The sequence below is a fragment of the Leptosomus discolor genome, chromosome 11, assembly GCF_034619465.1.
Source record: "Leptosomus discolor isolate bLepDis1 chromosome 11, bLepDis1.hap2, whole genome shotgun sequence".
Lineage (NCBI taxonomy): Eukaryota > Metazoa > Chordata > Aves > Leptosomiformes > Leptosomidae > Leptosomus > Leptosomus discolor.
The window spans coordinates 951,384-1,012,331 of record NC_141401.1 but is presented as its reverse complement, the minus strand read 5'-3'; the positions used below and the strand labels follow the sequence as shown (position 1 = coordinate 1,012,331).

General features: G+C 49.5%; 3 protein-coding genes across 7 annotated transcripts; 1 reads left to right on the top strand and 2 right to left on the bottom strand.

The window, feature by feature from the left end:
- Positions 1-643: 643 nt before the first annotated feature.
- On the bottom strand, positions 644-9,569 carry CIAO2A (cytosolic iron-sulfur assembly component 2A). 3 transcript variants are annotated; one of them, XM_086471543.1, is made up of 6 exons: positions 9,389-9,569; positions 5,834-5,998; positions 3,987-4,036; positions 2,445-2,525; positions 2,183-2,228; positions 644-1,117 (listed from the first exon to the last, which is right to left on the bottom strand). In XM_086471543.1, exons 1-6 carry the CDS (start codon positions 9,513-9,515, stop codon positions 1,020-1,022), a joined length of 567 nt encoding a protein of 188 aa, XP_086327669.1. In that variant the 5' UTR covers positions 9,516-9,569; the 3' UTR covers positions 644-1,019. The 3 variants fall into 3 exon arrangements, with proteins under 3 accessions (XP_086327669.1, XP_086327670.1, XP_086327671.1); XM_086471544.1 differs by lacking the exon at positions 2,445-2,525; XM_086471545.1 differs by lacking the exon at positions 5,834-5,998.
- A 532-nt stretch (positions 9,570-10,101) lies between these two features.
- On the top strand, positions 10,102-45,524 carry SPG11 (SPG11 vesicle trafficking associated, spatacsin). Its single transcript, XM_009958174.2, has 40 exons — positions 10,102-10,313; positions 11,330-11,514; positions 12,303-12,530; positions 13,174-13,372; positions 13,926-14,063; positions 14,798-15,261; positions 15,496-15,641; positions 16,682-16,814; positions 17,163-17,318; positions 18,585-18,763; positions 18,935-19,111; positions 19,573-19,644; positions 20,061-20,188; positions 20,847-21,022; positions 21,503-21,710; positions 22,218-22,421; positions 23,296-23,402; positions 24,210-24,355; positions 25,198-25,359; positions 26,096-26,162; positions 26,612-26,777; positions 28,360-28,565; positions 29,348-29,456; positions 29,953-30,112; positions 31,328-31,585; positions 31,805-32,005; positions 32,312-32,419; positions 33,548-33,710; positions 34,085-34,299; positions 34,638-35,382; positions 36,224-36,366; positions 37,670-37,868; positions 38,958-39,095; positions 40,863-40,996; positions 41,662-41,769; positions 42,331-42,499; positions 43,235-43,323; positions 43,827-43,982; positions 44,572-44,723; positions 45,112-45,524. The coding sequence occupies exons 1-40, from the start codon at positions 10,102-10,104 to the stop codon at positions 45,290-45,292; spliced, it is 7,287 nt and encodes a 2,428-aa protein (XP_009956476.2). The 3' UTR covers positions 45,293-45,524.
- Positions 45,525-47,064: 1,540 nt separating this feature from the next.
- Positions 47,065-58,033, bottom strand: EIF3J (eukaryotic translation initiation factor 3 subunit J). 3 transcript variants are annotated; one of them, XM_086471696.1, is made up of 8 exons: positions 58,002-58,033; positions 57,820-57,920; positions 52,636-52,693; positions 52,294-52,385; positions 51,715-51,829; positions 50,558-50,716; positions 49,462-49,535; positions 47,065-48,093 (listed from the first exon to the last, which is right to left on the bottom strand). In XM_086471696.1, the coding sequence occupies exons 1-8, from the start codon at positions 58,027-58,029 to the stop codon at positions 47,962-47,964; spliced, it is 759 nt and encodes a 252-aa protein (XP_086327822.1). In that variant the 5' UTR covers positions 58,030-58,033; the 3' UTR covers positions 47,065-47,961. The 3 variants fall into 3 exon arrangements, with proteins under 3 accessions (XP_086327822.1, XP_086327823.1, XP_086327824.1); XM_086471697.1 differs by having other exon boundaries at positions 47,065-48,090; XM_086471698.1 differs by lacking the exons at positions 52,294-52,385; positions 52,636-52,693.
- Between the last annotated feature and the right edge of the window lie 2,915 nt (positions 58,034-60,948).

Below are 60,948 nucleotides of genomic sequence, written 5' to 3'. Positions count from 1 at the left end.
GGAAAGCAAAAAAAAAGCCTCTCCCCCTGCACGGACACTTGGCACCGAGGCCCTCGTGGGTCCGTGTGGCGGGTCCTGAGCACCGCTTCCACGGGGAGAAGGACAGCCGAGCGAGAAACGTCTGGGAAAGGCGAATCCATGGTCACAGCCACAGCTGCAGCGGCCACTAACCCCAGGGAGCTCCTCCACTGGGGAGACATGTTGGCAACGTCCTTGGTGCCCCAGGTAAGATTGGGGAGGGAGCAGCAAAAAGAGACAGGAGGGCGGGAAGCAGAGGATCGAAGGGCTGTGGATTCCCTCACCCCCCACGGTGCAGGGAAGTCGTAAGAAAAAGCAGGATCACACTGGCAGGATCTTGTCCGTAGGAAAACTTCACCCTCAGGGCTATTACAAAGCAAAGCCTCCAGAATCAGAAACATGTCCTTAAGAGGGGAAAAAGCACAAATATTTGGCAGGAAGACAGTCCCAGTAAAAAACTACCTTGTTCTAGTCCAGTCCCTTGGTTCCAAATCCTTCTTCTGAATTCATTTCAGCTTTAATGTGTTCATCAACAATGGAGAAGCTGAATGAGATGTTTCCCTCTCTAACAGAAATCTAAGCCTAAGCTTAAAGAAAAAACAATTACTGAACTCAGAAAGCAGCATTTCAGTACAAGAATCTGTTTTATTTTTACAGTGCAGTGATTGAAACAACGTAGAAATTTAACTTGCAAAACTGAATTTATATCACAACAGAAGGCAATACACGTGTCTTGTTCTGGTTTTAATCATAAAATATTTCTCTGGACACCAGAAATTACAAACTCTTAACACTATAGACTTCACTTTATTTTAGAGACTAATTTGTCATAATTTAAATCTATCTTATAAACAATTTATTTTAAAAAAACATGGAAGATAAAAAGAACTCAAGTATTAAACTCAAGGCCTTGATTATTATTATTTTCTTTTTTTTTTTTTTTAAAAACAAAGATATTTTAAGAAATGTATCAAAATGATAACTCTGTGGGGATATAGCTACTAGTCAGGCTCCGTAACACACTGCTCCACAATTTCACGCAAGTTCGGGTTCTCCATGGCAGCCGCTACTCTCTCCTTGTCGTTGATCTGCTTGTTGACTGCAAAAAGGACATGAAAAGCCAGGTCAGAAGCAGCTCTCACCGGTGCTGCGTCCCTAACGGGAGCGGGACACAAGACGCCGCAGCGCAGCGAAGACCTTCCAGCCCCCGCGAATGGGAAAACGTGCAGCAACAGCACAGCACAGCGTGCCCGGGCCCGGGCCCGTGCCCTCCTCCTTGTCAATCCTCCCGTTAGCTGGAAGACCCAATTTGCCTGATACCCAAGACTGAAGCCTGCCCGAGAGCTGACGCAGCGCTGCGCAGGCAGACGTTTCAGTTTGCACGACCTGGACCCAGAAGGTTGTGCCAGACACACCAGAGGGACAACAACGAGGGTGCTCAAGAGGCAGCAGTCAAAGGACAGAGGATCAACAGGAAATTGGGGACAAAGCAAACGAAAGCTCAGGCACAAAAAACCCCCAACTATCAGAAACGAAACATTTTTGTTACTTTCCTGGTTTAGGAAAAGAATGTAAGACACCGTAACGACACGTCTTAAAATCAAGCGTGAAATTCGTCACAAATTAGCAGCCCACGTTCTCCGGGTTCAATTTCTACTCATTTAATCAGAAGAACCGTTTTTTCCCCAATCAAAGATATCTAAAGCTAAAGGCCAAAACAGCCTGGGGCATCGCCTTTATCAGCTGCTTAGGACCGCGACTGCCTACAGCTCTGACAGAACGTTGATGTCCGGTAAGTTTTATTTCGAACATTGTCTGAGAAACCTCTATTTTCGTTACGATGACGTTAAGACAGCGAGACCAACCAGTCAGGAAGCTCTTCACGTTAATTGTTCAGCAGCACAGCCGCAACTTCTTTTGTTATAAGCACAACAGCTGCAAGAACCGTGGGGGTTTGTTCGTTTGTTCAAAAAACCAAACCACCACCACCGAGTTGTTTTGTACCAATTCGGCTTGTGAAACAGCCTCCACGACCTGCTTCATTGCCAAGCTTTAACGGCGCATTTATTCCTGAAAAGGACAGTAAGGCAGGGGGAGAAAGGGACTTCTCAAAAGCACACGAACACACAGCCTGAAGCAGCACGCTTTGGTAAGCTCTACTTACTGTCTTCCTCAGTGGAATGTGTACCTTCAGATATGTAGATTTCCAGCTAGAGGAGAGATCAGTCATGTTAGACACATGCATCAACAGCTGAAGATATTCAGTACTGGAAGAGAAGAACGGTACCGTGCACACACAATGCACGTCATCCGTCCTTCTAAAACGTTCACAGACCGCGAAAGGGGATCGACACCGAGAGCTGATCTTGGGCTTCACTGCAACACACCCACAAGACCATCTCCTCCCCCACTTCAGCCCCCATCACCTTTCTTCGGCAGCGCAGGGGCATTCGTTCCTCACTGGCATCAGCTGCTCTTGTGGTGAAAAAGTAATCGCAGTCAGGCTGCTGGAGAGAGAGGCACTACTGGCTCGACCACTTCTCTGCAGGCCCCAATTCGGGAATAATTTGTTTAAAAGCCACCAGAAACGCGAGCGTCCCTTTCACAAGCTCAGCGCTCTTGAAAAGACACCCTGAGGAGGAGATCCCCAATGAGATAGTCCTAGTGAGATCTGCTCCGTGATGAGACTCTGGTGGAAGGTGGCAGCGTAATGCAGCGTCTGTTCCCTGTACGGCAACAGACTATAGGACTAGAATCTAAACAGACCTAAATCCCCTTCGTGCATTTAACAGGCCTGGGCAAAACAACCACAAAACCCTCACACTCACGGAACGGCAAGGAGACCTCCTGAAGCTGATGAGGTACCGAAGGAAAACCAAGTAAACAAACCCTCTGCCTTCCGCCTTATCTCGCCGCAGCTGAACCTCTTCGTTGCCACGTGTCCAGCGTAACAAATCCCTGTCTGCCTAATGTTCTAGAAACACAAGCCTCACCTTACACACACTGTTTAACTGGAAAGATGAAGCTAGCAACTATAAACAACAACAACAATCAACACCAGAAATCCTCGGCTAATGAATTTATACTTTGAACTACTTGGGGCAAGTTTCTAAAGGTCTGTAAAAGACTGTTTGTCATTGAAGGTCTACTCTTCGTTCCTCCTAAGACTCAAAGAGCTTTCTTTAAGGATATATTAACCCCGTTTCCTATATAGTTTCTTACAGTCCAGCAGCACAGCCAGGGCTGGCCCCTGCTAGGGACAGCAGACCGACCCGGGCAGGCCCGTGTGCCGCCCACACGCCGGTTCCTAAGGCGCAGGTCAGAAAGGTTCCCCCAGTGCCGTTCCCGTTTTGGAGCCTGCAGTTCTTCTGAACTCTAGTGAACCTGTCCCCAAGTCTGCACTGCCTAGATGGCGCCTGCCTAAAGCAGCGGAACTCCCCTTAACGGGTTTCTAACCGACAGCCGAGCGGTCCTCTTGCTTCCAGGGCTGGTTCAGAGGGTTGGCCCACCGGAGGCAACCCCCAGGTTTTCCAAATGGTGCGGCAGAGCCAGTGCCGAGCAATATTTTACATTTCTGATGCTTGGACACATTGAAATACCGCAGAAGGCCAAGTTCATTTTCCCCAAGACTTCAATTCTTTGTAACACTGGGTTTGGAAACACCCTCTCTGCCACCCGGCCAGGGTGACAGCGGGTGAGGACACCCCTGGAAAGACAGCCGATTTCAGACGCGCGGCGACGAGCCGTCTTTGGCAAAGGGAAGGAAGGACCGCGGCTGCTCACAGGTCCCCTCAGGAGCCACACTCACGGCAACGCTCCCTCCCCCCGCAGGCAAAGGACAAGCTTTAAGACGACCCCGTCCTCAACCACAGCCCGCAGGTCACTCGGCCCCGCAGCACGCGCTCTTTGAAGGACAGCTTGGCACGCGGCCCCGTAGTTTAAAGCAAGTTCCCGAACAGATACTTTACCTTATGTCTAAAAGGCAAACATCTCTGAAGTTTGATTCTTAAACAAAGGCCTGTTTCAACAAAACAGAAAGAGATTTTCTTGTAAAATCCAAGTTTTGAGGTGCATTTTCAGAGAATCCATATTTAACACTCAAAACCCACCAGTATAATGGACAACCTTCTCCTTTGGTATTCTGAGCAGCACAAGGCACAGAGCGGACTAAATAATTGGGGGGTTGACCCTTTGGGTGTAGCTTCTCAGGCAAGCTCATACCTGCCTTACAAGCTTAGGAGGTCTCTGGGCTCTAAACACCTCCTAGAAACACTAAATACAGACCAACTTCTCCATTTCCAGCTTTCTTCTATAGTTTTGATGGAGCTTCCCAGCTGCCACTGTGGCTGCATCTATTCTGAGCGTGCTGGGTCTGGTTTTTAACATTGGCTAAAAAAACCCAACATAAATGGCTCGAACACACGCCTGCGATGGCCGGGGGGGATTCAAGCTCCTGACTTCAGTATTCAATGTCCAAGCACAGGCCGAGCAGAGCAGCGCCGCCGTGCAACCTTTGGGAGCGAGCTCCAAGGCTGGGGACACCCCCGCCACGAGCCCACCGCCGTTTCCCCACAAGGTCTGGCTTTGCCATGAGCCACCCAGGGACAAAGCCACGCCAGAGCCCCGGTCTGTCCTCAGGCTGAGCCAGGGGTAACAGAAATAGCCAGCGACAGAAAATACCCCCGAAAGAGCTACCACTTTGTACAGACAAGGAAGCTGGGGAAAAAACCCCCAACAACCGGTTACTGCCCACTTTCTTACAGACACCCCCCAGCTATTTAAAAGCGTTACCATAACCCTGTCCGCTAACAGCAGGAGGATCCGTGCTTCAGCCACACCCCCCAGCCCCGAACATCCCGCGCCCCTGCGCCCGCGGGGCAGGACTGCCGTCAGACAGCGAAGACCTGGCTGGCGTTTAGGTGCTGAGAACGTGACGAGCACCAAGTTTGAGATGTGACACACATCGTCCATCAGATCCTCGGGTCTGAGCCTTAACCCAGACATTCCCGACAGGGTCAAACCACAAACCAGTTATTACTGTTTGGCACGCTAACGCTGCACTATCCAGACTTTACTTCCTACGTAAAGCTGCAAAGGTGTATTTGGGCATAAACACACGTACTTCTTCATTAAATTAAAGACTTATTTTCCCCTCAAATAGGTAAAACACACTGAGAAATCTTAGTATTGATATCTAATGGTAAGAGTTGCTAACCTTGGTACACTGAAACAAATAATTTCAGACATCTCGGACGTGATTTTTCAGATGTAATCTCATTATAAATAATAAGGGAAAAAAAAAAGGCAAAATAAGCCAGTGTAGATTCTCATTCACCTTAATTACTTTCAAACTCCTAACAGTTGAGAACTTTTTTTTGTACTCTTGGATTGCATGTGGGGGTTTTTTGCACATGTGTGGGAATGGAGAACGGCCCATAAGGTAAGGGAAAGGGAAGGGAGACAATCATAAGGTTTTAACTTTTTTTTTTTTTTTTTTTAAATTTAAGAGCTGACAAATTTTCAGTTTAACATTACTCAAATAATTCGGAGAACGTAAAGAAGGAATTCTGTAGCCATTCCCAGAAAGGTTTTTCAGAGCTTCTCTTTCAAGAGCTTCCCTAACTTGGCACAAACAGATGGAGGTGCCCACATTTCTTCTGGTTTTTGCTTGTCTGCATTGCTAGTAGGGTTCTCAGGATGAAATTCCTGGTCGCACTGCTGGCAAAGCAATACTGAATTCCAACTAATGTTATTCAGACACCCTCAAATTACATTTACACTCATTGTTACAGATTTAATGAAACAGAAACCTTACCAATGAGAGTGGCCAAAGAGCAATGAGGTACTGTTGGTGTAAACCTGATGATAACCAGATATTCATCTTCACCTATCTCTTGCACTTCCACACAGCTTTCCGTTACCACTTCCAGTTCTTCTAAAGTATTAGGCTTCTCCGGGTCCCGGATAGTACGGATTATATCTGAAGCAGAGGACCAGTGACCAGCAATAAAGCAGCTTTCCAGAATTTAATCAAAGGTACTTTTATTAGAAACCATCTTCCCAGCATTGTTTTTTTTGCTCCTCTTCAGAAAACACAGAGCTGTAAATATCAGTGATAGCAACTCATGAGTTGCTTCGGAACTGGGCAAACTGGGTATTTGTTGTTCACCACGTGCATATTTTTCACATTCCGGTTCTAAACTCGCCATTATATTTACAATCCCGTTACAATAAACAGAAGCCCAAACACGCCCATTAAAGGACACGCATCACCCTCAGAACTCCAGGTCATACACCACTAGTCTGGCCAAAGGACACGCCGAGAGGCAGCGTTTCAGCCAGCCTTGCTTGCCTTTCGGGGTTTGCACCTACTGATCTAATCTAACTTCCCAACACGACCAGCCAGGTTTCCTTCTCATCTTCTTCCCTCCACTTCCCAGCCTGGGCTCACAGGGAAGATTTTGAAGCCATCTTAAGGAAAGCCAATAAAAAAATAACGCGTTAATCCATATTTATCTCTACCAACGTTCACCTTCTCAGCTTGTGAAATGTGGGGATCAAGCAGGTTTAACGCACCTGCTCGGAAACCGATAGGCAGCACTGCCTGTATAGAGGCAGCGTGTGCTGGATTAGCTCAAGGAGGTTTCATCACACGATAAAACAGAATTACATTTACTGTTGCTTTTCCATAGAGTGAAAGGTTTTAAGGCAACATTCAAAAGCTACAATATTTGGTTATAGGACACTGAAAAATAACGCACAACAGAGTATACGAATTCAGTAAACAGGAAAAAAGTACTGAAAAAAGTAAGTCTCTGCATTTCAGTGTGTTTGCTGAGTACTGTGGCACTGAAGGAAAGGCAATGAGATCTCTTGCCTATTCACATCTGTGCCAGGCACCCACCAAAACTTGAAGAAACATGGATTTTGACAGCAAAGGACAAACCTACGAAGCTCCCAGCCGCCGCCTCTCACTCGCTTCTGCCTTGTATGCAGTTGTTTGCCCCTTAGAACAGCAAGTACAAGCATTTCTGGTATAAATAAGGTAACTAAAGGGATACGGGTTAAGTTCAGTATGAAAAAGAGCAGGTTAAGGAAAAGAACGGGCAGGGACTTTCAGCCAGCCGTAGTGACTTTGGTTTTAGAGTGGCCCTACCAACAGCTCCGCTGCAACAGCTAACGGCATGGCTAGAGCCACCGGGGCACCAGCCTTCACCACGGCACGGCACTTCAGTCTATCCTCATGGCAGAGCCACCCAGCTCTCGAGAGCGGCAGAGCTGCTTTCGGCGCGTTCCTGCCGCCCCGCCGACAGGCCCAGCCTCTCGGCAGGGATCACAGTCCAGCCCGGCACCGACACGGCTCTGTCCCTTCCAGGCAGGCAGGAGCAGGCAGCCGGCAGGCAGGAGCGGTCGTTCATGGCCGTCTGGACTCTGTCCGCCCGAGAAGGGTGCGCCTGAGGTCAGAGGGACGCCCCAACGGCTCCGGCCCGCGAGCAAGGGGAGGCCACTCGCACCGCTGGGCGAGCTTCCGCCCCTGGGGCTCCCCTCACCACCTCGCCCTCCTGCGAGGGCTGCTCACGCTGCTCTCGAGGCCTGGGTCACCCTCTCGGCAGGGGCAGGGGACACGGGCTTGCCACAGCAAGTTGTCATCACTCCTGCCATAAACCACACTGGGGGCGAAGGAGGGAGCTGCGCCCCGTCCCCTAACTCCCAGGGAAGCGGGCAACTGCTTGGGGCATTCTGAAGCCCCCAGGCTCTGTTCCTCTGTCTGCATCATAAGGACGGGACGCTGCTCAATTACAAACCTAGAAGACACAGCAGATGTCACAAGACTACTTGTTCTGTGTCCCCAAAGAACTGATAACCGATCACGATGGTAACAAGCAAACAAACCATCTAGCTTTCTTAGAAAGTTTCCCAGCAAACAGACTAACAGTCTCATTTGTCAGACCTATAAAAACTATTTTCACCTTTTTTCCATTGTTCTCTAGCATCACTTTTTGCTTAAAGTCTTAGCCAGCTACTGAAGTCTAGCCAAACAAGAAGTTACTTCACGTATACATACAAGTATCTTGACATACACATTTCCTTGTAATTTCTGATACGTTTCTTCCTCTGTTTTTACATTTTTCCCTCTTTCTATGTGAAAAGGGCCAAGAGGAAATCAATTACTTCACCAAGCAGGGAGAGGAACGCTGAAGTTGATTAAGTTCAGCAGGACTTCATGGATGCCTCCGGCCTTTTAAATCTGAATTTTACACAGAGAGATGCTTTAGTTCTGCAAAGATCAGGCACAAGCCCAAGCCTATGGATGAACCCAAATCAACCGGACTACTCACATGCTTAGGGCTCATAGCCTAAGGTATTACTTAGAACCACTGATGCTTTAAAGCACCTGTATTTAAACATCACTCAAGTGTTAATATCGAGTTTGTTTGACATTATTTCCTCTTTTATTCTTTTTAGATAAAACGGTGTAAGGTGCTGCAAAAAATCCTCACGCTGCCCCTAACTGCCTACAAAATAACAGTGCCTTCGAGCTTGACAATGTTTTCAGAATCCTCTAAGATCCTACAGGCAGCATTTCCAGAGGTGAAATCTCCTGATATTTTTAAAAAAAAACCCATGATCCAGTAACAGAAATCTCCATTGCGCTGGACTAACTGGCTGACCTTTCTGGAATTACTTGCCTTTCCAGGTGTCTCCAACTCCTCTTCTATCTAAGGTGATGAAACACCAAGGCAACTCCCCCCAGTGCAGCGGCTGGGAAGCCCAGCAGCAGTCCAGCCCCTTTCCCACACGCCTGGGAGCTGGGAAGCAGCAGCATCGCTCACCAGCCAAGCGGTGCGCTACGACAGCACGTCCCTTGCCCAGGATCCCAACCAACAGTGACCACGGCACACGTCCCATCCCAAGGTCACAGCACCCACCCCATCTCCAGACCCAGCCTGGGGTTGGCAGTGTGGCTGGGGAAATCCTCAGACAGGCCCTCACCCTTCCCTAAACCCTTCCTGGACTCTCTAGCACCCCAAGGGTAACCCCTCAACGCCCCACAGCCCTGGCAGCGACGCCGATTCTCAAGCAAGGCAAACATTCTTCCTTCCTGCCCCGTAACAAGAGCGGCCACCACCACCCCAGCCCCTCCGGGACCCCACGGGAATGCTCCCACACGGACACAGCCCCCAGCTCCCCACCAAGCGCTGGGCAGGGCCTGCCTCCCCCCACCTCACCCCCAGCCCCCCAAGGGCACAGCCCCAACGGACCCCAGGGGCCCGCACAGACCCCAGCCCCACGGCCCCTCCCGACCCTCGCCCCACGGCCTCTCACCCCAGGCACGACCCTTGAACCCCCCCCCCCCCATGACAGTCACCGTAAACCTCGAGCGCCTTCTCCTGCTCCATGGCCTGGTGCCGGGGGGCATGACAGCCCCTACGCAGCCCGGAGTACCACAGCACCCTGCTCAGCGTGTGCGACAGCAGCCCCAGCACCAGCGACATCCTCCCGCTCCGCCATGGGAGAGCGCGAAACGGACCCTTCACGGCCACCGTCGGCCGCCGCCAGCGGGAACTTCCTCGAGGGGCGGGGCCGAGGCTGCCGAGGCCCCGCCCAGAGGCGGGACACGTGATAGAGGCTCCGCCCGGGGCGGGCGGGGTGAGTCGTTCCGTCAGCGTTGGCGGGAGTTTGCGGCTGTGCCGGGGGGGGGGGTTCGCTGCAGGTTTTGAGCTTCTTCAGACGGCTCCGCTATGGGCAGGGCCGTGCCCCGCGGTGGTGCGATGAACGTAAAGGCTTCCACCACCCCCCCACCCCGGCAGGCAGCCGCCTACCTCGGTCTCAGCGGCCGCAGAGGAGAGAAGATGGCGGCAGTGCCGCCCGCCGCTCCTCACGGAGACTACAGCTCCCAGCGTGCGTTGCCACTCCCGCCTGCCGGCGCTGCTGTGCGGTGCCTGATGGGAGTTGTAGTCGAGGCACGGCATTGGTCAGCGCTGTCCGCTGACCGGAAGGAAGAGCTGCCCCATCCAAGATGGCGGCGGGCTGGTGTTTGGGAGGCGCGTAGGCCGGGGGTGGCGGCCGTCCCTGAGGAGGATGGCGGGAGCGAAGCGGGAGCTGCGCGTCCTGCTGGCGTCCCCCTCCGCGGAGGCGCAGGGCTCCCTGCGGGACGCAGCCTGGGTCCGGCTGAGCAGGGGCCAGGACGCTCTGGGCAGCCTCCTGGTCCCTGGTGGGATCTACCTGCAGTCCCTGGTGCCGAGCGGAGGCGGCCGGGCCCGGGGCAGCGTCCTCCCGGGAGCATGGGCTGAGTAAGTGGCAGGGGGCGAGCAGGGGATGGGGAGGCCGGGAGGGGTCCCCCGGCGTCGCTCTGTTTTGGTGAGAGGCGCCGGGTGGACCCCAGGGGCTGAGGGCGCTCCCCGCAAGGGAGCAGTGCTGCAGAGGCGAGGGCAGGCCCTGAAGGAAACTTGGAAACCCTGCCTTGAAATGGGATGCTTTCCACTTGAAATCCCGTTGCTGGAGGGGACGTTGGTTTATACCTGCTTGTTTGGCTGTGGGTGTATTCATTACAGTAGGTCAGAAAATAAAAAGAAGAAGAAAATTCATCTCGTTTTGTGGAGTTGCTGGCTTCATAGTGCCCTGACTGCTTCACTTCCTTGTCCGCTGGTCAGGGGCGAGCTCTTGTGCATGACATTTAGCGATCACAAGATATTTTTAATCTGCTTTAGGAGCTTTTCATGCTGAGTCAGAACCACACGTTGCATTTCTGAATGTCTGCAGGGCCAAGCAATGCCGGCACTGTTCGGTGCCCTAGTCCTGTGTTTCGCTCTGTGCCATCCTGACTGTCCATCCGGCTGTTCCCCCTGCCTGCTCCCCTCTCCCTATACGAGCAGGTGCAGAGACAGACACCTGAAGAGTTCCTCGGCCTCAGCAACGGGGAGGCAGAACATGCTGAAATGGGCAACATGCTCTGCTTCACCCTAGCTGGCAGAGCTGGTGTTCCTCCCCCTAGAAGTCCTGAAGTAGAGCTTCACTCGTGTGCCACGTGTCGTGGATGACTAAAGGAAAAAAAACCACACAAGGATAGAAAAACCCGGTGTTCTTGAGGGGAAGAGACACAGGGATTCCTCAAGTGCTGTCGTGCGTTGCAGTCTCTGCTAGGGATGGAATATGTACTAGTGTGGGGAGGGGAGGGGGGGTGGCAGAATCTTTCCTGCAAAAGATTAAACTGACAGTGTCCCTCAGCAGCACGCTTCCAGAGCCGTTCAGGGTGTGAAATGTGGAAAGAGGTGAAGGTCAATAAACGTACTGAATGTTGTATCTTCAGCTTCATGTGGGAGGATGCAGAAGATGGTGATCTGCAAGCAGACAAGACAAAAATACTGGCTCTTAGTCAAAGTCATGAACTGTTTGTCTATGAATTCTCTGTAGAAGATGGAAAATACAACCCGGCTTCCCTGTACAGTTGTAAGGAAGATACACTTAAAAAGCTCCTTGAAGTTAAAAACATTAGTGAGTAAATTTTAATGTCTCTTCCATACTTGAAATTGTTACAGGTCTAATTCTGGTTCACCTGGTGAAACAAATAGAGGCAGGAGGACCCAACGCTAGGGAAGTGTCAAACGCTTTGACTGCGTTCACACTGATTTAAAGCCATCAGCAGTATTGATGGCCTTGAAAAGTGGCAGAGATGGTTCTGTATTCAGAGATGACGTGGTTAGAGGGAATTAAGCTGTTGGAGAGTTCGGTGTTCGATGGTATGAAGTTAAAAATAAACTTTAATAAAGCATATTCGTGCAACCTGCTATATCAAACTTTCCCATTAATTCTGGAACTGACGGGAAGAGAGCAGACAGGGCTCCTCACTGATCCTGCAAGGGCTGATTATGGGTTTAACGCCATGTTCTGTCGTTGGCAAAGGCAGCGTACAGTCGGAATGCACAGCCTTTGCAGGGCCTCTGAGGTTTTATGTGTTCTTCAACTGTCTCCCTCCCTAGAGTATTTTTATTTCCACAGGTTATAACTTTTCAGTGTTGACTGAAATACTGTTTTGTGGTGATTTTTTGTGTTCTTCATAGTATTGTCCACTGAAAAAGCCTGCGCTGTTTTAGGAAACCATTCTAAAATTAGTGCTCCTGACGTAGAAAGTGAGGTTTAAAACAAAACAAGCCCCTCCCCAATCCCAGCTTTTGTTAAGGTGGTAGCAGAGGCAAAGAATTTGAGCTGTAGTTTTCCTGAGATATCTTTACGAATCAAAAGTACAAGGTGGTTGTAATCCTAAAATATCTTTACATTTACAGGTCTGTCTTCAATTGTCTCTTTGAGGATACTGTCTTTTGGCAACAACCGGTGCATACTTCTGCTCAACATGTTTATTGTTGTACATCTCACCTTTCCTGGAAAAGACTCGCCGTTAGAGACCTGTGACTGCTTCGCCCTTGATTTGCCTCCGCCAGTTTTGGAGAGAATAACAGCTACACACTTCTGCAGGGGGCTCCTGTTCCTGGTGGATCGCTCTGGCTGGCTTTGTATCCTTTGCAGCGGAGACCGGCTCTCAGTGTGAATGATCCGGAACAACAAAGTCGTTTTTCCTTCTGTCAGGGTTAAGCAGAAATCTCTCGGAAGGTGTTCAGGTGTCCGTGTTGAAGAGGCTTTTCATGGAGGGGTTGTGTAGCGAAATGCTGGGGGTTGTAGTAAAATATGTGGGAGTCACGTATCAAAGGTGGTTTCTCAACGTGCCCCTGTTAATCTGCCTCGCCCTGGGCTAGCGGTTTTCAGGGGTTTTGGTCCGTGGAGCTGCGTGTGACAGGCTACACCTGCTGTCCCTGGCCCTCCTTGGCTTGGTGAGCTCTGACTCGCACGTAAGAAAGCGCAGGGACGTCAGGTTCCTTTCTCCCCCTAACGATGTAACTGCCCGTATCTGTCTGTCCCGGTTCGCGGCGGAGTGTGAATGAGCTCTGCTGCGACGGCCCGGGTTGGCTGTTCGTGCAGCCCCAGCACGAGTCGCTCCTGGTCCTGGCTCAGCCCAGAAATCTCTTGTGAAACCATTGCAGTGTTCCCTTGTGCAGGGGCTGCCTTGGAGCACCCAGTCACCAAAACTCACCCCTTCTCTGGACCTTCTCGTTTGTCGGTCACTCGTGCACCGGGTGTTTTCTTTGACGCTGTTGAAAGACGTCTGTGACTCCTTTGATGGCGCGACCCTGGCGAAGGTGGACGTGGCGCTCTGGCAGGGGGGCGGGCAGGCCGAGGGCGGGAGCCCGAGCGTCGCGGCGCCGCTCGCCGCGGTGAAGGTGGCGCACGACCTCAGCGTGGCCGTGGTCGTCAGCTCCTCCAACCACGCCATCGCTGTGGATCTGAACACCTACTTCAGGTACGTCCGCAGCGGGAGTCCCGAGTGAAAGCGTGGAGTCCAGCTGACGGTAAAAAGTGCCTCGTCTTGGTCCCCTAACGGTTGAGATGCTGTTCAGCTTTTTGGTTTGGGGTCTGGCTCTGTGGCAGGGCGGGAATTTCGTATTTGTTTAAAGGTGGTGCGTTACTGTTTGCTCCAATTCATGCTCTGTCGTTTAAACCAATAGAAAAACTCGGTGTTTGTTGCAGGAAGATTAGGGTACGTGCTGTCAGTCAGTGCCAGCGGTGGGTGGCAGCACCTTTTAGAGATGCTGTACATATGGGGTTGTTAAACTGTTCTGATACAGCTTGGGTGATCTTGTGTGATGGATTAGGACTGGGTTGTAGTTTAGAGGTGATGTCCCCCTCAAAGGCAATAGCATCAGGCTTGGATGACTGCCCTGGGTACGTTTTTGTGAATGCTGTGAATCTGGAGAAAACTGCCTGGGTGGTAGCTCCTGGAGGCGTTCAGCGTGAAGGAAAAAAAATCTTAAATCATCCGAGGGAAGTGAAATTTAGTATTTATTTCTTTACAGACAGTTCCCTGGGCATTTGCTCTGTAAGAGAGATTGTGAAAGTCTTCCGGTGGAGCCTCCTGAAGGCCTCGATGAGGATGACCTTGCTAGTTCTGAGTACAGCATGGAGCTTCTGCCGCTGCCTTTCCGCACAGACAGGTACACAAGGAGAATCCTTTCTAAAACAGGCCGGGTTTTGCCTCCTGTAGGTCACTGATGACTAAACGGATGATTTTTTTTTTTTTTAATTGGAGTTGTGGCAAGTAAAATTGGCTCGTTCTGCTTTAAATCTTTTGACTGCTGGGATGTGAGGAAGTGGGCCGAGACAGCGTTACATCTGTCATCAAACAGCTTCCAGACAGTAATTGCTGTGTGGGGTGTTACCTTTGGTTTGAACCAGTGTTGGCAGATTTTTGTGTTCCAAGTTCTTTGCAGTTTGTTGCATGTTTAGCCCAGATGAGTGTGGGTGGACTTCAAAATATTTTGTGTTCAGGTAAAACGTTTAACCGTGTGGTGACTATTAGAGATATTAATAAAATCTGTTAATTATAACTTGATGTAGATCTAAGAAATACTCGATTCTGGAATTAATTTCATTCCACTTTTTTTTTTTTTTTTTAAATTGATGGGGGCATTTTCTGTGAGGAAGAGAAAATTCTCTGTAGAAATGCTCAGCTTCGTGGATGTTGGCAGCTGATGCAGCTGTGACCAACTTGGGTGCAAACAGTATTTAAATAGAAATAAACAGGACGTGTTAAGGTTAAAACACAAGATACTGGATCTATATAAGCTTAAAATGCGTATTATTTAACTGAGGAGACTTACAGTTTATTTGTCTGCATCGTTCTTGGAGTAATACCTGGTATTATAGGTAACTTCTTGCTTCACCCCAGGTCCTGGAAGGCACACTTAGCCTCGCTGTGTGATACAGTACGGAGAAGACGACCAGGTTCTGCAGCGCTGGGGAATGACTTGAATTTACCTTGGTATCAGTTTTTTACCCATCTTGAAGATCATGATCCTGAAATCTATGAAACTTCTGAGGGGATGGTGGCTTTTGTTCCGCGGACTGCTGCGTGGGCCCCTTCCAACCCCTTCCAGAGCGACGGGACGAACCTCAGCGACGCGAGGCAGCGATGGAGGCCCATCCCCGCAGAAGCACCACAAGAAGTGGTGCGGCTGGAGTGTAAACTGGTGACTGGAGTGAAAGCCCTGTTTGCAGTAGAAACGACTGGCAAAGGCCTGACTCTTGCTCTCTGGGATTTTGAGTCGCAAGATGTGACCTACTACGACTTCGGCAAGACCAGTGTTTACGTGGACGGCAGGGACGAGGTGCCGTTGTGTCTGCTGCTGACAGGTGAGGCTTTTGGCTGAGCCTTCTGCTGGAGCCCTCTGATAAAAGCTTTTTCTCTTTTTTTTTTGCTCTTTCCTGTCTGCCTGGCTGCTGTTGGCTCGTTTCTGATGCGTTCCTGCAGAGGTGACGTCCAAATGCAGCCCCTGCAGCTTTGCAGCATTGTTGTGGGAGAGAGAAACGTTGCTGTGTATCAGCTGGCTTATGTATTTCTAATGATGGTTTGATTCTTTTCTTTAGAGCGCGGTCTCTCCTTAGTTCTGTTCGGTTTGACTCAGGAAGAGTTTTTGAATAGACTGATGATCTATGGCAGCGCGGGAGTCGTAGATTCTGTTTGTCACCTCAACGGATGGGAACGGTGTTCGATCCCAATACACGCGCTAGAGGTAAAGGAATAACAAAAATACTTGTTTGAAGTAATGATGCAGTTTAGCAATGTTAGCGGTGGGTTTAGACACAATTAGAAGTATGCCTCAGTAACCTAGGGGCAAAAAGTAGTGGTTTGGTTATTAAATAAACAATAAAAAACCAGAGTAACCCAAATGAGTAACTCAAAAGAAGAAATACAGCAACAAAGTTAATGCCCATGAACAAAAAACCCCACAAACTAAGCAGTGCTCAAACATCCCTCCTAATTGGACCCAAAAGCATTCTTGCCAATCTCTGCAGCAGTTTTTATGCTCCTGAAAAGTGACAAATATTAAAATAAATCCTCAGAACTAGATTTTTGGTTTTATCATACCACTTCTAAAGCCAAGAGGAGAACTGAAAGCTGCCAAATGTTGCTTCGTATCCCTTAAGTAGGTGATAAAACGTTTTTAATGTACCAGACCACAGAACAAATCTCCTTGTGTCCCTGCAGTTTTCCAGTGCTCTGGTTCTACTTTTAGAGGAGAGATCCTTGTTTAATAAAAAATATTGTCCCAGAAGCCTGGGACTGGGTAGCGCCTGTCCGCACGCTGCCAGTGGGGGTTTTCAGCTGTGTTTGGAGGGGGGAGCCCAGCTGAGGCCGTTCGGGGGCTTCCTTGGACTGAAGGGTGTGGTGGAGAGTGAATTGATAGCGGGGAGAGTCACAGCAATTTCCAGTTGCTGCAAGCTTATTCAAGTCCTGGTGCCCCCAGTACTTATTTGATATCCCCAAACAAACTCTGTAATAAATTGCTGAGTTAACATTTTGTCTCTGAAGAGACGGGGCAGGGTTTCTGCAGAGCCTGGTACAGGAGCGTGGCGGGTACTGAACAGATCACCTGGTGCTTTCAGGCTACAGGTGTTGCACATGTAGTTTAATTTCTCCTTTTTTTCTGCTTAACTTCTTTTTTCTGCATGTGTACTTTGTCACCGAGTATGAGCTACAAATCCTGGCGGTCAGCGCACGGTACGTGTCTTTGGAATGCCCCCATAATTGTTCTGCTGCACGTTTGTCCAGGCAGGTTTGGAAAATCGTCAGCTAGACACAGTGGACTTGTTTTTAAAAAGCAAAGAAAGTCTTTTCAATCTGTCTGCACCCCGCGCTGGACCTGAACAGTCTGCTGATAGCGCGTCCCGGTCTTACCTGAGAAGTAAGTAAATACTTCAGCTACGTGGAGGTTTGCCCTTCGTTGCCCTTCTGCTTATGGCTGGGTTTGTAAAAGCAGACTGGCTTGCCTGTGCTCGGGTGTGCTGGGGGATGCTGTGCTGCAGCTTCTCTGCTTCTGGGAAATGAGAGCGAAATGGCCCATAACGGGTGGGGTTTGCTGTTGTGTTCTGATGTCAGCATTTTGGTGTGAGGGCAAAGCATGTCACATGCACTGTTTGACACATTTTAGAAGATTTTTGTAGCAAACCTCTATGAATTTTACATTTTAAATGTATGTCATCAGTCCTGGGGTAGAATGCAGGTGTTTTAACTTTTTATGTAAATATTGCAGATTTGGAAGAGCTGAGACCAGCTTTAAACTTGCTTTGCTCAGCAATCAGAGAAAATGACCTGGAGCCTCACAGTAAACACTTCTCTGAGCAGCTGCTAAACCTCACGTTGACTTTCCTTAGCAAACAACTTGAAGAAATTTTTGTGCACACGGAAGGTAATTGTTGCTAATTTTGAATCATATGTAGTAGTGTAATGTGTCATGGTTTAGGTAAATAAGAACAACTGATTTTTTTTTAATTGAAAGCCTAAATTTGCCTAGAACTAACAGAAAAAAAACCCTGTGAAAGAGTTAAGTGAATGAAATATGTTGTTTAAGGGGCAACATGAGAAATTAATCTGAACACAGTGTCTGTGCTAGCCCAAACAACTGTGGTCAGGCCCTCAGATCAGGCAGGGTACTGTCGGCAGGATCATTTGGGGATGCGTGAGAACGGCAGAGTGGGACTTACAGGCTCTTGCTGGGTCCTGGGTGGTGGTGCCGTTAGATGGCCGGAGTTCAGCCGTCAGCTGCTCGTTCTTTTCTCAGTGCCGCCACATGAAATGCTCTGGCACAAATATTTAAGTGGCTGTGGAATGGAATAGACTGGTTTAAGAAACTGATACAGCTGAAAAAATAGCCTACCAGGGTCTTTTTTGTCTGGAGCACTTCCCAGTCCGATTTACGGTGTGGTAACACAGTCACACATCCCAGTACAACCCGAGGGGTGGCACAGAAGCAAGAAGCAGTGTCCGATGTGGGTTGCAGACTGGGTGTGGGAGTGCGTGGCTGCTCAGACTGGCACGGTTGCTCAAGTGTTGCTCTTTGCACTGCAGCCTAGAAGGCACAAGAATAGCGTAGCAGCTGGTGTACTAGTGAGGCGTTGAAACGTCAGGATTCCAGAGGACAATTTGGTCTTGCTAGAGATACTATGGCGAGTAGGGTGACATGTCCCAACGTAGTGTGGTGTCCTCAGCTGCTGCTCAGTGACGGTTTTTAGTCTGTGGACCACCAGGCTACACGTGTTACAGCAGAACTGATCTCTTCTCATAGTAAGAGGTGCAGACCACTAGCTGTTAATCCTTGTTCTCTACATGATTTTTAGTAGACGTTGTTTCTTACTATATGAATGTTGTGTTTCAAAGCCCCTGCATTTTAAATGGGAGCTAACTACTAATTGGTTGGATTAATTAAAAAATTTCAGTTCTTTTACTTGTCCCTGAAGGGGAAAACACAGGAGTGAGGACAGGGGCCCCTCTCTGGAGATGTGGCTGGTGACTGTCTCCTGACAGTGTGCTGATGGGGGTGGGCAGTGTCTGTGCCTGGGCACTTGGGGCTGCGACGCAGAGCTGATGTGCTCCTTCCCCGTGATCGTCAGTCGGGAGAGCGCCTCAGCGTGCCTGAGCGTTTCTGTGTAACTGGTGTCCTGGATGCTTTTCACAGAACCTGATGAATTCCTGCAGAAGGGTGCAGATATTTTAACTGATTACATTATTAAACTCAGAAAGTTTCTGAGAAAATACCCTCGACCCCAAATACACACAGTACCCACAGGGAGTGATCTTGAGGAAGAGCTGCCTGCGTTAGAAGAAAGCCACCGGTGGGAAAAACTGACAGCAGAGGTAAAAATGAGTAATCCATTTTTTACTATTCTTATTAAGTGTATTTAAGGAAATTATTAATATGGAAATGTCTTTAAAATATTGAGGAAAAAAAAATCAATGTGGGGATGATGAAGGCAGTAACACTGAAGGTTAATGAGATCAGTTTGTTCCATTTTTTCCCCCTTCTAGGAAGTCATCGCTGAGGCCATCTTGAGCAACAAAATGCCAGAGGCCCAGACCTTCTTCCGGATGCATCAGCATCCTGCTCACAGTCTTCAGGAATTTATTCAGACAGGTTTGAACCTGGTCTATGACCACCTTCTGAAGGAGAATACCAAAGAGGCCTCGGAACTTTTAAGAAACATGGTGAGAGGCGTTCAGTCAGCGTGCTGATCGTTCGTAGCGCTTCCTGCCGACTAACGAAATGAGTGCTGCGATGGGGAGCGTGTAGGTGTCTTAGGGGGGGATTGATTCTACCACATGCGTGTTTTGCAGTGGAACATAACTTGTTTTGAAGAACTGCTTTGCTCACTAATGCCTGCAGAATGCTGGGGGAGCCTGTTAATGAGCGTGCAAGGCCTGATGTCGTGATCAGCAAAGCAAAGGTGATTCTGGCAAGCCAAGAGTTAAAGGGCACACACACATTGTCTATCCAGACGTGCGGGAGTCACACAGACCCCTGGGTGATGACGGCAGCTGGTGACGTGACTGTCACAAGCGCGTTTGTAAGAGGCTGGGTGCTTTGGGACGCAGGCGGGTGCTTATTCTGTCAGTGAGCGGATGCGTTTGCGCGGTTTGCGTACAGTGAGTCTCTTGTGTTTTGTTAGGGCTTTGATGTGAAGGAGGAGCTGCGTAAGATATGTTTCTACACCGTTGATAGGCGTGTGCGAGACCTGTTGGTAAGTGTAGAGAAAGCTTTTCCGTGCCCAGCTGTGTTCTCAGGTCTGAAGTCGGGCGTGAGTGGATGCTGAGTGAAAGCCTGGTCTTGAACACACCCCCAGAGCGCGAACAAACAGGGTTTGTCCCTGCATCCTTGCCGGGTAGTTGCTGAAACGCGTCATTGACGTGCCTGTGTTCTTCTGTATTTGCAGTTAAAGTAGAAGTCGGTTAAAATGTCGTTTCTTTGTCCTGGCTGTGATGTTCTCATCTGCTTGCACCCAGTATGCAGTCCTGGCCCTCTTGTCATTTAAGTGTATTGACCTCAAGGCTTCCAGCACTTCTTCCTACAGTCAGTTAACTCTTTACACTTGCAGGATCATTTACAACTTTATTATAAAAACTGTGATTTGAGGTAATACTTTAATTTGAATTAAAGGTGAAAGTTTTACAAGAAGAAAATTATTTTTCTGAAAAAGAGAAGAAAATGATAGACTTTGTGCATCAGGTTGAAATCTTTTACTCGGAATCCTTCCAAGAAAATAAAGAGATTCAGTCTCTTTCCAGGTAATGTGGGTTATCAATTTTAATTATTAATTAATAACGTAAATAGGATTTAAAATATGCTGGCTTCTACATTCCGTATGATTTACTGCACTAACAGTCTCCTGTAACTTCAGTGATTTCACGCTGGTGTTCGTTTGCAGAAATAAGGGTCCCTGTGGGAACTGATTACTTTTCTCATTAACGTAACGATTGCTGTCGTGCTCTTTCCAGACTAAGTCGTGATGTACTATCGTCAGTGTAACAGAGGTCTTGTGTTCGTGTCATCATCACCATAAATGAAGTATTTTTAATAACAAATGATATTATTAGAATTATTAATCAAATGAAATGTGGTCAGGTGGCATGTTTGCTCTATTTTTGATATATGATATCCATGATACAGCAAACTAAAGTAACGTAGAAAAATCATTTTACAGTTAAATAATTGTAAAACTGTTGTGATACTTATCATTTGCTCTGTCAGTTTTGGAAAAATGAGGTGGTTCTCTGCTCACTGCTCTCATATGCACTCTCAGACTTTTAGCTGAAGTCAGTCTCTCTGTCACTTCCAGAACTCTCTTAAAATTGGATTAGCAAAATTTGTTGACCCTTTCACCATCTTCTATTTGTTAGATTGTGGACTGGTTTTTAAAACACCTAACGCAATACTTCGTTTTAGTTTCAAGAACTGGAGAAGGGAACAAGACTTCTCCAGACATACGGCCGTTCTGGACTCGTTGAATTGTGACGGACATCAGCTTCACAACAGGAGAGTCAGGGTGATGTTTGACTGGGCCCAGTGGTGGGATGAGTCTGTTCGGGAAATGATTCTTCTCCCCAGAAGGCCACGCCAAGGCAAGTATTCTGGTACCAAGGACTTGAAAGAAATTGTGGATCAAAAATCTGTCTTTGTCGTAGTAGATTGCAGCTGTGTAGGAGTGGCACTGATGGAAGTAACGTTGTGTGCTGCCACAGGAGGTCGCTTATTTTTTGTCAGTGAAAATGGGTGTTGGGGGTGTTTTCATCCTGTTGCCTTCTGGCTGGGATCTGTGCTTTTCCTGTGGAGAAAACTGAGGAACTCGCTGGAAGGGACTTGTCTAATGCAAGGCCGCTTGTTGTAAATGTCCTGCTCTGCCGCGGTCTGTAGAGGTCACTCCACTGTGTCTGACATTTGGATTCCCAGCATAAAGCTGTGACAAGCTGTAGCAGCACACTTAACCTCAGCATCGTGTTTGCTGTTCATTCAGAACGTGTCTGTGTACAGCGAGGTGTCAGTGTTTCCCTGGGCCGTGTGTGTTTGTGCTGGTTTCAACAGCTTGCCTTTTCGAAACGCAGAACTCAAGACCTGTAATCCTGAGGTTCTTTGGATGCACTTGACGGCCCAGCACGATTGGCTCAGTATCTGTGCCTGGATTGAGGAGTCTGAGCCCAGCCAGGCTCCGTGTGGACAAGCCAACTGGCCCCCTCTCAGCCCAGCCGTCGTGGACCGGCACACGTCCTGCAGCAGCTATCTGAGAAACGACATCCTCAACAAGCTGGCCAGGTACGTGCCCTCACGCAGCGCACTGACCGCCTTCTTACGGGAGGCCAGAGTCGGGCAGTTATAAAAGCACGCGTGAGTAAGAGCTCTGACATACTCATTTTTAGGTTGGATTTAGTGCCCTTTTTTGAAACAGCACAACTGCATTAACAAATGTAATTTCAGTCTGTACCGGCACTTTCCGTTGCCTGAGAACAGAGGAACGTGAGAGCAGTGGAGATCCTCTGTCAGCCCTTCGCAGTGATTATGTTCCTGGTGCCCATTTTAATGCAAGGGGGAAGATTCTAGACCCATGGCAGTTCCCTCCTCCCGCCTCGTTCCCTGCAGCGAACTGCAGTAACCGCCATCCCGTTCCATCACACGCGGTTTCGCCTGTTGTTTGCCGCAGCAGCGACGTCATCCCCTGGCAGGGAAGCTCCGCCGTGTAACTCGGAGCTGAGAACACCCTGCAGACCTTGCTGAGGAGGTGACTGCCTAATCGGTGCGTGTGCTTTTTCTCTTTTCTGCTAGGAATGGAGTTTTTGTCTGTTCTGAGTTGGAAGATTTTGAACTGCTGCTGCAAAGACTGTCTTACCTTGGGGGCGTACTGCAGCATCCTCACCCTGTTCCCAAATACAGTGCTGCGACTGGTTTGGACTTCCACGCTCGTTTTGTCCTTCACTGTTTAGAGCATAATTTGCAGTACTTGTTATACACTTACTTAGACTATTACAGGTATGAAGGCTTTTCGTCCCACAAATCTTGTGCTGATTTAAATAATAAAATGCAGTTTTAATAGTCGGCAGTAAGAGTTTTTCTTGACCCTTCCCGCTTGGGTCACAGCAGTGTCATTTAATGACAAACTGCCGGGCAGTGTGTTAGGGTTCATGCTGTGTTTTGAGGCTTTATTCAGGCTGTCTTGTCAATATTAATTTGTGTGCCAGTCATTAAAGGAAACAACTATAGTTGGAGTTAGCACAGTGTTATAAGCAATGCGATCTCACTTGAGCCAAGTATGAGTTTATTCTTGATAAGTTCACAAATACAGAAATTGCTGGTTTCCATCTAAATTAGGATTAGTTGGGGTTGGAAGGAGAAAGCAGTGTTAGCTGTTGGAACTGTATGAATACTTTCCACTTAATGAATACTTTGCCATTAAAATTTCTGAGCTGTAACTCCAGTCTAACAGTGTAATTATTAAGAAGGTAAACATGGACCAGAAAAAAGCCAAGAAATCTGTTTGTTTGTTTGTGTGGTCAATTTTAGTTTCATAAAATACTTGGACTATGCAGAGTGGTATTTGTGAGTCAGGTCCCTTCTTTGGAAAGTGTTGGGGTTGTCAGGTCTGGAAGCTATTACTTTGATTTACAGAGGCAAGCAAGCACAGAAACAATCTCCAAGAGGCAACTGTCAGAGATGCTGTATCAGCTAAAGCTGAACATCTTGTAGAGAAGGGTGATGTGATTTGACTCATTTTCGTGAGAACAGATGAAATAAGCCCTGTGACACCAAGTCAGATGCTCTTAGTTTTTAATGCAGTGTGGTATTAGGGCAGAGGATGGTTACAAATGCTGTGTTTTCACTGTGCTGCTACTCATCTCATTTCCAGTTTGACTCCTTCAAATTGCCCCGTTTTGGATGACAAGGAGCTGCACGAAGCGCATCCCTGGTTTGAATTCCTCGTGCAGTGTCGAGGGGTTGCCAGTAATCCACGAGGTAGGAGCCTGGCCTCGCTCGCTCGGTGGTCTGATGTTTGTGCTGCGAGGATTTGGCACAGCTGGGCGTGGTTCTCTGCTCTGCTGCAAACCTTCGGGTGACCATGGCAGATCATTTACATGTGCGTCAGTCCCTCATCTCTAAAATGTGCATTATGATTCCTGCTTAGGCTGTACGTAAGGACTTGGAGGTGTAGATATGCGAGTTATTTTCTGTGTGAACATCATTACCTCCAGTTCGGTTATATTCCCAACAGGCTGAACAGAAGGAGAATTCATCAGAAAATGCATATGCTGTTAAAACTAAAGCTTCCTCTAGTTCTTGCGGTGCATTTTGACTTCTCTGGCCCTTGGATTGTGTGTGTTTGCTTTTTTGTTACTGCCACTGAAAATGAGGAGAATTTGTGCCCGTAACTCATTTCACTTTTTTAAAAAAATCATTTCATCTTTTGTAGAGTCACACGTTAACCAATGATAGAAATAAGCCCAAGTCAGGCCTTTTCAGAAAGCGTGATCAGCACAGGGTGAGGTGTTGAGCCAATGCAGTGCTAAACTGTGGGACTCAGTACAAATCAACCTGTGCAGGTAAAACTGTGGTTTGAAACTGGCGAAAGCTTGGTAGAGTTTAGAACAGCTTATCTGTATCTATACAGATATTGAGAGATATCTATAATTGAGAGAAATCACTATGAACAACAAAAAATAGAAAATTAGGCATTTTTTGTAGTCATAGAACAGTTGTAATGCATGATTTAATGACTTAATATGGCTTTTGCATGAAATTAAATCTCACTTCTTTTCTTTTAAGATCCAAAGATGATTTTTCAGGCTAGTCTGGCAAATGCTCAGATCTTGATTCCTAGTAACCAAGCCAGTGTGAGCAGCATGCTGCTGGAAGGACGTACGCTCTTAGCACTTGCTACTACCATGTACGCGCCTGGAGGCATCGATCAGGTACTGCGTGCGACAAAGTATTGATCAGCTTTCGGAGGAGTTCTCACATGGGGTGGAAAACCTTAATAAAAATAAATATAGCAGTGCCATCGTACCATTTCTTCTCATAAAAAATCCATTTTTGGTGTTCTGCGTTCCAGTGTTGGCTGACCAAATGCAGCGAGCAGGGCAGCTCGAGGTTGCACGAGGTTGGGGGGTTACAGGTAGCGGGGCACGGTGGCTGTGGGCTGGGGTGTTGAACTCCTTCGTGACAGTGACAGCTGAGAGTGTGTGTGGGCACTTGTGTCCTCAGATAGTTTCGGTTTGGAGAAATATGTTCAATAAACTTTTAGAGCAGCGTGCCTGTGCTGTTAGACAGCTGTCCCCTTCCTGGTGTTTGTGGGGTTTGAGTGAAGCAGTGGGTGCCTGGACGGCTCTTCGGCTCGGATCCCTACAGGTGTTACTCAGCTCCTGTATTTTTCTTATTAAAGGCTGAAAATCTGGACACTTACCAAAAACTTTGGCTTACTGGTTACGTTTGTTAACCAGCTGCACTGTGCTGTAGAGCTGAAAAAGCAAGTTATAAACAATTAAACTTTTAAAAGAAAAATGCTCGGTGAACTACATGTTGGAACAGAATTTATTCATGCAGACAGCACAGTAACCTGAACCATCAGGTATTGTTGAAGACGTGTCCTAGTATAACTGAAAAAGATTTTACAGGGGAAAAAAATACTTTGTGTTGTCACTGTATGTCAAGTTCCCATGAGGGAGGGAGGTTGGTGCATTCAGAGGTTGTTTTATTGTTATCTTAATGCAGTTTCTTCTTCCTAATGAAATAATTTTGCTTCCTTGCAATGCAGGTTCTTCAGAGTGAAGATACGGAAAAACCTCTAAAGAAAGTTGACCCACAGCTCTTAAAAATGGCATTGACCCCTTACCCCAAGCTCAAAGCTGCTCTCTTTCCCTCGTGTACGTCTCATGGAATTTTGCCGCCCGACATCTCTCTTTACCATCTTGTTCAGGTACACCAGCTGCTGCTTGGCAGGGCAAAAGTGCACTAAGAGATGCTTGTTCTCAGCTAAAGCCTGGAGGGTGGGGACCATATCTTGTTTCCTTGGAATCCTTTATTTGGAGCTAAAGTTTATAGCTTCGTTCTGAACAGGTTTTTAAAACGGTATCTAAATACCCTGAGTCTGGCTTCCACCCGCTCCCCCAGACAGGCAGAGACATCTGCAGTTTCAGCAGTCCTGGGGTGCCAGAGCAGTGATACTCTTGGAGCGGTCAGTGGTTGTTTACCATTACAAAAATTAAAATGTTTTTGATTGTCTGAGGGAAGTTGAGATGTAGAACTAAAGGGTAGCGTCTCATGGACCGTCATGACACGTTTCTGGGCAAATGCCTTTGCTTCAGATGTGTGGTGTGAGAGCAGCTGAAAGTTGGAAGAAATGCTACGAGTTGTTCGTTGTTGGGGAAGTGTTAACTTTGCTGATCACCACAGACTTCACAACACTTCAGCGTGTTCTTTCCCCGTTTCCTCAGACTAAAGCCTAAGCCTTTCCTTGCGCTTGTTTGCGTTCTGATCCCACGGAGCAGATAAATGTGGCCTTGGAGAGGGAACCGCACAAGATGCATCACTGCCTGACAGCAGCCCAGGCCGTTCCTGGCAGTCTGCTGCTGTAGCTCCCTAAAACATTCTATAGTCTGGCCTGATGTGAAAATCTCAAGCTGTCTCAATCTATTTTGTTTTTAATCTTTCAGTCATTAGAGCCCTTTGATCCCACTAAATTGTTTGGCTGGCAGTCCACAAATACTCTTGCTGTCTCAGGTATGTTACTTTTCAAGTTTTATCTGCTTTTTAGTCTGAGCACCTGGGATTTCCACCTTCCAATGGAATGACGTGGCAGATAGACTTACTGAAAAGGCCTTTTCTTTTACAAAAAAAAAAAAAAAAAAGTGTAATTTACTAAAATTTCGTTTTGCAATTAAATCCCAGCTGGGTTACCTTTTTCCATTTAGGTCTTCACAGAGATAATTTTTTCTAATGTATTATGAGATAGAAAAACAGTCTTTTAAAAGCAAGTTGAGGGCCTAAGAAGTGATCTAGAGTTCTGATTTTACAATGAGAATTTGAATTTCAGTGGGGTTCGGGTATGCTGAGATTTGAGTTAGAACAAGGGGAGACGTGTTTGATTGTCATCTCATGTTTGGTAGCTGAAAGCCATTTTCTGTGCTCAACTGTTTATCAGCTCATAATAATGATGAAATTCCTTCTAGATGCGTCAAGTGACTTTCCTCATTTTTCATCCCCCGAACTGGTGAACAAATACGCTGTAATGGAACGACTGGATTTTTTGTACTATTTGCACCATGGACGTCCATCGTTCGCTTTTGGTACATTCTTGGTCCAGCAGTTAGTCAAGAGCAAATCCCCCAAACAGCTGTAAGTCATCTCGAAAACGACGGTTGGATCGTTCTTTTGAAGTGTCCTGGTCTGGCTGGGACAGAAGCCCAGCCCCGCCGGGCCGGGCAGGCCCTGAGCAGTTTCGGTTCACCAGGGCAGCTGCCCTGAGCGAGCTCCAGGGGTGGCCCGTGCCGTAATGTCGTGGTCATTATAACGGGGAGGGTTTGCTGAGGAGAGGGAGCTCCTGTGGGGTTCCTGCTGAGCCTCCTCCTGCTCCTCCTCTGGCCTCTCCTGAGGACTGCTCGCCGGTCGGCTGCGACAGCGGGATGTTCATTTGGCTGAGCACAGCTCGGGGTATCTCTGCTGGTGGTGGTGGTGGTTCGCTGAATCTGTTTCTCTTCCACCCACGGGTCTGCCCTTCTCTTTCCTGATTCTCCTCCCTGGCTGGGGAGGGATTGTGGGGTGATGGAGCGGCCGTTCCAGTTTAGCCCCTGGAACAGGCCGACCGCAGACCTGAGGTTGTAATCCAGCCCGTGCGGTAACTTTAGTGCCCCCCAACAGCAAACCAGTGGTGTGCCTGGCGTCGGGTGTGCCTGGCATCGTTGGAGTTGTAGTCGCCCCAGCAGTCTGCTCAGTCGAGCAGTGAGTAGGGCAGACATGAAATAAAACCTAACAGAAGGTGAGCTCTGTCTTGAGTTACCTAAATAAAATCTGCACGATGAAAGCAAGGAGTGGGGAATGTTCCAGTCATATCAAACACGGGTAGGCTTTTCTTCTAGGGACCTGACCCTCTAGATCACTTCAGAAAGAAGATGCCCCTTTTCTTTGACATTTCCTAAGGGTGACACTTCTTTAGTTAAATTAATAAGACAAATAACGTACTGGAGCTTGGAGGAATTAAATTTTCTGGCTGAAGCTTCAGAATCAAGTGTTCAAAAGGGCAGAGTCAAGTTATGCATCTTGCTTGAATATGTCAAATTTACCATTAAGTGTATTCAGAATTAGTAGGAGTTACCTCAGAACAAATCGGTTTGTTTCTGGAAGGTCAGTTTGTGTGTTAGTCACTGTTTCTTTTCATCATTCTGTACAAGTCAGTTTCTCATGTGTAAACAGCGAAGATTTGAGCAAAAAGGAGCACGTACGTTAATGTAGACTGAAGTACTTCGTAGCTCAGAAGACAGTCAAGCCTGCATGATTTTTGTCGTTATGAATCTGGAACAATTTCAGATAACCACGGGAGCAGCCAGTGCCCGAGCCTTGCGGGTACCTTTCTGTCTTGACCGAACCCGCAGATGAGTTTCAGGTCCTCGATGCTGCAGGGCTGGGGTTGGAAACTGCCCTGGGGCTTCCCGCGCCAGAGCTGCAGACGGGCGGTTTTTGTTCAGTCTGGAATCAAATGCCTTGGCTTTACTTTGTGTTAAAGCTTATTGAGTTGCAAACTCTGTGCTTGTCACGTGTGGGGCTTTATTCTCGTACCTACAGTTTTTTATAAATACGAAACTTTCCCGCCAAGAAAGGCTGGAGTTTGGGCAGCCTTGTAGGTACTGGTTTTCATGGGGAATATTTGTGTTCGAAAATTGGTTAGCAATCACCTGTGTAACTGGTGTTCTTTTTGTTTCAGGGTTCAGCAAGCAGGAAAGGAAGCCTGTGGTTTAGCTCTTTCTCTCTTCAGCGTGCCGTCAGTAGGAGCAGCCTGTGTGTGTTTTCTGGAGTTGCTCGGTCTGGACAGCCTCACGCTCAGGGTCGATATTAAAGTTGCAAACATGATTTTCAGTTACAGAACTAGAAATGAAGAGTCTCAGCACAATCAGATAAGGGAATCTTTGGGTAAGGATGTCTTTTGTTTGTTTTAACATAGGGTGCTATGTATTTATTGGGGAGAGAAGCCGAGATGGATTGAAGGATGGTGCCTAACTTGTCAGGAATGCAGTCAAAGCATCCTGTCCTTTGAAGAGCTAAGAATTTTGCTCTTTTATTCCTGCATCTTACTAATTTTGAACCTGGCATGCCAAAGAAGGCAGGAAAACTGTAATATGACAGGATTGCAGGAGCATCTAATAGACACTGTCAAACACCTGCCTAGGGCTCAGGGTAATATTTAGAAAGATTCAGCGTAACGTTATAATAATGTAACTAGAGGATTAAACCAAGGGACATTACCAAATCTGTGTTTGCTTTTGTGCTTGAACTGCCTTACAGCTGCAGTGAAATCAGATGTTCAAAGCTGTAAGGAAATTAATTTTATACTAGGAATAACATTTTGAAATTCAACTTTCTAAAGTAGGTCCAGAGGTCTCTTCTTGTCCCAACTAGGAAACTGTTGGCATTTAGTTCTACTTTCCTGATCGTTCTAAAAACGTCTATGTTATCTAAAACTGGGGGGAGAGCTTACTTAAAATTAAAAAAAAAAAAAGGGTTTATGTGATTTGAATGTTGAAATTCTATTTCAAAAATCACGTAGCCGGTTTGATGCCAGACTTGGCACAGTTACTGAAACATTTACATTAAAGGGATTTGTTCTGCCCCTTGATTCTGGTACTTTTGCAAATATTATCCTTACTCTAATCCCAAGTAGCATCTCAGAACCAGTAATACCTTCTTTTAAACAGTTGAAAAGTTAACAAAATTGGCTGATGGTGAAAAAGCAGCAGCAGAAGAAGTTCTTGTCTCCTTAGAAGAAGCCTTTTGGGATGCAGTTGAACATCAAGGAATAAAGAAGTGAGTGAGACGTGATTTAAAGGGTTGCGCTGGCAAATGGAGATGAGCGCTGAACTTTTACCGTTTGTGTATTTGGATATTAGAGAGATCCGTGTGTGGTTTATTGCAGTAAACTGAACCACGATATTCGAATTTAGGATACAGCAGCCTTGGGGTTTCCAACAGCAGAGGGAACGGACGTGTGTTGGCAGCAGTAAGGCAGTGCAGCAGCACGCTGGACTCGCTGTCCCACAGAGCTCTTGCAGCACCATCAGGAGTGGAGATTGTTGACTCCTTTCCAAAGCCTGCCTTGCCGAGGTGTGACAGAGGACCCGCCCCGGCGGGTGGGAATGTCCCCAGGGTGCAGCGTGGGATGTGACAGTGGAGTGAAGGCAGTGAAGCGCTGGTGCTGCTGTTTGCAGGCAGTGGATCTCGGCCACGTGATGAGCTCACACGTTGTTAGCCTCTGGGGTAAATAGCAGTTAATTACAGCTGATGCTCTTCCAATTCCATGCAGGACGTGCAGTGACTCCAGAAGGCAGTGGTCTTTGGTAATGCAGTTCTGTAAGCTCCATCAGATCGGACGGAGTACCTCTTACCTGAAGGAATGCGCCAAATCCAACGACTGGCTGCAGTTCGTCATCCAGAGCCAGCTGTACAGCTACCAGCCGGATGAGGTGAGCCGCCTGCATGTGATTGGAAATGAAGACAGAGTTTGTCAAGAATGTTCTTTGTCTGTGGTGAGCAGCAAAAAAAAAAAAAGAAAAGGAGAAAAATAGATTCTTTTAACAAGACAATATCACATTGTGGAGGCAACATAAACTTGAAGCTTCCTCAGTTTCCAGGGAGGCGGAAGTTGTCTCAGAATGCTTGATGTCCTCCGACTGCGATAGCCCTTCTCCTATTGCTGGATTTCCCAACTTTTTTACTTTTCTCTGCCTCTTGGTATGTGACAAGCTACCACAGGACAAAGGAAGTTGACTCCAGCGGGAGCTGACTGTTCAGCAGATCTAATAATATGCTTTTAAGAGCATGAAAGCTAACTATTAAAGGAGAAGATTAGGAAAAAAATTCCCTGTTTGAAAAGTCTTATGTGATGTTAGTGGTCAGTAGTGGAGAAAACAATTTTCAGAGAGGGGTGATTTGAGTGTCTCTTTGAAGTGAATTTGACACAAAAGTATTTGCCAAGAAGGAGCTTAATTTTCCTTTGAAATGTAGTTCAAATTAAAACATACTCATACTGTTTGTAAGTTTAATTTGGTTTTTAAGATCATTTAGTTACTGTTTTTTTAATGGAGGGTTACCATACGTTCAGTGTAAGTTTTAATAAAGCCACTCACCTTTCCTTTCAAAACTTCCATCAATTTTTGTGTAAAGATACTTAAGCTTTTGGGAATTGAAATCTTCCGTTTTTTGGTTTGAACATAATTTAAAAGTTAAGAAAATATTACCAAGATGTAAAAATTAAAAGCAATTTGGGAAAAGTAATGCGAGGAAGATAACTGGAGAATTCCAGGTTAAATGGTACTTAGGAAGTGCAGGATTTTATCTTGGACCTCTTTGTTGTTGTCTTGGAAAGCAAAATATGTAGTTACACAACAGTGACTAACTAGAGACCGTTGGTGATGCGCTGTTGGCAGTGTGAGGGAGATGCCGAAGATGAGCGTCTCTGAGAGGCGTTTCAGCTTCGAGTAAAAGGGTGAGCTTCAGTGTTCAATTAGTATATTTCACACCTACAGAACACTTCTTCTGGTCTCAAAAAAAAGTTCTAAAAATTCAAATTTTGGAATTTTTGGTTTGTCGTTTCTGTGTATTTAATGCTTCGGTCTTCCTTCCCCCTCGTTCTCCTCGAATCTCGCTCTGTATAGACGCTTTTGGTTCTGTTTTCCTAGGTCGTTTCTATCCTTCAAGATTTCACTCCCGTTTTACAAGACCACTTGATGTTGGCGTTGGAGAAGTTACCCTTTCCGTGTGCTGATGCAGGGAGGCCTGGAGGCAGCGCTGCCCGCGTGCTCGAGAGCAAAGACGCAGATAGTCTCTTTCAGATCCTTTTCCGGTGTCAGGGGAACGCCAACCCTTCACGTTACCTTTTGGCCGAAGGGCTGAGAGAGCACGCTCCCGTTCTGAGTGTTTTAGCCGCGTGTTTCCAGGTGAGTGTGGATGAAGTCATTTATCTTTAGAGGAATAAGTAATAACAAAGTGATGGTTGTGCATGATTACGTTGAGTGGTCGATATGTAGTTCGTACTCGTCGAGGTTTTTTCTCAGTTTTTGTAGTAATTGTGAAAAGCAGAGCACATTTCGCTAAGCGATACACAATGAGGTGATGTTTGTCTCTGTTATAAACCCATCGCTTTTGTCCTCTGGCAGGATGCAAACATTATTCATTGTCTCTGTGTTTGGATAATCACTACTGGGGATGATACTGCCAGAGCTGAGGCCACAGCCCATATTGAAAGCTCAGCAGAAGATCACGTTTGGGATCTTCATGACCTGTCAGTTATCTGGAGAGTCTTTTTGAGAAAGCAAAAAAGCAAAACACTTCTAAATGGCTTCCAGCTCTTTTTAAAGGTAAAGTAATGTCTTTTTTTGGTATACTCAAGTGTATCTCAGATCATCTTGGAGAGGAGGTGGCCTATAGATTCCCCCTCTGTCTTCCTTCCTGGGGCATGGATAACCTGGGTGTAATCCACTGATTAAGTAAGAAAATCTTTGAATGGAATTTCTTCCAGTTATTACAGATTTGCAGATCATGCATCAACCTTGCATGCAATTTTAATAAATTAGAACTTTATTTTTCTGGTAGCGAGGAAGACAAATTCTACGTTTATTGAGTTATTTTTAGGGACGAATTATAACCTATTTTGTGTCTTAAAGGATTCCCCCGTGCTGTATATACTGGAGATGTATGAACTATGTATGAACTGTAAAAAATACAGTGAAGCTCAAACCAAACTGGACAAGTTTCAGGAGAGTCTCACAAAAGTAAGCAAATTCCTTTTCTCTAAATGTCATACCTAGGTCTTCCCTTACTGGAATGCGATAGGCACCTGATGTCATACATGAAAATAATGAAAAAGGGAATGCTTAAATGATCTAGGAGCTGCTTTGTGAGGCCGTGGGTTTCAGCAGGTTCTTTTTATTGTTGGCAGTAGGTGGAAAAATGGTTTGGGCAATTCAAAACCCATAATGCATTTTTCTAAATCGTTGTGGTTTAAGTTGATAGGGGCAGATTGAAACCCAATGCCATCCTCCTTGTGTGAGTAGCTTCCTATTTGAATGCTGGCATTGACCCAGGTAGGACCACTGTTGGTAAATTGAATTATTTGGGGAGAGTAAGTGTGGGATACTCTGTTCTGTACTGAGCAGGGTGAGTCAATACTGAGCTGATAAACCAGTGACTTACAGGGAATATCTGTTTAAGAAGGGCAGCTTTTTTGCATATGTTTCAAAGTTGCTGAAAAAGTCGTTGATACTGCTTTAGTTTTGGCAGTTGCATAGACTTCTCTTTGAAAACGGCTCGGTGAACTGAATTACACACTTCAATTAAAACACTGACTTAGCAGTTGGTTTTAAGAGGACCAGAGTGTTTTCATGCAGTGTTCTGTGTTTGTCACAGACAGGTGTTTTCACAAATTACTTCAGTTCTGCCCTGTCCATCACAATTTTCTAGTTCCTGGCATATCTTGGTAGCTAATAGTCCATGTTATTAGTGGTTTTCCTTCCTCCAGTTCAAGCTGAGGCTGGATTGGTTTCCTTTCCCCGTGCGCCACTCACGTAGTGGATCTGCCTGTAAAGCAGACAGCAGGATGGCAGGAGCTGTTCATCCAGCAGTTCATTTTATCTCTCCGTTTCGATCTTTCTTCCACCTTTTGTCTCTTCCATGACTGTCAGCAGTAATTGGTGGTCACCCTGCCGTAAAACTGACTGCTTTCAGAGCAAAGTCAAACGCCCATCAGTAGTGGATCCGTGCCCCTCGGGAACGTTCATTGTTTCCGAAAGGAGGAGGTAGATCGGGTACCCCTTCCATTTGCACTGCGGTTCCTTCCAAAATGCAGAATGTATTTGCAAGAAAAAACCCAACCCAACACTTGAAAACCTTTATGTACACAGCTGAAAACTGAAGGTGAACCAGCAGCTTCAGACTTACCTGTGCCATGGCTGGAGTCACAAGCGTTGTTTCTTCTTGAGCTGATGATGCAGCAGTGTAGGACGGAGTATGAATTGGGAAAGCTCTTACGGCTGTTTGCTGCGGCAGATGATCTCCTACTCGATGGTAAATTCAGCTCCCTCTGTAGAGGATAGTACTGCTTCCATCTAAAGAGCACGTACAGTGGGTTTGGGGTGACTGGAAATGCTCACGTGTATTCCTGCTGGTTTATTTTTGTGTAACCGGACGTGGTCCTACGGAGGACTGCAGTGGTGGAAGCGGAACTGTGTGTAAGTGTGCTTGGGAGAATGATTGCGCGCAAGTGTTGATGAGGAGCGCACAGATGATCTGCAGAAGTATTTTAGGTGTGGATTTAGAGCTTATTTTCAGCCCCGTGAAAGCTTCAGAGTGCTTCTCTGGAGGGTTGCTGAAATAAGCAGCAGAATTTCCTCCGGTTTAAAACCCAGCTGCCTTTAGTTGTTTATACCCTTTTAAAACAGGCCCTTACGTGAAGAAACTCTGTGCACTCAGCGAGACCCTGAAGGATTCCTCCATACCGATTAATCGCTCCATCCTCACCAGTTCCAGTATGGAGACGTTTCAGGGTGAGTGCAGATCGATTCTGGAGCAGCTGCAGGAGAAAGGAATGTTCTCGCTGGCTCGGGAGGTCGCAGCCCTAGCTGAGCTGCCCGTGGACAACGTGGTTACACAAGAGGTACAGTACGGTTTGGGGCTCACCTCTTCATACTCCTGTTGCTGGCAGTAGTGAGAATGTTACTCCTCAGCCTTCCTGAAGCACAAATTTTTCTTCAGATGACTTTTTATGTTAAATGCAAGTACCCCAAACAAGTTGGCTGTAGGAGCTGAGCTTATTCCTTATTCCCTTACTATTTTCACTTGCTATGCAATCAGTTCTATTTGGTGAGAAAAGCAGGTGTATTTGTTGCATATTGAGGCACTTAATCCAAATTCAGTTTTTCGGTACGCTGGCCACCCAGCGTGGTTTTTCTCTTTTGGAAAGACAGTCGTTCAAAAGCTCTGTGAATTTTGCAGGTTCTAAGAGATCTACATCGTTTAAGAGACACTGGACAGTGGCATCAAAACCAGACGAGAATTGGATTCTGGAAGAAATGTCATGACAACTTCATGAAAAATTCAGTCTCCAGCAAAGCTGCGTCTGAGTTTTTTTTTGATCAGGCAAACGCAGTATTTGAACCTTCAGCTCCTGAGAAGATAAACAGCATTATGGAGAGACATTTGTTGCTTACCCTGGCTGGCCATTGGCTAGCCAAGAGTGACTCGGTGTCGCTGCACAGGTTAGAAGAGATAGAGAAGCAGATCTGGATCTGTCGCATCGCACAACAAACGTTATCCGCAGATGAGGGGTCAGGCAGCTCAAGATTTTCCTCCCAAGCGGTAGCGAGCAGGGATCCTACCTTTGATAACTTAGCTAAGGAGTTTGCTTTTTCAAAGCTACCTGCTCTGAACACCCCAAAGTACCTAAAACTAGAGGGTCTTGCATGCAGGGAGTCTCAGCAGACCTTGACTAACGCTGAGGAGGAATCGCTCCAGTTTCTGATCGGATGCCTTCTCGATGAAGGAAGCGTGCATGAAGCCAGCCGCGTTTGTCAGTATTTCCACTTGTACAACAGAGATGTTTCACTGGTGTTGCACTGCAGGGCTCTGGCCTCAGGGGAGACTGATCTAGGCAAATCTCACACGGATATTCAGACTCTCCTTGTAGCTGGAGAGAAGGCAACTGAAAGCAGCGCGTCTCAGCCAAGCCGAGTCCCAAGCGGTGAGTGACCCTGACCAGTTTGGCCGCTTGGCAAGTAATACCATTGCTGGGCTTCCACTGGGTTCTTCCTCTTCTGTTACGGTGTGTTTCCCCCAGAACTTGTGCAGGATGTGAGGTCTTCATGGCAGTCGGTTGTCTCCTTGGTTCATAAATCCTCTAGCGAAAGGAGTTTGAAGCCTTGTAACACGCACTGCTCACACGCGCTTCAGGCAGGGTGTTCCTGTGCGGTTTCTGCAGTCTCTTAACGGCTCGCACAGTTCTGTGCCAGTGAAGTAGCACTGACCTTCATCTACGGTCCTTCTTTTGGAAAGCACCCCCTAGTACATCCCGAGTGCGTTTCTGGAGCTGAAACAAGGAAATGCTTTACTTAGTGTATTTCTCTGAATTCTTTGTGCATTATAAAGGGCTTAGTGTTTCTTATTAATAGCAAGGCTGAAGCTGATAATGTTTGCAAAGTACTCTGTGCATATTTATGAAGTCTGAGTGAGAAAGCTGTCAGCTGGAACATTGCTTGCTAGCACTAACGCGTATAAAGTTAAAAGAAATAGAAGAGAATAAGTGAAGCCTAAGCCATCAGAAAGCCTGCTGAACCCTTACGCTGTATTCAGCTCAGGAATTTTACATCTGAGAGATTACTGTGGATATTTTGGCTTGTTTGTGTTCTGTCGTGCTGTTTGTACCCTAAAAAATCCAAAAAATCACTGGTATCAAGAGCTCAGTTTCAACGACTGAGAAAGTATTGTGTATTTGCTACAGATTTCTGGGGTGTTGCTCCAAGTGTAAGTCTCGTTGGTGTTACCTGTCTCTATGAGAAAGGAACTTATAGTATTTTTGTTTCCAGCCTCAAGCTTAGAAGACTGGATGCACGTTGTGGCTCCATCTCTAGATGATCAGGTCGTTACCAGTCTGAAGGCTCTCATAGATGAATGTGTCCATGGGAGAAACTACTGCAGACAGGTTCTCTGTTTATACGAGCTTTCTAAGGTATGTGTCCAGTACCATCATTGAAGAAACAAGTGGTTTGCATCAAGCTGGGCTGTGGAGGTTTGTGGAGGAAAGGATAAAGAGTGGTGAAAGTACTCGTCAGGGGCTTGGAACAAGCCTTTGTGTGGCCAAACGGGCAGATGCCTCCTCGGCATGAGGTGTGGAAATGAACTCGACCCCCCAGGCCCCCGCCTCTGACTCCACCGCGCCAGGTTTCAGCCCGTGTCCCTTTGCTGTGCCTTTCCGACGCTCTCTCCAGCGTGTGGCGTCCATCTAGCGCTTGCTTTAGGGACGCCTCCCTGATCGCCACCAGCCCAGAAGCAGCCGAGGGGACAGCAGCTGCCTGAGGAGTTTCAGCACAGACGGGCTCTGCGGGCTCCGCGCAGCGGTAGGAGACGTGACAGGTGGTTGTTTGCTGCCTCTGCTCCGTGACCTTCGTGAGTGCCTGCAGCCCACCTCTGCTGCTTCTCCGGAGGGCGCTGCCCAACGCTGCTTTCAGGGTGCAGAACCACTCTCTAAGGGGTTTGGTCTGTGGTTTCAGTGTATGTGCTGAAAGTATTAGCATCGTCCTTGTCACAGAGGTTCTTAGATTTTCCTACAGAATTTTTCATGCCTCGACTATTTGGAGTGAGTGCTTTAGGTCTGAGCTACTGAGAACTGGTCCTATGACTGGCTTGTTCCCTTTTATACCATCCGTGTACTTCTTGCCTGAAGCTGGATGGCCATGCTTTTGACTAAACAGTTGATCTTTGTGTTTATCAGGTCCATTTTTCAATTTCTTTGTAACTTCGTAAAGTTTTTACGTGTTACAGCAGAGTATTTGCAGAACCTCACCAACTCCTCTTCCAATATAAAAGCTAGTACAACATTTTCACTGAGAGTTTGTGGTATGCAGGGAAGAGGAGAAGGAACCTTATAAGTACAATTTGTGCAGTAAAACGCAATTCTTCCTGTGGGAGGAACTACTGCTGTCTGTCTCCTGGGTATTTTAAGCGTTAAAGTTTACATGTGGTTCCGGAAAGCATCTCTGTCCGTGGTGACAGCTCTGTGAGTATTGAACTTCACATACAAAGTACTTCCGTGCCATCCTGAGCTGGGGAGCACTAGTGCTGCAGGCGCACAGGCGAAGGCACCGTTAACTGGTAGAGGGGCCGATTGCTGAACCCGGGATTTGTCTGCTTCTCCAGCACTCCCCGCTTGCATCAGCTCCTTGTTAAGATGATGTTCTGCAGGTCAGTGTATGTTCTGGACTGGAATTTTTGCTGTGTAGCATCTTCTAAGTGTGTGTGCGTGTTTTTCTTAGGAATTGAACTGCCCCTACAGCGAAATCTCAGCCCACGACCCCGAGAAGGTGCTTCGGGCGATTCTGTCGTCCCGTCAGCCGGACCGGGGCAGGAAAGCTCAGGCGTTCATCACCACGCAGGGTCTCCGGCCTGAAACTGTGGCAGAGCTAGTGGCTGAAGAAATCACGCAGGAACTATTGGCATCTTCAGAAGGGAAAGGTAGTACAGAGGCTTGAGCTTGTCTTTCAGCGGTGTTGGTTTGTAAGCGTGGTGTTTGTGCACCTGGAAAACAGTCCTTGCTCTTGAGATATTTGAGTGCCAGTTCTCATCAGTAATGTTTGGGCAGCGCTTGTGTGAGGTTTGTAGGCCGTGTATACCTTGTGTGAGGTTTTACAGAATGTTTATTTTGCATTATTTTTGTGTCCAGTGTGCTGTAGTAGTTAAGGTTTTACTTTTTATGGATGCAAATTCAGTGGTTTTTTAAAAAGAGGGTTGTTTGGGTTTTTTAATCATGATCTCTGCAGCCCCACATCATCTGACTTGGAAAGACTCATGTTTGTTTCTCTGTGTAAAGCATGGCCAAAAGATTTTTCCTTTTTTTTTTTTTTTTTTTCACTTTGTGAAATGAGGGATATTCCTCAAAACAGCAGGAATTTGCCTGGGGGGCTTTTCTGTCTGAGTAACTTCTGCTTTGCCACGACATTAACGACAAAGTTCCCTGAGAAACAATGAGCCATCAGCTGGAGATCCACGAGTCAGGTGTGCTTTCCTCTGCTCCTACTGTCTTCTGCTCCTCCACCTCCTGCACTCCCGCTGCTGCCCTTGAGCCAGTTCCCTCGGTTGGCTCCGCTGATTTGCCGCCCCTCCTTCGGAAGAGCCACCTTACGAACCCAGCAGCAAACAAATCCAGAAAAGAAGAGTTTTCTGTGGAGTTCATGAGTTGAACTGATTCGTGGAGGAGTATAAATCAAAGCCGCTGCAAGGGATGGGTCAGAATTGTGCTGTGTAAGGAAGAGGGAAGCGTTCTTTTTCTCAGCAGCAGCAGCCCGCTGGATTTGTGAACGTAGGGGTGTAATTACAGTAGCAGTCCGGTTGTTCAGCAGGATTTCTTTGGAATGAACTGGCAAAGAAGTAGCATCTGATTCTGAAGTTTAGGCAGGAAGTTCAGAAGTGTCTTTAGAGTTGTAGTCCCAAGTCCTAAGTCAGTCTGGATGAAGGTACCTGGGTGTGTTTGGGTTTTTTTCGATGAGTTAATCTCTCCTGAACAATTAGCGCTTGTGACATAACTCTCTCTCTCTGTGGACACAGGACAGAAACAGGTTTCGAACCCTGCAGCTGAGAGTCAGGCATTCCTGCAGCTTGCCAAGCTGTGCCAGGATCACACGCTGGTTGGCCTGAAGTTACTGGATAAAATTGCCTCTGTACCACGTGGGGAGCTGTCATGCAGTAAGTAAATGGCAAATAGTACTCGGTGTAACTAGGGCACGGCTAAGCGTGGCGTTACTTGGTCTAAAATCACGTCACGGAGAACAAAAGCAACGCTGGTGGCAGCGTCTGTTGCTGATCTCAGATCTGATACTGAATTAGTAAATCTGAGCGTGCGCGCAGTAAGCAAGCGTGTTGCTGAAGTGGTGTGCCAGTTTGCTGAAGTGGTGTGCCAGTTTGCTGAAGTGGTGTGCCAGTTTGCTGAAGTGGTGTGCCAGTTTGCTGAAGTGGTGTGCCAGTTTGCTTTCCAGACAAAATACAGGTCTTGGTTTTGGTGCCAACAGCTGGGAAATGCAGTCAGTGAGTGACCTGAACTGTTGTAGTTACAGGAGGAGGGCGTTGTGACTGTCTTCACGTCACCCACGATTAGAATGGCTTTCCTTATCCGTTTGTTAATCTGACTTTCTAGATCTGTTGTTACTAAAGTCCATTTTACACTTTGCAGCTTCATACACCGTGGAGATGTTGTCACTGAGTTCACAAAACGCAGCCGACGCACTCGGGTGCTGTGCTGCGGCCGCTAACCAGCCGTGGCAGGCCGCTGGCCTAGGCTGCTTTTGGAAAAGCCTTATTCCGGGCAGTTCACCTCTGAGGAAGGCAGATGATGATAAGATTTGAGTGGGAGTTGTCTCGTGGGTGTTAACGTGGGCAGAACGCCCAATGGGTTTGTCCAGAGTGGTGAGCAAAGAGCATCTCCTAGAACACGCTCTGCAGATGCAGGAGCAGGGCTGAAGTCAGGGCTGGAACTGTTCTGTTTGAATCCAGCTACCACACTGGAAATTTGGGAAACCTTTGTGAGAAAATAAGTAACTAAAAATACCATGTTCCATGTAATCTTTATGTCCCTAACGTGTTTGTCCTGTGCCAGATCTTAGCTCACCCCTTTTTTTGTCTGGTTAAGCCGTATAAGGGTGAACGTTAGTATTTGTGCGTGTGGCTGACTAAAGTAAGGAGAAAACGGAGGAAACAGTGGTGGGAATTACAGATTGTGCTGGAGGACTCTGCCTCTTTTTGAATGGAGTGTCTGCTAGAGCACCTTTTTGCAGGCAGAGCTATAATTGGTTTGTTTCAAAGATGTGGTGTAGGTTTGTGACATTAACTGTGTTCTTTTAAAAATCTGCATTTTTAAATATGTTGTGTATCAGTTCCTGTACGACTGCTGCTTTGCTGAAGTGAATCACACGGTGCTGAGAGTGAGGTCTGGGACTCCGCTGTGTCGGGGTTGCTTTACCGTGTCAGATCAGGCCTTCCACGCAAGATGGAGTACACCAAGATGTGCTGGTTTGGCTCATTTATTTAGGGTATGGAGTTTATGAATGGTTTTTCAAACCCAGATGTCAGACTAGGGGCCTTCCTTTTTCAAATGCAGGGCTGACTGGTAATAGTGGAGTGCTGATGTGGTGTTACACGTCTGTCAGTCAGCTTTTGGTGGAGGAGGTTGGAAGTTCTGTGTGTGGAATAAAATAACATTTCAGAAAATGATCCAAAAGCCCCAGACTTCACCACAGATTGAGAAGCCAGACTGAACACATACTGTTACAGAAACTGTTACTTCTTGAAATCGCATAGGACAGATCCATAATAGCTCCAGTTTCTAATCCAGTTCTGCTGTTTGTGACTGGAAAGGTGGTGTGTCCTCTGCAGAGGCGGCGCCGCTTCTGGAGAGAGGCGTAACAATTGACTTCCTCCGCTTATTAACCGAAGTACCCAAGTGCTTCTGTTCTTCAGTTACAGAATTGCTGATTTTGGCCCATAATTGCTTTAGTCTGACTTGCCACATGGAAGGAATCACCAGAGTCCTCCAAGCAGCACGGCTTCTCACGGATGAGCATTTGGCTCCTAACGAGGAGTACGGCCTCGTGGTACGTGTCTCTGATGCCGCCCCTGTTTACCCAGGGGCTGCGTGGGGGGTTCCAGGGACACGTTGGAGGGAACTGCCCACGGGCAGGAGGTGAGAGGTGGGATGGAGTGCCGTCTGTCCGTCACCTCTGGCTGACGGGTCGTGCCCTGCCTGCCCCTAGGAGCGGGCGTTAGGTCTGGTGTGCGGAGGTGATGGGGTCGTGTCACGGCAGCTCCTGCAAGACTCCTCTGGAAAAACAGCGGTGGAGAGGGTGGAATGGTGAGGTGGCAACAGCCCAGTGAATCAGAACAGGAGTGTCAAAGTAGTTCAACTGCAGGGGAAAGGTGGGGATTTGTATCACCGGGCTGCCTGGACAGGGCTCCTGGGGGCTGGGACATGCCCAGCATCGTGGTGGCATTGCCAAAAGGCTCACTGCGGATTTTCATTTGGTCAAATACCTCCTCTCGCCTCACGGTGAGGAAGATGCACTAGGTTGGTTTAAGAACAAAACCCCTGTGGCTCTAGGGAACGTCCGCCTGCGTGGTGCACCTCGCCGTGCCGCGCGGCTGCGCCGGCTGGCCCAGGGCTCTGCCGCCCGCCGCTCTCCTGCTGCGGCACCCGCCGCTGCGAGAGCGGGGATTTCTCTGCTTTGCTGCGAGCCTCGTCCTTACGCTGCTCTTCCCACAGGTTCGTCTTCTCACTGGAATCGGCAGATACAATGAAATGACTTACATCTTTGAGCTGCTGCATGAGAAACACTACTTCGAAGTGCTCATGAGAAAGAAATTGGACTCGGTAGGTGAAGGGGGATAAAGGGGGAAAACTTGCAGAGAACTGTGTGGCTGCATCAGAAACTGGTATTTACACAAGGTGGAATTATCTGGGGATTTTAATTACTGGAGTGTAGGAAGTGTTAGTCAAGTTTCATAGTAATAAATTAATTTGGGGTTTTATTCTGGTTTTAGTTTAGCCACAAGAGCAGCGTGGAAACTTCAAGCTTGGGAATTCTCATGTCCTGCTGTGGTTTTACTTCCAGCTAATGTTCCGTGGCATTTTTAAAAATCATAAACGTTTATAGCTTTCTTGTAACATAAAATCATAAACAAATGTCAGGTTTGACATTGGTATGTAAATAAATAAATACACACACGGGTGCTGGATTTTCTTACCCGACGTAGTGTCGTTAAGCCCAAGCATAATATTGCCTTTATGGTTTGAAGTAGCGTGGAGAAACCTCAGAGAGTGTAATGATCGCTTTTTAGAAAATTGTACCAGAACAGATTTGCTTGTGGGTACCAAAACGTGAATTAAAAAAAAGTCTTCAAATCTTAATCTGATGGTCCTTCGTCTGAGCAGAGCGGGACGTTGAAGACAGCCCTGCTGGACTACATCAAGCGCTGTCGCCCAGGGGACAGCGAGAAGCACAACATGATAGCCCTCTGCTTCAGTATGTGCCGAGAAATTGGAGAGAATCACGAGGCTGCTGCCTGCATACAGCTCAAACTGATCGAATCTCAGCCGTGGGGTGAGTGGAAGCTGCGGAACTGGGAGATACAGGCGAGTTTGTTCCAGAAGGAAGTCGTGACGGGTAACTGTGGCTCTGATTGCGTTCTCCTGGTAACATCCATTAAGCTTCCGCTGTCTGGAAGGACGGTCCTTGCCAGGCTTGGGGTGTCCTTGTACTGAGCAGTTTATCTGCCTGCCCTGCGGCTTGTCAAGAGTTGAGAGTTTTGGCTCTTACCGTCACGCCACATTCCTGTGGTGCCGCGCGTGGGAGGGGGGAGGACCCACGCGTGTTTCCCTCACTTGAATAGGATGTGACACCGCGGGGCTTTGCAGAGAGTGCCTGCATAAAGCCTTGGGGTTGACTTGTGCAGGGTGACGTGTTAACGCCTGAGCTGGGCTGGGCCAGCGCTGGAGAGCACAGCGGGGAGCGGGGAGCCGGGCCTGTAACGGCAGCTAGAGCAGGAGCCGGGCCAGGTGGCTTCTGAACGTGCCAGGCACTGGCCAGTGCCCGCGTCTACCACAAATGTCCGACCGGGATTTCTCTTCGGCTCTTCAGCCTTCTCGACTAGGGTCCAGCAGTAGCTCTGGGCCGTTACCTGAACAGGCACCACTCCTTCTTTCTGCTTTTTTAATACAAAAGTTTTTTGTAGTCTTTTGTTGCTTTCTGGGACAGACTTGGTGCCAAGAGGTATTTTTGTGACTGACTCTGTCACCTTTCTAAATAGTAGGTTACTCATTTATTTCTGCGTTTCAGAGGAGTCTCTTCAGGATGTTCCAAATCTAAAGAAGCTGCTGATGAAAGCTCTGACGCTCTTCATTGATGCAGCAGAAAGTTATTCTAAGGTAAAATGAGATGGAATTGTGTGACTTCTGTACAGCATTGGGAGCACCCAGGGCGTGAGCTGAACTGGGAGAAACAAAGCTGCTCTGGGGAGGGTGTGCGGAATCCTGTCCCGGGAGAAAAGCAGCAAAGGGATCTCTTGCTCTGTCGGCTCAGCAGTATCCCAGCACCTCAGTGATGCTGGTGGAGCCAAGTTCCCTGTTCAGGCTTTGGCAGCTTGGGTTACGGTTAGGTTCCCGTTTCAGAGGAGTTACTGGGAGCTTAACCAGCAAGAACAGAACAATATAGAGTGTTTAAAAACTGGCGTGCTTATGATGCAAGTAGCAGTTGTGGTGAGTGAAGCTTCGTTTAAAACTAAAGGAATATGGTCAGCGATAAAACCGCAGTGACCTGCAAGATGAAATACGAGACAACGTTGAACTCATCGTTGCTCTCAGGAGTATTTGTTTCTTTCCTTTAGAAACAGGCATCAGAAGCTTCTCTTTGTCTTTGATTCCTTACCTAGGACTCCTGTGTGCGCCAGGCCCTGCGCTGCAGCCGGCTAACGAAGCTCATCACCCTCCAGCTGCACTTCCTCAGCACTGGCCAGAGCACGATGCTGATCAACCTGAGCAGGCAGAACCTCATGGACTCCATCATGGCCTTGCCTAGATTCTATCAGGTAAGCAAGCTCGGCCTCCTCAGCTGTAATTTTTTGGGGGAAACTATCGTTTCAAACAGCAGGTACCTAAGCACTCTGCTCCTGTGAGCGTAATGCTCAGCTCTTCCGCGTGGCCACCACGTCCCACGGCTGTTAGCCCACGCTGTTGCTGCAGGCAGGACGGAGCCTGGACGTGTAAGCGCCGTCCTGGTGTGACCGATGCTTTTGGCAGCCCTTGCCGCCATCCTACAGCCGGGACCTCGGCTCCCCAGCGGCTCTCGGGCTGCTGTGAATCTACACCAGAGCCCTGAAATCCAACCTACGCTGGCATCCCGCCTTTTGTACAGTGGGAAATAAGTAAGAAAAGGGCTTTTTAAAGAGCGCAAGTGACCCCGCTCTGACATCTTGTTTAGGGGTTAAGGAAAATTATTTGCAGTATTTTGTTACCCTCGTATTTCTCTGTAATACAGCTGCTCTCAAGAACAGCACCAAGAGATGGGCCAAACAGGAGACAGACCTGGGATATTTTAAGTCCCCCAAGCACAGGGATGTTCCTGTGCAAGAGTAACCTCCTTCCTGCTCAGCAGTTCCACGTCTGTTCTCCCCGCAGGCGGCTATCGTGGCTGAGGCTTACGAGTTTGTTCCAGATTGGGCTGAAGTTCTGTATCAACAAGTGATCACCAAGGGAGACTTCACTTACTTCGAAGAGTTCAAACAGCAACGACCGCTGAAGCCGAGCATATTTGAGGAAATTGCTAAGAAGTAAGTACTTGTGTAAGAACTCGCTTTTCCACAGGCTACTTCAAAGGGGCAACTGCACGGTCAGTTGCCTGCAAGTCTTGGTGCTGTTAAAACCTTCTGTGTGCTGAAGTGTCCTGTGGAGGGACTTGAGACCTACCTTCCGTTCCGCAAACGCGTTGTGGAAATAGCACCACCTCTACCGTTTTGGTGGGGCTGGATAAAGAGACGCCGTAGGGCTGGTCAGATCAAACTGAGGAGTCACAGCAAAATAGACAAGCAAGAGAACCAAGTGTTCGTGTTGAGCACAGCCTCTTTTTAAGAAAATACAGTTCTTCTAGTTCTGTAGCAGGATAGTCTTGTAATGATGTCCTGTGAAACCTGTTTCCGTCACATGTACAATTATTTTCAGAGTTAAACAACACCCACCTACCGATGCTGCTCTGAAGAATCTGAAGAAGCTGCTGGCTCACTGTGAAGACATCTACACGTACTACAGGCTGGCTTACGACCACAAGTTCTACGACGTGGTAAACGCGCTCCTGAAGGACGCACAGACTGGCTGCTGCCTTAACGATATGTTATCAAACTAGACTCCAGCCCCCACGGAGCAGAGCCTGGCTCTGACATGTCCCACTGCCCCAGGGTCTTGCATAGTCAGTACTGGTTCTTTAACAGGTATTTTTATCAGTTACCTGCTTACAGGGATAGGCTGCTACGTGAAAGCTACTCCAGAAAACCGGTGGTGGTTGTAAATATCTAAAATGGTGAGACTGTGCTAACCTAAACTTGGGTTTTGTATAATAAATCTTTCTGTTTACAAAAGACTTGACTAACCAGCAAATAGAGTGGCACAGCCGCGGCCAAACCGCCGAGCTGCAGCAGCTCTTTCCCTTAGGGGCGGGCTGGTGGCTCACGGCAGGCGTGGGATCGAAGCCGACAAAGGGCTGAATGTGCAGAGTGTCCAGTACATTGACAATGGAATAAGCAGGACAATTAGCAAACTCCTCTGAAAGTTTGGCACGCACTAGGGTAATCCGGTCTGTGATTCCAGTCTGATTAGATTGGTTTTGTTTTCCAGCTTAGTGATGAAGTTGAAGTCTTGGTCTGAACAGCAGATCTTGATTTGCTGCTGTCTGGGAGTAAAAGCAGTAATCGAGTACAAACGGATTCCTAACAGTTACTGGATTTTAACGCCTTTCACGCTTGGGCAGCCCTGCGGGGCAGACAGTCGCTGTCGACACCCCGTCAGGAGCCAGCGAGCAGCCTGCTCTGCCACTCGGGCCTTTCGGCAAGTTTACAGACCAGGTCAGACCTAAGTGGGGAGAGGGGTAAGAGCTGGACGCTGCTTCAGGCAGAAACCCAGTTTCAGCTCGGATTCTGTGTGCTCCCAGAGAAGGGGGGGGGCGGGCTGGCAGCAGCAGAGACAGCTTTAAGCACAATTAAGCGATGATACCGTGCTATCTCTGAACAGTATCCTAACAAAACTAGAGTTGCCACAGCCTCCCAGTTAATTAGCAGAGGTGCTAACTTGGATTTCTAGCTTACAAAGTCCTCTTGGGCGCTGAGCCCTTCCCTGCTAGCAGCCGCTGCAGATGACAAGGATTTACGGGTGCAGCTTTCATCTCAGCTCTGCAAGGGCAGCGCTGGAAGCTGGAGCAGGTCTGCACCCGCCGGGTCACAGCTCCTCCGATCCACAGTGGTTTATGTAGGGAGGATTATGCCTGAGCAGAACCCGACTTCAAATTCCAGTTGGAGTCACTCTCAAAGACCAAATTAGCCTGCGCTGGCTGTGCTAAGTTAAATAACGACTAGCAGGCTTTAAAGTGCCTAGCATGAAAGGAGAACCTCGAGCTGTCCTCCTGAGACTTACCATCCCTGAGCCTTTAAAAACATGGGACCGCGAACAACGGGAAGGGCCTGGAAGAACACCTACCTTGTGGAAGCACCCACGTATCCATCCAGACTGGGAATGAGCACCGGAGCAGACGGCAGGTTGCAGGGGCAGGACTGCTTCAGGAAGGGCGGCTGGAATAAGAGAACTGCTCGCACCGGTAAGGGCCGGCCTGAAAGAGTCCCAAGGTAAGTACAAGCCACCGCGCTCAGCAGGTCCAGCACGAGAAAAGACTTTGTTTGCCCTGGCAGTGCTGGGGTTACAGCAGTCCCAAAGGATTCTGTTCACCACCAGCAGCGCTCAGAGCCTGAGGACAAGGAATGGCCCTTTTACAAGAGCGAAATCTTGCCGCTCCGCCAGGCGTTCAGCTGGACGCCGGAGCACAGACCAGACCGAAGAGCACGCGTCTCACGTCACAACGCCACCGCTTCAAGTACTTTTACTGCAAGAACTGGTCCAAAGACAGGCACGTGAAGTCCTCAATAGTGATTTTTATTAAATTAGTTGCTTTATAAAACATTGCAGATGTCGTAATTGTTAACATAACAATTTGCCCAACTGTAGTAACTGTTGCAGTTTGCTAAGCAAGTTTGGGTTTTTTAAATGAAAGAAAATGGCCGAGTCGTGAAAGATCTACCACAACCCGTGAGAGACCAAAAGGAAGTCTTGGGTTTTTTTACACTTAAACCAGGCAATTAACTGTTAAAGAATACCCAACCCATACAGCTGCATTAGTAGAAATTCAGATGAATGGAAACTAAACTTCATACTTGAGACACAAGTCGGTTTTTTCAAACAAGCCCCCACTCTCCTCGTTGTGACCCACCCCCCGTTCTGTTCAGAGGCCATCTCAAGCGCTGCGTTCCCAGGTGCGGTATCCTCGCTCTGAAGTTAGCAGTTCCCTTCACAATACACTGAAAACCTCAAGCTCTAACTTAAGACAAAGCAAGTGTAATACTACGTGCACACCCTGCCCTTGCTGCAAACTGCTTCTGGTCACACACGTCACCCGGGGAGGGACAGTTAAGGCCATGTCACTGAGCTGTGCTGGTCGTCATACTTTGCTGTGTTGAAATTCACCTCCAATGTCGTGGCTGTTACTATAAAATCAAATAGCAACAGTTATCATAATCAGAATTTGGGGGTTTTAAACTGCAATTTACATAGCTTTTAAATGTCTTCGTCCTAACCCCCGACCCCAGCGCAGGCAGCCCGGTGCTTTAGCACGGACCCGTCACGAGTTAAACCACCAGCACAGAGATACTGCAATTGGATTGTAGCATTTGGCAGAATTTAAAGGAAGAAAAGTTGTGCTACATGTTTAAGGGATTATGGGCAACAGAAAGACAACAGAAGGGGAGATAAACGTCACATGAAGTCTTCAAAGTCTTGTACGTATTCGCCGTCGTATCCTCCATAATCAGCCAGGTCATCTTTCATAGTAGCCTTTAAACCACCTCCAGGCACAACACCTTTTTTCTTCTTTTTGGCTTTATTCTGCTTAAATAGGAAGAGCAAGTTTACATTAATATCCGCAGTGATTTGTCATTGCTCTAATTAGAGCAATGCCCCGTGTCTTTGGGTACGAGCACTCGCGTTCCCCTGCGGTGAGCGCGCTCTGCAGCGGCTTCACCCCTGCGTCCACCCCCCGCTGCTGCCTCGGCACAGTACAGCTACACCAGCTCCTCAGCTCCCTCCCATGGTCTGTCATTCATCCTCTTTCACCTACGCTCGAAACAAGCAGAACAATTCAGTCAGTCTAGTGTTTGGTTTTGTGGAATTACCCGTTTAACTAAGGAAACGTGGCTTTTATCACCGCAGCGGCGGAATAACTTCCTTGCGAAACCTGGAAGTCCTAAACCACCCTGACAGGACATTGCACAGCGAAGCTCCTCCGTGCTGGACTGGTGTACTTCCAGCGTGGGCCAAACCAGCTTACAGGAAAGGCCGGGAGAGGAGCGTCACAACCAGCAGCAGACACCCTGCTGCTTCCTGAACTTGTGTGGCTCAGTAAGTCACAGGCTTGCTCATACTAGAGAGACAGATTATCACATTTGCCACACGCGACGCCATCAGCACTGGCCACAAGGTTTGGTTTGCATCGAGGTGCTTCGCTCACACCTGGGGAGCCCCAGCTGGCGTCACAGCGCGCCCTACCAGCCCGTGCCCGAGCAGTTCCCCTCGGACAGCTACGAGTCGCCGCTCCCGTCTGTTTCCGACTGATCCTCCCGTTGGATTTAAACGCGCCGAAAGCCTTGCACCACTCGTCACCTCTTCTGCCCGAGTTTGATGCTACCTAATGATGCAACTAATCCTTGAACTCCACACCTGGAGTTTTAACGTAGCTGTGTGCGGTCAAGCACAACATAAGCATCAGTTCAGCTACTGCATCACCTCTCAAAACTGACCCTCTTCCTTGCCTGTGGGGTTACTGCTCCGTTAGCAGTGGCAGTGTGAAAATCCCACTTATCTGACACCCAAAATCCCAAACTTTGGCAAAGATTTACGTTACTGCCACAGACTGGTACTACACGGACACTGAACTCCAAGTGAGGCTGGCTTCTGGCTCCAGGCTCTGCGGGAGAAGCCACTTCAGCGCCAGGAGAGGCGAGTGGACCAGGCTAGCACGCGGTAACGTTCACGCCGATTAATGACGGTTCTGCCCCTGATCTCTAGATTCAATCAGCTCCCGATTCCCCCACACAGTGAAGAGGATTTAACGCTAAACCAGCATCCGAGGTTATCGTTTCATCTCCTGCCACGACCCAGAACAACAGCAGCAGTTCAAGTCAGCATCAGCCCTGTTCCCCTTTTCCAGATCAGCCCCTGAGTGGGCAGTTACGCTGCAGCCACACGCAGCCGCCTTACCTTTTCCTGTTTTTGTTTTTCACTGCATAGTACTGTCAAAGTGTTTGTGATCTTTTTCAAATCATCAATTTCCACTACATCAGGGGAAAAAAAAAAAAAAAAAAAAGAAAACAAAAGATTCCTCATCAATATTGTTCTCAGAAGGCAGTTAAATAATCTGACAGCAACATTCTCTGAACACTAGAAATAAGCACAAGCAATTACTTGGCTTAAAGCAGCAAAACACAGACTGGCTGATTCTGGTCCTTATCGTCACAACTGCTGTTTCAGATGGTCCCTAGTAAGCAGCCTGGATGCCGCAGAACGTGAAACTCGCAAATTAAGAGCTGGTGAACAGGGAAGTCTTAATGAGGAGGCATTTGAACAGTAAAATATGGATACAGTAAAAAACCATGCCAAGCGGAGCAGTGGATTACAATAAATTACTATTAATAATAAATGGCCCAAGAGGTTGCATGTCCTTCACTTCAGAAGACCTGGAATCCACCTGCAAGGCCAGTTCCCAGCTCCAGCGCCCGCTGCACCTGGGCAGCAGTAAACGGCACCGCGTTCCCCCTGCCCTGAAGGGCAACACGTGCACAGCACAGGGAGAGGTCTCGGGCAGCGAGTTCACCAAGTACTTCAGCCTCCAGAGCCAGGGGGAGAAAGGAGTTTAAGTTGGTTTTATCTCCATATAGTTACATGTTGAATTCCAGAACAATTTATTTTGCCGTCCCAGAATTGCATGAACTCCATTTCATCAGTTTCCTTCCAAATGAGCTACTCACATTATCTGGCTCAGAGAGTCACAGCAGTAGCATTATTATCGGTTTAGGAATGGCCTCAAGAAAAGCATGCGAGCTTAAAAAGTATGAATTTTTATGCTGATCCAAAAGTGACTGTCTTTAACGGTCACACCGAACGAGTAACCCCTGTACGGGCAGGCAGTCTGGGATGAAGTTTGTTGGAATGGAATCGGGCAGCAGTCGGGGGGCCAGATCAGCACCGCGTTCAGTATCAACTACACGGATCAATCCCGATTTAACATTTACTGTCACTTCAACTCCGCTGCGCTTCTGGCAGCAGCGTGTTCTAGCATGTCTTTCACTTCACTTACATGAAATACATACGTCTCGAACTAACGCTTCCAAAAAACTGGCGTAATGTAATGATTTTTCGTACTGTGTAATTTTCTCTTTTAGTAGTTTGCCAAATTCCGTAAAGTCGTCTTTTGAAGAGGGATTCATGGCATCTATTCCACAAGTGTTATTTACACCTGCACGGAAAGACAGAGCCATTACAGAAAACATGAGCAGCGATCCCCGAAAGCGACAAGTCACCTCCTTGACGCTCAGGTCCTCGCCTCCGCCGAAGCTGCACAGAACCAAGGCGGAGGTTTGCGCTTTCAGTGCCACTGGCTCTGCCACACCAAAGCTAACAGTTACTAGCCTGGACAGAGAGAGGGTTTGCTGCAAAGCTTAGTACCGTGAACCAGCTTTTCTTGTTCCCTGGAAGCAACGTGAAGCCCCTTTCCCCCGAAATACAGAATTCTCCTTTGAGCTCCTAAGTGCAAAATTTAGTTGGTCCTTTACACCCCCCTCCCCGAGGCACGTGCTCTTTCCGAAGACTCACAGAGCAGCCTTTTCACTGAGTAATAAGCTGGGTAACTCGCTATAATCGAGGAAACACTTTCATGTTTGGAGCATGCTGCTATGAATCAGTATCTCTGCCAGCCGCGTCAGAGCCCAAACCCAGAAGGATCTGCTCAAGTCTGCTTTGCCTACGCCGGGAAACAAGCTCATTCCACGGACCTCGCTGCCCTTCTCAGCATCGAGCTCACTGCAGGGATTGCCCGAGGTAAAGCACGCATGAGCTGTGCCGGGCCGCTCGTCCAAAGCCTCACTAAACCCCTGCTGCAAAGCACGTCAGAACATTAACAGACAGCACTTTTTTCTTTCAACACACTCATCTTTTTACCAGAAACACCAATATGTTGGAAAATACAGTCAGACATCTTTTTCCTACAGCCTCCTCCCACGACCTGTTCTAAAGCCGTTTTTGTGGTTCCTGCAATTAGTCCTTAGAACCAGGACACGCCTCCGGCAGCCTGAATTTAACCCCCCCTCCCTGTTCTCAGCAGCACAACCTGCTCAGTCAGACCCCGCTCCGCTCTTCTGGCGGGGTGCCCGCTCCGAACCCGGCTGCAGTCAGCGGCCACAGCGCTTTTGGGCTGCTCCCGTGGCACTGCCTGGCTCGGCTGGGCGCAGCACTTACCAAAAGTTTCTTTTGCTAACTCAAGGTCCGACTCCTCTTGCAATTTCTTTAGTCGTAGTTTGTCTGCTAACTGTTCTTCTGGTGTAAGTTCTTTCTGTTCCTCTGGTGCCTCTAACTGCGACAAGAACAGATACGGGAGAACGTCACGTTGCTTACCCTGAGCAGGGGCGGAACGAGAAACTGAGTTTTTCCCAGTGCCACCGAGCGGCTCGCTGCTGCCCGGCACCAGGACACCTCGAGCACGGGCCGCCCCGAACACCCTCGCCGTGAAGCGCCACAACGCCCGTTGTTTAACAAACTGTTCATCTTACACCAAGCGGGAAGAAACGCTCTGGTTCTGAGTGTCACGACTGCGTGTGCTATCACGCGGTGCGTGCAAAAGAAACCGGGAGAAGCATTCCTGCAATAACTGGCTGAGGTACAGAGAAGTTAAAGCCAACATCCTCCAGACGTTACGTACAAGACCTCAGTTTGTTCTGTCCGACCAGTCGAGACCCTTACAGCTCTTGTTCAGCCTCAACAACCCAAGCCACACCTGCCCTCTCAATTTTATGAGACCCAGAAGAAAGGAGGAGTTACCCTTTTTTTAAGCTCCTCTTGCTTTTTCTTCTGTAGCTTTTCTTTTTCTTTTATTTTTTCTGCTATTTTCTTTTTTTCTGAAACTTTTGGTTCTGTAAGACATTGAACAACACAGCACTCAAGAGGTCTGCAGAGTTTTTTTCAGCAGCTGTAGAAACACTGAGCAAAGAGAAAGCCACAGAGCTCAGGGGCTGGAGCCTGAACACGGCGAGCTGAAGACACGCTTGGCCAGAACCAGACCCAGCCCCGTTACACGGGTTTGGTTCTTCAGATACACTCAAGACGAAACCAGAGCCTGTTCCGATGCTGCGGACAGAGCCACGCGTTCCTCTTAAGTCTTACCTTGTTTTATCTCCGCCTCCTTTACTTCTTCCTCTTCCTCCTCATCATCCCAGTTATCCTACAAAGTAAGTTTTAATTAAGATTCTCTTACAGATACTCTTCTACTTGTTTAGGTAACAAAGAGCAGCAGCTCACGTACCGCTCTCTCAGTGCTCACACGGCCATTAGTCTCACGTATCGGAGCGGGGAAGTGGGGCGAGGTGCACAACAAGGGCACGGCTTTCGGGAGCTGACCAACGTGTTTTGGGACCAGTTCTGGCCATGAAAACGGCAGCTTCCGTTCACAGAACCAGTTACCAAAGGAAGATCGCGAACAGCCGGATCAACACCCACAGCAAAGCCCGAGTTTATTTTCATTCCCTGCATGACACGTTTCGAGGTCCTGGCACGCCACCGGACACGCGCCCGCAGTGCTGCTGGGAACGGGCAGCTCGGCTGAAGCCACGTTAGACCAGAACGCGCTGCCGCCACTGCCCAGAGACCCACTCCCCCACCCCGGTGCCGGGCGAAGCACTCCTGGGGCCGCAGGCCGAGCCCCCCGTGCGGCGACACCAACCCGGCCTGCTGCCAGCCCCGGGCTGTGCCATGGGAGCGGGGCAGGCAGCAGCGGGCAGGCCGAGGAGGGCGCAGGCAGCCCGGCTGCAGGCAGGACTACCTGCTCATACCAGTCACGCCACCACGCTGCTGGCCAGTTACTGCTGCTCTTTGTGAACAAGCCCAGGAGCGGTCAAAGACACTGCCCACAACCTCGCTTCAGTGTCCTCCAGCAGCCACCACGTGCCCAAGTGTTTTCGGGTGGGTGAGAGCTGGAGGCAGAGCGTGACTGCAGCCACATGGCTGAGGCTGCTTCAACACACACACGTGTTCGAGATGCACAGTGGTCCTCGGCTACCGCGCCGCACGCCTCACCGACAGCCACAGCTCCCAGCCCTCCGTCCTTTCACAGCCCCCGACTCCCACTCCTCATGGCCACTGCCCTGTACCCCCGTGGATGATCCGTGGTTCAAAACGCACCTGGTTTGACCGAACACGGAGGAAGCATCGTTTCCTACAGAACTGACCCGTGGAGGTCACCTGCAGACCTCACCAGCAGTAATTCTGCACCTTCTTCTGACAGTCACCCGGGTAAGGGTTAGGGGAATGGATATTCCTGTCCTAAAGCCACCGCAAATCCCAGCTGATGATGGCCTCCACATGGAGATCCGTGCTCTAAAACCGAGCTGAAGTTACACGCCGAGCACCACATGATGTACACACCAGGAGCCGAAGCCAAGGAATCTAATTTTAGTTACCTGTTTCACCTCATCTTGCAAGCTTAAGAGATTACATTTGGCAAGACCTAGTTTACACAAAAATCGCACATACCGTCAGTACCTCATTACAGGCAAGCTTAAAACCATAAATCCTGAATTTTGTGATTTCCACCTCACAACAGTAACGCGAGTGGTCACACAAGCCACTTATTCATTTCCAAGGGTTCTACTGGCACGGCGAAATAAAAGACACTGGTGGAAGAACTCGGTACTTCAGTACAATGTGCTGATCTAAGCAAGGAAGACACTCGAGTTCATCTTCCAGCTCATTCCAGTTAATTGGCACTTGTAAGGGACCCGTCTTCCCTTCCACATTCCAAGAAGCTGACTGGAATTCGGAGCAGCATTATTCTAGCTCCTATCTAATTAAGGCTTTGTCACACCCACTTCTCAAATAGCTCTTTTCATTACTGCTCTGTGTAGCTCCCTGCCTTCTCCCTTGCCCTGTCCTTCAGAGGCAGATTTTCACATGGAGCATTCCAGGGTGCAGGGCCCCAGAGGGAGGGCTCCCCGCCCGGGCTGTCAAGGCACTCACGGGCCGAAGGAAACCACGGCACGTCCGGGAGACCGAACAGAGGGTACGTGGGCGAGGGCTTCAGGCGCGACAGAGACGCTCCTTCCCCGCAGCCGAGCGCGTCCCCGCCGCCACGCCTGCCCGGGGCCAGCGCACGCCGGCAGCTCCAGTTCGCCAAGCCGAGGCGACGCAGCCGCGGAGGAAGAGCCGACCCTTGGGAGGGCAAAGCGGCCGCCCCCCATCTGCCCAACCTGCCCCCGAGCTGTTCGGCGGCGTTTAGGGCCGGAGCCCACCCGTGGGGCCGCCAGCAGGACGGCGCTGCCGCAGCCGGGGACGGGCACCCGCCAGCTCGGCGTCACCGGAGGAGCGACCCGCCAGACGTGGCCACCCCAGGGCTCGCCCCAGCCTGGCGCGCCGAGATACGCAGGTCTCGCAGCCACGCCGAGCGCCAAGTTTTGGGGTTTCTTTGTTTTGTTTTGTTCTTTAAACAGCAGGAGAACACGGTTAATGCGATAAGCAGGCTTTTCTTAACCCAGGGGCAGGGGGGAGCACCCAAATCTACGCCTATTTCTGTGCTTTATAACTTCCAGTGAGGAAAAGAAAACTGCTTTCATGCTGTACCTTTGCACTGATACTAAATGATTCAAAGAGGACAGCTTTATTCCAAACTATACCCACTAAAGCAGCTTAGAACTCTGAAGGATTTCAGCAATACTCATCACTTACACATACTTAGCTAAAACAAGGCTACTGAAAACATCTTCCGTTTCACATCAATAAACCCTTGACGAGGGCAGCTCTCGTAGGATTTCACGTGTGCCTTAAACAGATGAAAATGCACACTGTTCCCCCCAAAACCAGAAGGCGTGACTGGAAAGGGTCAGGTCCTCCTGCATTTAGGTTCCCAGTCCACCTGCAAGCAGAGCTGACTGGACCAGCCACAGGCTGTCGCCTGGATGACAGCACACACGTTCCCGTTTTGGCTTTGTTAAGCACAGAATTGCCCAAGAGTAAATAGACAAAAATTCCTTGGCAGGAGGCCCGTCTTCTGGGGAACTTGTGTTCGGGGTAACACTGGGAAGCAGTTTTGCTGCTTACGAAGATGCTAATTTTAAACCTGGGGGAGTCAAAGTTTCCAAACTTACCAGTTACTCTAAGTTCATTACTAAAAAATCTTCCAAAATAAACTAGAGAATCTGAATACATAAAAAGACATTCCAAAACACGAGATACCGACCTTCAGACAAACTCGTGGTCAGAAACCACTTTGTGCTTCTGTTTTAGACCACGTCATTGTTCTTACGCGGGTACTTCCCCAAGGTGGGCCCTCGCAAACACGGAGTCTAGAGCCGAAGCCACCAGCTCCCAGGCTCGGTTCTGGGACCTTTAGTCTTTCTACAGGAAGAGCACATCACAGTAAAACACAACAGCTTTCTTTGCTGGACCAGTCCTGCTCTCTAGATGCAGCTCCGGTCCTAACACCGCACTCCCTCGGGAGGAGCGGAGCAGTTGCTGCTGCACGTGGGAAACCCTTGTTCCTTCATCGAATCGGCCACAGAAAGCACAGGAGCCTTTGAGGGAACCACAGCGCGAGCCCAGGCCCCCTGGACACGCGCTGGCGTAGCAGGGGAGCGCCTCACTTCCGAAGGAAGGAGGAAAAGCCTCACGGAGAGGCCGAGGCCGAGGCCCACGTGTACGTACGCAGACACCGGTGCTGTTCCCACGCGTGCGGCTCCACGTCACCGCGGCTGCAGCTGCTCCAGCCAGAGCTCCCGTCACCTTCCCGCCTGCTGCAACGTGACACCCAGGACAGCCACAGGCGGGGGGCGTTATTAAATTTAAGAAGGAAAATGGGCAGCCTGTAACTCGCTAAAATTCGTGGGGTTTTTTTTTTTTTTTTAAGACAAGATGAACTCCTTTTTTCGTACCATTTATGAAACGAATGCCACCATCAGCCCCAAGGACCACTGTGCTGGTGTTCTTCAGATACTCTGGTAACACAGCCAGCAGCCTAAATAACTAACCCAGCGAGTCCTCGCCCCGTCAGCAGCAACACCCCACTCCAGGAAGCGTCACACTGGTGCCCACACCACAACGACCAAGTCACCCCGTGAGACGGTCTATTACGGCATCGCAGCAGCTCGATTTGAAACAAGAAGGTCTTTTCCAGCTGACCTACTTCCATTCCTTACGTTCATCGGCCACGTCCCTCAGATGTTCCCTGCTGTCCCTCCGCTCGCTGTCCGTACGGACGCGGAGCACACGGGCGTTCCTGCGGCAGCACCCATTCAGCCCCCCCCGCCTCGCTATGGGACGGCTGGAGCTACGCAGGGGAGAACCAAGAGCTGCTGTCACAAGCATCACAGACAAACAACCACACGTTTTAACACCGATTCCACACAGGCATCGCTCTTCGAAACGCAGTAAAAATCTGTTCCAAACAATACCTTAAATAAACGTTAAGTGATCTGGGCACTACCGAATTGTGAACCTGCCCAGGGAGGCTGCTGCACCTTCCAGCTGTGGGGGTGGGTGGGAGGGAAGGAGGAGGAACAAGGGATGGCAAAGACACGCTGCTACAAGACACAAGTTTCTGGTCAGCAGCAGAAGCGGGACCACAGCGCTGCTTCCACCCCGAATGTCTCACCCAGCGCACCGTACTCAAACCTGTGAATCTGGAAGGCTACAGAAAGCAAGGGGGAACGAGCCGGCCCCCGGGAAGCACCCAGCAGCCTGGCAAGCAGCTGAGAAGCTGCAGGTGGCTCCCCCAGAGAACAGGAGATGCCCCTTCAGGCTGGAAAAGCAGCTGCCTGGCTGGGCTGCTTCTCCCCTGGAAGACCCAGGGCAGCGGGAACGACCTTCGGGCAGCAACGCCAGCTCCGAGCGGGGATTAAGGGGCGCCGGGCAGAGCCTGACTCGTTTTCCACTTGGCATTTTGACTTGTCATCCGTCACCGGCCGCTGCCCTTTGCGATCGCCGACACCCGAGAGTCGTTTCGACACAGGCGGAGCCGCCGAGACCCGCCCGGGCCGCCGCGCCGCCTGCCCGAGGGCCCGGCCCGGCCGCGGACACGCGTGCTTCCCCGGGCCACCGCGGCACCACCGGAGACGCGTGAATCCAGCCGGGCCGACGAGCCCGACCCGCTCGGCGGGACGTCTCCCCACCCGCCGCCCCTGCCCCGGGCCGGGCCGCGCCGCCGCGGCCCCCGCACACGCGGCCTCATATGGCAGCGGCCCCCGGCGGGCCCGGCCCGCTCCGCTCTCCTCCCCGCCGCCCCCGGGCCGCCGCCAGCCGCCGGGGACGGCCCCGTGGCCACGCTACACGACGAGGGCCCGGCGAGGGCCCGCCCGGCCGCACCTTCACGTCGTCCTCCTCATCCTCGCCGGCCCAGCGGTCTCCGGCCACCCCCGGCACTAGCCGCTTCGCCACCGGCTCCACCACCTCGAAGCTGTCGGCGTCTGTAGGGGGAGAGGAGAGGGGGGTGAGCGCGGGCGGGGGGCGCGGGCGGGGCGCGGCGCGGCGGGGCGGCCGCCACCTACCCCACGAATCCGCCGCCTCCGCCGCCATCTTCCCCGCCACCGCCGGCGCTCGCAGCAGGCACGGTGAGGCGAGCGCGCCAGAGCGGCCCCCAGCCAGCGCCGCGCGCGGGGCACGCCGGGACGGCGGCGGACTGCCCGAGCCGCGCCCCGCCCGCTGACGCAGCGCGCTCCGCCCAGCGCGGGGCGGGGCCGGCCGTGAGGGGCCGCCATGGCGGGAGGGGCGGGGGCGCCGCCGGGGGCCTCGCTGGAGTCACCGGGCGGTTCGGGCTGGAAGGGGCTTTAGGGACCGTCCCGTTGTCCCGTTCCGACCCCCCGCCACGGGCAGGGTCACCTCCCACCAGAGCAGGTCGCTCCCAGCCCCATCCAGCCTGGCCTTGGGCACTGCCAGGGAGGGGGCAGCCCCGGCTGCTCTGGGCAGCCTGTGCCGGGGCCTCACCGCCCTCACAGGGAAGAATTTCCTCCTCATATCTAGTCTAAATCTCCTCTCTTTCGGTTTAAAGCCATTACCCTTCATCCTTTCACCACTCCCTGATCCAGAGTCCCTCCCCACCTCTCCTGCAGCCCCTTTCAGCACTGGAAGCCGCTCTAAGGTCTCCCCGGAGCCTTCCCTTCTCCAGGCTGAACACCCCCAACTCTCCCAGCCTGTCCTCACAGGGAGCTGCTCCAGCCCCTCAGCATCTTCACGGCTTCCTCTGGACCCGCTCAAGGAGCTCCACATCTGTCTTATGCTGGGGGCCCAGAGCTGGACGCAGCCCTGCAGGGGGGTCTCACCAGAGTGGAGCAGACGGGGACAATCCCCTCCCTGGACCTGCTGCCCACGCTGCTCTGGATGCAGCCCAGGTTGCCATTGGCTTGCCAGGCTGCGAGGGCGCATTGCTGGGTCCTAATTCAGGTTTTTCATCCACCAGCACGCCCAAGTCCTCCCCAGGGCTGCTCTCGATCCACTCGTTGCCCAGCGTGTGACCCTGTCTGCACGGGGCCACCTCTCCAGCCTGCCCAGGTCCCTCCGGATGGCCTCCCGCCCCTCCAGCGTGTCGGCCGCACCACGCAGCTTGGTGCCGTTGGCAAACTTGCTGGGGGTGCCCTCGATCCCACTGTCCATGTCGCCGACAAAGACATTAAACAGCGCCGGTCCCAATAGCGACCCCTGAGGAACGCCCCTCGTCACTGGTCTCCACTGGGACACTGAGCCGTTAATTGTGACTCTTTGGGTGCGACCATCCGGCCAATTCCCGATCCACCAAGTGCTCCACCCGTCAAACCCACCTCTCTCCAGTTTAGAGGCAAGGATGTCACACGGGACGGTGCCCAAAGCCTCGCCCCAGCGCAGGGAGCTGAGGTCGGCTGCTCCTCCCTTACCCACCACCGCTGCCACCCGCCGTAGCAGGGCACCGCCTCCGCCGGGCACGGTTTGACCCCGCGGGCTCGGCGGCGCTATCACGGACCCGCACCCGCGGCCCCAGGGGAGCCGCCCCGCAGCCGGCAGCTCACAGCGCCCGTCTGGGGAGCGCCCCCCGGCAGGGCCGGCTCTGGCAGCGCTCGGGCCCGGAGACACACGTTGGTTTCTTTGCTGCGGCTGAATAAAGGGGCGGCGTTTGGAGCCGGTGCCCTGGTGCGTTGCCTGCGACATCAGAGGGAACGAGCTGCGTTACGGTGAGAATTTTCGCGTGCCTGTAACGGTGCCTGCACTCGGCACGTGCTGCTGCACCAAACCCCAGGTCTGGTGAAGGCAGTCACATTGCACACCGGCACAACTGCCCCGTGCGAGGAAGCCGGTGATTTTCAAACCCTCTTTTCACATCGCTGTTGTACAAAGAACCCTGGGAGTCAGCCCCAAACCTGAAAACTGTCCTTCTTCCCCAACAAAGACAGAGCCTGGGGCAGCCTGGGCTGATTCCTCACACCCTCTGCAGACGGCAGAGCTTTAACAGGAGCAGCCTCAACCATGAAAACCAGCATCAGCTTTGAGAAAGCAGCCTCGGACAGGGTGAACTTTGCCAGCCGCTGCTTGAGCAACTGCCCCCCGTTCGCCTGTTCTCGTTTGCCCTCTGATACCGCACGGCAGGCTGGTCTGCGGCAGTAAAAGAAACAAGTCTCCTTCGGAAACTCGGTTTCTAGGTAGCGGTTCTTGAAAATATGTAAGAAACGGACCCAAAAATCAAATATAAAGGGATAGAAAAAAGGGAAAAACTAAGATTTTTTTTTTTTAAAGGAGAAAAATCCTATTAAAGTATGTACCAGGAAATTCATCTAGGATTTACCCTCATACCTGGTCTGAATTCATTCCCTTCTCTTTGCTGCCTTAGGGAAGAGAAAGCGAGAAGCCCACTCTTTGGAATGAAGATCCTTTACCCGGTAAAAATACCAGTGCATGATCCAAACAGAGCGAAAGGCAGAGGCCAGGAGAGACCCCGGCTGCGGACCGCTGCCCTTCCTCAGCGACTTCCCTTCAGCTGACGCAGATTCTTCCTTTCCTTTCTGAAAATGTACCAGCGAGTTCAGGGCTTGTTGCTTCTCCGTCGGCCCAGAGCCGCTGGGAGCCATGAACGCGGCTGCTTGAAACGTTCTGGGATTTGTGTCACTTAACAACGTGCCGCAGCAGCAACGTGAGGAGCAGCTTCGTCCCGTTCGGTGGCCGAGTGGGAGAGAGGAGAGAACGTGGCTGAAGGCTGGTGCTGAACGTTGCAACCCAGGGTCTCCCCATCCCCGACCCCGTGGGGCACGCTCGTAGGGCGGGTAGGGGAAGGCTCAGCCGTCGCCTGGCGCTCGGGGTGGTGCTCAGAACTGGGGCGACCGGCCGCAGCGGAGCTACTGGCCCTGCTCGAGCAGCCGCCACGCGCTTGCCCAGCCCGGCCACGGCGCTGCCCCGGGTGTGAGTTTTCAGCGCAGGTCCCCGAGGGGTCGTGGCCCTGCGAGCAGCAGAGGGGGACAGGCCGGTCCCCTGCCA

Bases quoted from the DNA above. Each gene is read 5' to 3' on its own strand.
- EIF3J (XM_086471696.1), bottom strand. From the start codon at position 58,029: ATGGCGGCGGAGGCGGCGGATTCGTGGG. The intron at 52,386-52,635 runs GTAAGACTTAAG...AATGTCTTACAG, and splicing joins GGAGGCGGAGATAAAACAAG to AACCAAAAGTTTCAGAAAAA. The intron at 48,094-49,461 runs GTAAGGCGGCTG...TTCCTATTTAAG, and splicing joins AAAAACAAAAACAGGAAAAG to CAGAATAAAGCCAAAAAGAA.
- CIAO2A (XM_086471543.1), bottom strand. From the start codon at position 9,515: ATGTCGCTGGTGCTGGGGCTGCTGTCGCACACGCTGAGCAGGGTGCTG. The intron at 2,526-3,986 runs GTAAAGTATCTG...CTCTCTCTCCAG, and splicing joins GTTTGCCTTTTAGACATAAG to CAGCCTGACTGCGATTACTT. The intron at 2,229-2,444 runs GTGATGGGGGCT...TCTCTCCTCTAG, and splicing joins CCCTGCGCTGCCGAAGAAAG to CTGGAAATCTACATATCTGA.
- SPG11 (XM_009958174.2), top strand. From the start codon at position 10,102: ATGGCGGGAGCGAAGCGGGAGCTGCGCGTCCTGCTGGCGTCCCCCTCC. The intron at 19,645-20,060 runs GTAAGTGTAGAG...TTTGAATTAAAG, and splicing joins GGCGTGTGCGAGACCTGTTG to GTGAAAGTTTTACAAGAAGA. The intron at 23,403-24,209 runs GTAGGAGCCTGG...TTTTCTTTTAAG, and splicing joins GGTTGCCAGTAATCCACGAG to ATCCAAAGATGATTTTTCAG.